This window comes from Sabethes cyaneus, chromosome 2 (assembly GCF_943734655.1).
Source record: "Sabethes cyaneus chromosome 2, idSabCyanKW18_F2, whole genome shotgun sequence".
NCBI classification, from domain to species: Eukaryota; Metazoa; Arthropoda; class Insecta; order Diptera; family Culicidae; genus Sabethes; species Sabethes cyaneus.
Window position 1 is genome coordinate 2,868,472 of NC_071354.1, and position 70,688 is coordinate 2,939,159.

Here is a 70,688-nt window from a genome sequence, read left to right on the forward strand (position 1 = left end):
ACATATTTTTTATGAAAATATAGCAAATTATCTTAGCAAAGGAAAAGTAATATGTATCTGCTCTATCAATCAGAACAATTTGAAATGTCAAAAAATGACCTACCGGATCAATTGCAGGAACTTTAATACTCATAGTGTTATATTTTATCTTAGATCCTCTCTAGTCCTTAAAGATTGACTCCAGGATGCCTAACCCGATCCATCTTGTTGTCTAAGGAAACTACACGGTATCAATTTCAAGACTGTTGGTACCTATATTACTGATATTCTTCCAATACGAGTGGTTGCCGGACACTCTTTCGAACTTGCGAATCTCGGGGAACTATGTATTGTTTGATAGCAAACTGATTCAATTTGTTTAAATTAGATAAATTCATGAATCCAATGCCACCAGTTTCATTAAAATCGGTTGAATATTGTTAAAGTTATACGCTATGGCGGTTTTACCCCGTTAGTGGGCGTGTTTCACCCCGCATGGAAAAAATACTCTATTTTTTGGACGTGTTTCCAAATCGCAATAAAAAATAGAAAATCATTACAGATATTTATGTTTTTATTTTTTGTATGTAGATAATAGATCAATTGTTCATTTAAAGCAGATAAATTAGAAATTGAGCTACAACTTTTTTTTATACAGGTGGTTTTGCTTAAGCGGGCGGTCTTGCCCCGCTTACCCTTATATCTATATCATATATTCAGGAGTATTTAGTTGCGTGTTATAAAAACTGCGCAAAATAGAATTACAAATAGTTGTCAAAATTTTCGCACGTATATCGCCTCCACTTTGGTACATATATGCTCTTATATGGCGTGAAATATAACTTTTTCGTTCAGATATGATTTCGTATACCTCAGTTGCAATCGAGATATACAAACCAAATGGTTTACTGGGCAGTGTTTACAACTATTGAAGTCCGAAGCAGACGACATCATCAGCTACGGAGGGAAGATGAATTGCGCCTGTGAAGCTTCCGAATTTGAAAAACTTACAATAAACCAATTCAAATGACTGATTTTTTGCGGTTTTAAAGCAACACGCTTTGCAGACGTACGCGTTAAACTACTTTTTCGAATTGAAACCGAGACAGCTGAAGCTCCATTAAAACTCGAAATCTTACGAGGAGTCAACAACTCAACAACTGGTCAATCCTAAAACGGACACCACGGTAATCGACCAACCGTTAAGCTCGAAGCAAACCAAAGTTCAATACAGAAAGCCATATCAAGCTAATTTCAATCCGACAATTGAAACAATCAACGCATCAGGTCAGCCACTTAAACTAATCGGAGTTTTTCAGTGCGAAATCCAGATCAACGGTAAAACTTATCAAGGAAGATATTTCGTTACAACGGTTCTAAACCTCAACCTTCTGGGTATTGATTGGATAGAAATGTCTGGATTATGGTTAGTTTTTATCGACTTCATCTGCAATCAAGGACAAGTGAAAAGAGACGATGAACAAGTTCTTCTTGAAAGTTCTTGAATTCCAAACGAAGCATGCGGATGTTTTCATAGACTCACTTGGACAATGCAAGAAAATGACTGTAAAGCTTTTTTTTTAATCAAATGCCAAACGGATTTTCTATCCAAAACGACCTGTTCCTTTCAGTACGATATCATTGGTTGGTGCCCAACTTACGCGATCGCTGGGCATCATCGACATCTCCGAGTGGGCCACTCGTATCGTGGACGCGGACTATTTAACAGGGCTCAACGAAGCGCTGGAAGCAAATCATTACCCGCTTCCTATCCCAGAGGAGATTTTCGTCCAACTAATGGCAGCACCGTTTGCAGCATCATCGATCTCTCAGATTTATATCTGCAACTTCAAGTTGATAAAGAATCAAAAAAGCTTCTCATCATCAATACGCATCGTTATTTGTTCCAGTTCAATCGCCTTGCTCCAGGAGTTAAATCAGCACTGGGAGTCCCAGTCTGGGACATTTCAATGCCCCAATCCAATGATGGAATGATTGCGGACATACCAAGGGTTCACTCTTTCATCGACGTTTTTAACATTTTTTACACTTATAGAACTATACTAAGCAAAGTTTAGAGGAAACAAAACTTAAAAACCTTATCATTTTGTGTAAAGAAGTCCGCAGAATCGAATAGAGCTTATCCCGTTTAGTCTAGAGCACAATAATTTTTTTGGTTGAACTCACGGTCGACCTGAGACCATATGAAACGGGAACTCAACCAATAAAATTAATGTGCTCAAAACTAAATGTGGTAAACCCTGTTCGATTTTGCGGAATTTTTTACACAAAATTATCAGGTCTTAAAGTTTTATTTTTTCGAAGTCTAGCTAGGTATAGGCCAATAAGTGTGAAAAACTGTCAAAAATAGGGCAAAATGAGCAAAATGGGTCACTTCCCGATGGCAAACAGGAAAGGGATGAGCACCACGAGGTTCTCCGGAAAATTTTACATAAGATCATGTATATTTTATCAGCCTGTAAGCCGTATCTTAATTGCGTCTGGTTTTTGCTCGTTTTTGCCCATAGTGGAACGGGATCGGATGTGCAGACCTGTTATCTAAGTTAATTGATCGAACTAAACAACCAGAGGAAGAATATGTGAATGCTGCTCTTTCCCTGGAAGAGGATCTCTCAAGCATTCATTCTGATGCTGCAGAAAAAGTTCCTGTCTCTTTTGCAGCACTCCGAAAGGCTGCATCAACCGTTGCTGAATACATCCGCGATGGTTGGCTTACATGCTCCAAAAGTGTTTCAGCTGAAGTTCAACCTTATTACAATAGACGCGAAGCACTTAGTTTGATCGACGGTGGTGTAATGTTCCATGACAGAGTAATAATTCCAGACAAGTTTTGACGTCAATTTCACCGATGAAAGCAATCGCGTGCAGTTTTGTCTACTGGCAAAACACCTTTTCCAATTATTGTCGACCTGTTCAGCTTTAACAGAGGAGATTTATTGCAGACATGTTGTCGACGATGTGGGTGGTAAGGCACAGCAAATTTGTAGTAGTGGATCGATCAGGGAGGAATCCATGCTGATCCGCGTTCAAATTATTGCTTGCAATGTCAAAAAAGGGGCTTTAAGACGATTAGCTCGAACAATTCGAGACGACACTCAACGATGTTATTCCTCGGTAATTGAACATATCTCGTTTGTTGCCTTTTTTGTGCACAGGAAACATTTAAGCAGTTTAGCAGGGTATGAACTGGTGAAAGCAAACAATAAAGCGACCAACATAGCTCTTGCCATCTCAAGTCCTTACCAAGCGCCTCCACGCGGCCATACCCGGTAATGCTCTATTGAGTAGCTAAGCTAGGAGGTGCGATGCTGCGTGGTTCTGCGGTTGGTAAGCCTAATATATTATTCTAATAATCTGTTTTGTTTCAGCTGATCATCTCCTACTGTACAGTGAAAACTTTGGTCGTGACAAGTTGAAATAATGCACATGGATATCAGAATGAAAAATTAAATTAATTATTGGATATTAGGTGCACTGATGGAAACTCAAAAAACGTAATTACCGTATGATCGCCATCTACCGCTCATTTAAAAACTATTCTTAGTTAGTTAGTTAGTTTGTCCATAGCAAATCAAAATTGAGGTCCATCGAAACCCAATTTGCGCCATAAGATAGAGAAAACAATTGTGTTTACAAGAAAAAATTACTTGGTTTCTAAATATTTGATAATAGTGACTTTTTTTAAAAACTTACTTACGGGTACACCATATTAGCCACCCATGGTGTGTACGGTTGTCTATGGTATGCTATGCTATGCTAGGAAACATATAAGCAGTTAAGCAGCGAAATTTCTGTGCATACCTTGGAGGCACGCAACGCAAGCATGATCAGCATTCCACCAGAGACCTAAACCCTTCCGGTACCTTCAATCTGAACGGTTCCGCTTTACGTGACACATACCTATATCCAAATTAAACTAAATTACATTCGTCTAACCAGCTACCCATGGGAGGGTAGCTCAGCGAATATTTTTCTGGACATAAATAAATTGTATTTCTTAAAAGGAAAGCGATTACTTTATTAAAAATTCTCATTTTATTGACACTTGCTGGTTAAAACCCTAAATTGCGCTAGTTTCCATGCCGATTCTCTGCGTCCTACATCTAATTTGTTCAGGTTATTTTCATTCGAAGGTAAAAAGTCTTCACGAACTCACTCGGTTGTGGCCACGTAAAGTTGCTTAAGCGTACTTGTATACTTATTTTTTACACTAAAATTGATTTTCTTTTTAGCTTTCTAACGCAATGTTCGATGATACGTACAGTAGAAAATTAAATTACTTTATTTTAATCTCGCAATTTTGATTGTCTGCGATGAAATCGAAGTGGTTGGTAGATAGTGCGAAAACCCCAGCTACGACCTTATTAAATAAATATTAGTATTTTCCATCAACTGAAGTGAAATTACTTAGTTTAGGTTTTTTAACGCATATCTAAATGGTATAAGAATGAGTAAAAAGTTTCTTTGACGAGTTAGAGAATCCGAACAAATTTTAGCCATTTAAATATCTTAAAAGGAAAATTATTCTTATCAGGTTGCCATTCGGAAAACAACATGAGCGTAAAAATGCTCCGATGGAAGGAAACTTTTGTTAATTTTTACTGCCTCACATTTCGCAACCAGTGAAAAAACTCAAATGCTGGATAACGATTTATTATTGCGAATATAAATGACGTCAAAAATTGTTGTAATGTTTCTCCCAAAATCAACTTTACGAATTTAATTCGTGAAGAGAAATCGTTATTTTTATAAAAAGTTCGCCGACTGATTTGGGTATGTTCACATTTCAGGTTTCAGAAATCATGCGCGCTGTCTATTGGATTCCTTGGTCAACTATAAATGATCTACTTTCTCCTGTCTAAGCTAAGAGTTGATAAACTTATATTCTGTGCTGGGGTTGTGTTTTGTGTATAGTCACGCTTAAATTTAACAAAACTGTATACTTACATTTACTTAAATTATCTTCACTGTTGTCCGAATTAGCATTGACCAAAATAAACAATAAGAAGTACAATATATCTTTGTTCATATATCTCGAATGAAATAGTCGGAGTTTACATCCACAGTATGTGCCTTCCAATACTTTTAGATCACCGTGAGGGGTCAGCAGTTGCTTCAATCGCAATGGAATGGGGGCTTTATCATAAATATTACGTCGTCAAATTAGTATTTCTTTCGACTGCGCATATCCAAATTATAAAGAAAATACAATCGGAAACAAAAGAAATATGAAAGTCGAGAAAACAGTCTACAAATAAGCATAGTTACATAAATTAATGCTGCTAAAAAAAAAACAATAAACCTATAAAAAACACAAAAGGAGCCTTTTGCTGCGGATCGTGCTTACAACAGAAAAACTTGGAGATACAGAAACGTAATTCAAGTAGCAAGTACATTATCAGACGAACAACAATGAGGACATCATTTCCCGCACGGAATCATTTTGATTGAGAGGGGCCTCAGCTGCAACTGCAGCTTCTGTTTCCGCTGCTGCGGATGCTATTGCTGCCAAGGATTTGCACATCTTATCAAACGTCTCTTCCGACAGTTCGGCAGCGGGAATAGTTGCGACCTGCATGTATCTGAAAAAAAAAAAAAAACAAATAAACGTACATCAATTTCAGATCAATTATCCAAATACCGAGTTATACGTACTTATTGGCCTTGAATTTTTCTTGGATCGCCTGTTCCCCCAGGGTATCAGCCTTCATGTGTGTCTTGTTCAGATCGAGAATTATGTCTTTTAGATCTTCTAGCCGGTAGCTAATGTTGGTTTCGAGCATGCGAGACCAGATGGGTAGATCAAGTGCGTAACGGGAGAGAGCCAATGCGCCAGCCGCGATTTGGGACGGCAGGTACGTAAGGTATGGATCAGCATCCAAAAGCGATAGCTCACAGAGATACTGCAATAAGAAACATACATACATATAAGCATATACCAAGATATTAAGCAAAATCTTCAAAAAGCAACAAAATCAAATACAGTAGAATGTAGGTAATGTTCTTGGAACAGGTTACTATAATTCTTGTTTGGATGAGGCAGCGAGATAGTTCGGATTTTATTTATTTTTATAAAGCAATCAAAACTGTAATTATTCACAGAACTTACCATGCACATGTATTTCACCTTGTCTGGTACGTCGTTCATTACGCAGTAGACGGTGGTAAATACCAACGTAGTTGGTACGGAAAGGTCAAAACCGAGCACTTTGAGGATAAGCTGCTCCATGCGTAGCACTTGTGTTTTGGTGTAAGTGTCATCGGTAATGTACACAAATTCGCCAACATCTGGCGGGTAGATTTCCTCATATTTCCTGTAATAGATCAAATAATGTTTATATGTAAAATTGGAGAACAAAACAAGAGAGAATGAAAACAGAATAGCGACTTACGCAGCAATGAACATGGCAGCTGTGCCAACCAGCTGTAGTTTACCGCGCACTACAGACATGTAGCTGAGAAACCGATCAATATACGAGATGGCCAAGCAAAGCGTCTCGCTTTGTAGACGGTACTCTTCACTGACCTCAACCAGCCAATTTACAAGAATAGTACGCATCGAATGGTTGATGTCCGGTTGTTTTTTCATATAGGCCGGCTTTGGACGGTGCTGTTTCTCCGCTTCCCTTAAATATGACAAAATATCCGACTGATATTCTTCCACTTCGAAGAAACGGTCCCGATCATTACGGGGAGGCAAGGAAATGTCCGCTTCTAACAGAGTTATCGATTTGTCTACCGACATTGGGGAAAAACTTTCGCCCATAGACATCGGCGTTTCAAGCAGGTCATCATTTTTCAATTCTTGCAGTGGCTCGCGTTTAGCATCGACAAGGGAATCGTCCTTTTTAGCGGCTGCACCGTCCTTGGTAACGTTTTCCTTCGAATCAGCATACACTTGAAATGTTTTGAGCGGATCTACGGGTTTGAATACGGCTTTAGCCTGATTCATCGGTAGACTGCCATTTTCATCCGGCTTAGCTTTCGTGTTGTTTAGTGGTTTTATTTTATTTTTTACATCCTTCAGGGTCTGAGAATAGAAAAACGATTAACGAACACAGTTTTAACACAACACTATTGAATCTTACCGCTTTTTCTCCTGGCACTAGGCCATCCGTTTTTTTGTTGCCGACTACATTATTCAACACGCCAAAAGTGGACCGTTGAACCTGGGGTTGTTTGGCCGCCGCACCACCGGGTTTTGTTGCCAAAACACGGTTTTCTTTTTCCAAGTCCTCATGGATTCGAAAAGTGGCCATATTGCTATTGATTATTGCTAGTCTTGTGTCGCTGCGGTAAACCTATTGTTATTGGCCTACTGTGGTGACTTCTTTTGTGCGATCTGTTTTCGGTACACCACTGTTGACTCTTTTCCGTTTATCCGTTTGATATCTCACGTTCGACACGGATGACTGATCAGAGGGCCTCTTGTGTTTTGTCTCTCTTCTACTTACACTCTTGCTACAGATACTCCAGCTACGACGGAACGCTTTGTAGTGCGCAGAAAAATTCCTACAATTCTGCGTTTTGTTCCATATCACAACAGCATTCTCGTTCAAATTGATTAACTATGCTGTACACTAAACATTAAACGATATTAATTTGAGACACAGAATAGATATAAAACAAGTAAAACAGTCCGCGGCGTTCGACGATGCTTCCCTTTGCTATAGAAATTCGCTTCAAAAGGAGGGATTCAAGATGAGACGAGATCAACAGCTGCATACAAAAATGCCCGCTCCGCGACACAAAGCAATGTACTAAATTTAAATATTTTTAGTACGTTATACAGGGTGGGCTTAGAAAGTAGGTATGGACTATTCTACCGAATAGGTAATACAAATTCATATCTCGGGTAATTTTTCAAATAGACCTGCGTGACAACGAGAGATTCTCTTCGTGTCTCCTCTCTTGCGATTTTCGCGGTTACATAAATGCATATAGAAAAGAAAATTTTCAAAACATTTTGCTAACTGATTGATGTAAAGCTGATGTGTATATTATGCCGTTTTCGTTTTTGTGATGCAGCTACACCGTTTGGTGTTACACTTTTCGCTGGATAAACGAACGCTTACGGTTCAGCTGCAGTAATGTGGTATGGGTGTGTTTGTGTTTTCCTATCTGCACCAGCTACACTCTCTTTTTTTCTGGTGTAGCTGGTGCAGAAAAAGTGTAGCAATGGTGTAGCACCAAAATCGAAAACGAACAGTTTTGGTGCAAAAAAGCTACACCGGTGTAGCCTCGGTGTAGCTACACCGCAAAAACGAAAACGACATTAGAGTGACTATATACAGAGTGGCGACATGTCATCCCAAAAGTATGTAATGCGTATTTTCTTTCTCTTTCATGCATACGCGTTGGATTGGTAGTCTGCTCGATTGGAATGACACTGACAGATAATTATCATTCCAATTTTGACATTGTCTCCACTCTATATATATCTCTGGTGTATATGTGAATGCTTTATAGTATCGCCGTAAAAACGAAAGAGAGAAGGCATGAAGAGAATCTCTCATTGTCACATATATAGGTCAATTTGAAAAATTACCCGAGTTATCAAAAACTGAAAAATTTCCCCAGATGGTACACATTTACACAGAGAACTAATAGTTAAGTAGTTTCAAACAGCTGTGATGACAACGCACCGTCAAAAAAAGTTATTTGTAGATGCAAAATTAATGTATGAATTGAACATTGCAGACATTAAAAAAAGTACCGAGTTCGGTAAATCTTATAGAGCTTGCTAAGCCCAGTGCAAAATACTACAAAAACTTATCGTTTTTCACTCAAACGTATGTTTTTTTACCGGGGTATAACTGGGGGAAAACAAAAACAAACGTGTAAAATCAATGTAAAATCTAACAACAGCAACAACAAACCGCGCGACGATGTGTGCGTACGATAAACGTCAGCAAGCTCAATACCGATCTCTGAGCAGCCTTACAAAATTATTGCTTTTTTAAATTATATTTTGCTTTTCCTTTGAAGATATGACCTTTAAACAATGTAAATAAATATTGTTCGCGAAAAATATAGATATTTTTATTTACAGTACCTTCACTGAAAAAACTTTTCGTATAGTTTCTATGTGTTTCACACATAGATTTTTTCCATGTGCCATGTAAATGAACTTTATGTGCCATACAGTTACCATTTATGTGTTTTTAAAATTTACCTTTAAAATTTGCAAATACTATTCATATGCATATAATTTTCATGTGTACTTCTGGGCGGATTGTATTTATATGTGGCACATTATAATCATAAGGATTTTCATTTGGAAATTTTCCATTAGTTATGTGCGGATTATTTTGAGTGTTGGAACAATTTTACGAGTCCTACACTGAGAAAACTTTTCGTATAGTTTCTAAATGTTCCACACATAGATATTTGCAATGTGCCCAGCAAATCAACTTTATGTGAAAAACAGTTATCATTTATGTATTTTTAACAGTTATCATCAAAATTTGCACATACTATACATATGCGTATAATTTTTATGTGTACTTCTGGGTGGATTGTGTATATATGTGGCACATGATAATCATATGGATTTTCATAAATATGGAAATTTACCATTTTAGTTTTGTGCAGATTATTTTGAGTGTACACAAATTCATATTTTAATAATAATTACCCTGTACCAAATACATTGAAAATATGCTTGTCAAGCAAAAAGGGGTGCAATAGGAAAGCAATAACGAAAAACAGATGTTTCAAATTGCTAAATTGCAAACATGTGTAGGATACGCAGAAAATAACCACGCTAATAATTTTCGCGTGGGAGTCTAAAAAGGTAGAATCTCCGCAATATTGTTAAAATAATTTGTATGCTAGAATCTGTCAATACGTCTGCATATAAAGTCAAATTTCGTTAATTGCACTAACCTTATCGCCGATTTTGACAAAAACCTTAATTAATTAAGCACCATTTCAAAAAATATTAATATATGTGCATGACCGCATTCCAAGGTCAAGACTAAAACATGAGATTAGTTTAAAAATCTTTTAAAAAAATTTCCAGCGATGGAAAACTCCAAAGAAAAATCGAAAAAACTATGTCTTGCCTCATGGAAATAATTTCATTTCACCCATTTTAAACGTGGTAATGTGTGGTAATGTTCTCCAAAATATTTTTTTTGCATGCCTGCAATTTTTTCATGAAACGAAGATCTTTTTTTCAGAATTGGTGTTTAAAAAAGCATTGCTAAATATGCGCTACTAACAAATTTCACAGTAAGCGGTTACCTAAGCTAACGTTTTGAATTAGCGGCTTCGCTGTTAGCGTAGCTAAAATTTCGATTAGCGGTGCCCACCTCTGGTTAAAACAGAAGCTCGACCAAACGTTAAACTGACCTTTTAAATATTACTCGAATTAACCGAATTAACAATCTCATTCGAATTAACCGCTTATTTTAATAGAATAAATTAACTGTGTATAGAGTCTATCTGGGTGGGCATAAATTTCGGGAGGCATTACGTCCAGTACCATTATCTTTGAATTTTAGTACAAATTGTAGATTAACATAACCTAAAAATTGAACTGAAAACATAAACAAAACTTTCATGCTTTCTGCTTTGCAGTTGCACGCACGTTTCGGAAACAAAACTCTGTTCTCTTGCCATTTCTAGCTAAGTTGTTAGAAATAATTCTTTTTCAATATACTTCAGGTTGTGTGTTAAAAAACTTGTTCGATGGATTTGAAGACATACAAGTATGTAAAATAATTATTTAATGCGCAATTTATGAGTACTCGTTTGTCTTGTATAGAAAAATTCATCCGGTGAAATACTACAAAGATCACATCGAGAATAACATTCGACCTGACGGTCGAGAAATAGGCGATCTGCGCCCGCTTGCAATAAATTTCGATTCAATTAAGACAGCCGATGGGTCTGCTATAGTAAAAATTGGAAACACTACTGTTGTGTGTGGTATCAAAGCTGAATTAGCGCCTCCTAAAGCGACAGAGCCGGAATCCGGATTCCTCATACCAAACATTGAGATATCACCTCTGTCATCGCCAAAGTATCGACCAGGACCACCGTGCGAAGAGGCACAAGTGTACACATGTTCCCTGGCTGATGCTATTCTTAATTCCGGTTGTGTCAATCTTAAGGATCTGTGCATCACTAAAGAAAAGTTGGCTTGGGCCTTGTACTGCGATTTGATTTGCTTGGATCATGATGGATGCGTGTTCGATGCATCGGTTGTTGCATTGGTTGCAGCTCTGCACACAGTAAAATTGCCACAGTTGCAACATAATGCGGATACAGACGAGCGCGAAGTGTTAGAGGGTGAGGACCGTGTGTCACTGCGTTTGAGCTCGATTCCGGTAACGACATCCTTCGCTGTATTTTGCGGCACTATCATTGCGGATCCTACGGCCGAAGAGGAAGCGCTGGCGACGTCGACAATCACGATTACTATCTGTGATTCCACGCTGAGCTACATCAACAAAAGCGGTGGCGATCCACTGGAACAGCAGCTACTTGATCAGTGCATTGAGAATGCTATGAAACGAGAAAAATCGGTTCGGTCGCTTATTCGAAAGATGATGAAAAGTAAAAAGTAGACGGTTGCATCCGTTATCTAGGTTAACTATATTAAATAAACCTGTATTATTTACCAATATCTTTATCTATTTACTAATATCTTTAGGTGGTTACGTTAGAATGCTGTCTTATATTGAATTCAACCTTGAGTCTTTGCAAACACGGTGCACTCGCAACCCAGTCGCCGATTAATGTGAAAATAAAACGGCTATTCGCATTTACTCCGGTATTGTGCAAGACGAGTTAGTCACATATCGCGAAAAGTTGTTTTAAATATAGTGGTCTCCGTGGCTCTGTAAGTGTGGTCGATCGGGAAACGTACATGATAATAGCATGATAGTGCCAAAATTTATGTCTCACGATCCAAACATCATAGAGCAGAGATTTTTGTAGTAAAATGTAAGTATACTTATGCCCAGCAGTCTCTCTGGTTCACAGTAGCCAAGTAAAAAAAAATTACTAATGATGGACTAGGTATACATTTAAAATACCTTTTGCCAATTTTTGCAATGGTGAAAATCTCACGATATAGTGATATATACTTTTGGGTCTGAAGATCAACAATTTAAATAAGTGATGTCTGAGAAAAGGGGGTAATTTAATTTTCCCAAAAACGTTAATTTTTTTTACCCCATACCCATATTATAGCCTGTCATTTTCTCAATACAACAATAGTTTGTTTTATTTTCTTATTCTTAATATACGCAAATAACGCTATCTTTAATGTTGATTTGAATTACCGTGAAAGCACCAGTCGCCGCGCACTTAGTACGTTGGCTGGTACATAAATGCAAGTATAAAAATATTTCTTTTACATTTTATTATGCAATATACATTTTCGGTTAGTGTTTTTATTACGCTTTCAGACAAAAATATTAAAAACGTCGTTTTGTTGCCACTAACAAGCAAAACACGACTTCGAGTACATCAGGTACATGTACCAATCCCCGCGCACATAATTTTGCTCCGTTTGCATTGCAGTGCACCAATGGTTCAATCGCCGCGGACTTTTCGTACTCATTTATTTCAATAAACATTTTATATTATATTCAACTGCTAATATGTTTTTATAAATTTTACTGTCATAAACATGTTTTTCAATAGTTCTTTTCTATTATTTGTCTTTTAAAGCAAAATAATATAAAATATATGAAAAATACTTCTATATGTACATCCAAATGCAAAACAATCCCTCCCTTTAGAAAAACTGTTGTACAATAGAATATTAGAACATTCTCCATAACCTTTTCCTGGTTCTATAAGTAGATGCTATCTTCCAAAGACCCAAGCGCGGCGATAGGATAAGGTAATATTTTACCTGTACCAATGGCCGCACACTGGAAAATACCAGCAAAAATGCAGTAACAATCAAAATGTGCAGCATTTCATATGAAGAAATGTTTAGTTCACTTCACGTTTCCGTTTTTGTGGAATATTTTTGCTACGCGTCCCAAGAAACTCTTAAATTCAACACTGCACTTTTTTAGTTTGTCAGCTAACAAATTTACAAAGATGGCGCCTTGTAGGTGCTTGTAGTATCACCCGCTTGAATTTATTTTTTCTTTGCTTCTTCAAGCGTCGCCTGGTTGTCTATTTTGCTTTAACATAAACAGAAAAAGTGTAACAACAGAACTGTATGCATAAAATTATATGTTTTTATCTTAATTTTATGATATTAATGAAAATATGGCCGGGTGCGCGGCCACTGAAACTGCGCGGCGACTGGTGCTTTCACGGTAATGCTCCTATGCGTTAACAATGTTTTATTAGTATGATAAAAGCATTAAAATTGCTGATTATAACGGTGTTGCATTAGGGTTGCTGAATTTATTATTCTCAACAAATCCAGGCTAAAAAACATTTTCTTGTACCTTTGGTTTGGCAAAGTTTTTGGTTTTTGACTGACTTTTGGAGCTTTTGTAAGTGCTGCTAAATCGGAATTTCAGTCAACTAAGCTCACTAAGCCTTAATACTAGAAATACTCGCAATAAAAAGATGTATGTATGTATGTATGTAAGGGGGTAGCCACCGTCACCTCAAGAGTTTCCCATTGTATGCAAATATAGAATTACTGCAGAATCGAATTTATCTACCTAGCAACTTTCATGTCAATGCTGTTCGTGAAGGACTCAAAGGGGCTGGATGGATCTATAAGTAATGTCGCTTATATGATTCCACGGGAATATAAGACACTCCTTCCAGCATAGACTTCCTATTTCTAGATACATAACTTCGCCGTGCAAACTTATCTTGCGTGATGATTTGTGTGCTAGAAGGGCTCGTCAAATTCCTCTCCGACCTCATGTGACTTGGACTGGTTAGCACATCCCTCATCCAGTCTTCGATTCATTCGATACCCTGATGCTCCTTCCCCTTTACGATAATGATGGTATATGGTAATGTAATAAAATATGTGTTATATGAATATACATTATATGAAGATATATGAACAAAAATAGAACAATCTCACCAGCAGTCCTTTGAATGGAATAGAGCTGCATCATTTGAGTTTACATGAGTCCTTCCATTATTAATTTAATTCTTTTTTCTGGTATTCATGAATCATGAGCATTATTTAAACTTTCTTCGGCCTGAGTTTTCACTGTACAGTAGGGGGAGCTCATGAAGCAGAGCTTTCATGAGCTCCCCCTAATTAAAATAACGAATGTTAAGCTTACCTACTAACAAGGTCGTGTGGCTCAGCCATCATCCAACCCCGCAGTTTTGAGATCAGGCGGCCGGGAATCACCCATCATCGCACCTCCTAGCTTGGCTACTGAATAAAGCATTACCGGGTAAGGCCACGTGGAGGCGCTAGGTAGGGACTTGGGATGGCTGGAACTATGTTGGACGTAGTGCAGTCGCACTTTCAAACTGCAGAGTCCAGTTTGGTGGGAAGTGCGGTATAACTTCGTCTGGGCAAACTCCACGCTCCTGCAATGAATGTCAAAAGATTGTTCCCACTTGTGCTCAATAGCTGCCATTATCGCTCGAGGAAAGCTGGATACACACTGTGTCTGAGTATAATTCAAGGTGCGAGACAATACCCAGATAACCAATAAGCATTAAAATAAGCAGTAAATCAGTCGTTTATTAGCATCCCTGGCGTTTTATACTGCAGGTTGTTGTTTATCAGCTTTTTGACTGCATAACTGTTGTAAATTGGCATCCACAATTCTATTTAAATTCTTCTTGTTGGTAATTAGCAGCAAATAGGCATTGTCAGCACTATAAGAGGGCTAGCAGTAAAGTAACTGATATTTTGCCAAAATAGCATTTAAGTAGCATTTAAGGCAACTTAAGTGCTTATTGGCTTGCTTTTAAATTGCATTGGAAATGCTTATTGGTTACCTGGGTAGCTTAACTAGATTTCATAATTATTTCAATACTTGTTAATCAAACATTTAAGCAAACAGTATGCGAGTTCAGTTGGCTCCCTATTTCGCAATTCTCGCTGCTCGATTGGCTGTGGCTTCCAAGATGACTGCTTCCGCGTATTTTTAGACTCTGGGTATTTCTAGTCTTAGCCGTCTCAGTGACAATACAAATAAAAAAGTAGTATCAATAACAGCAATGTCGTCAGTTGCTGAAATGGTCTATTGTGGTTACCTCGACATCAGGGATGGTTCGATCACTTTGACTCAAGTTTGATTCATTTGAGAGTACCGCCTCCGCTCCGCCTCAGCCGAGCAAAATTTGACAAATTGGTATTATATGGGACATTTATAAAACTAGTTATTATTCGCTATGCGTGTGAAACGGTGCTGCCACCTTCCCAAGTTTGTTTTATTTGTGAAGTCGGTTCACACAGGCGTATGAAACTGAAGGGTAAAGAAGTAGCTAACATCTTTTTACGCTTCCTACACGTCCGACACAAAAAGAAAAAAAGCAAAAAAGTAACTTTGTTCGGGAGCTTACCAATACAGATTCATCCGAGGCTGAAGTTAGAGCGGGCTACTCACAAATACATTTTGTCCGAGGCAAAGTTTGTTGTGGGCTAGATGAGATGTTGGCTACACGAAAAATGTATGTGAATGACATTTGTGACAGCGGGGTGGGTTCACAGCAGATCCCTGTCACGACAGTTGTCAGCTGAAGCCGCCTCCGATAGTGGTGGTAATAGAGGTAGACAACAAGTTTTGAAACAAAATGTATACGAGACAACACATGTATTTAAGGCTGCGCAGTATGACGAATGCGGCCTGTTGTTTTCCCTCTTTCGTTTATCGTAAAAAATAAGACCATCAAAAGTCAGAGTTTTTCACTTTTTGTGTTGCCGATAACAGAAAAAACGAACATGTTTCATTATCTACATCCCACATGCAACAAATTTTCTGAAGCATAAAACCGTATGATTGCGTAATTCTTTCAGTTGCTGTCAAATTTGACGTAAAATCGAGCCAGCAAGCCTGGCTCAACCGGCTTCAAGAAAAATGTATGAGAATCACGTTCGTGCCAGGGATGTGGTTCACAGGTTTGTTAAAGATTGAAAAGGATAGACAAAACTTTGCAAAAGATCCAGCAAAATTTTGTTTAGCGGAAATGTAGATAATAACTAGTTCTATAAATGTTCCATATATTCTTTTATCAAATTTTGCTCGGTTGAGACGGTACTGTCAAATGAATCAAAATTGAGTCAAAGTGATCGAACCATCCTTGCTGGACGTCTTCTGTGACAACGACTTGAATTGGCTGCGGATCAGAGCTGGCCATCAATACAGATATTTGTGTATGCATATATTTGGGACCCTGCCGTTTTCTCCGAAGTACTTTATTTTCTCTGTCTAATTTTTTGAATAACATAAATAGTTGATGGAGCACTTTAAAATTCAGGAACATTAGTAGAGCCAGAAATCACAGCCACCAAAATAATTGATGGGTCCCCAATTTATGCATGCACAAATATTCTGTATTAATTTGTGGCAGCTCTGCTGCAGATTGCTTGTCCGGCAGCACGGGCAGCAGTCAGAAGATTTTGATGACGCTACGGTAAACAAACACTACTCAACGGCAGTTCAACAAAAAAAAGATTGGAATCTTCGCATACCGCCCGCCTCTTTATAACAGGAACAGGTACGACAGTAGCAGCTAGCAGCAACCAGCCAGGTGTGGATGTGTGGTTTGTTTTGTCATTGCGAAAGAAAACCGTTCTTTCACTGCTCGTCGGTACTACCTAATACTAGCTGTGTTGTCACCCGAAAAGGTAATTTTCATGATCCACTTGTTGCGGAAGAGACGTAGTGCAAAGTGTTAACTAGCAGACGGCAGGCGCTTTTGGATTTCAGTCCGGTAAATTGATCTAAATTGGTGAGAATGTTATTGCAATCAATGTAGTCTAATATGCGGGACGCACTTTGCTTTCAGCAGATAAACTACTTGTGCGATATAAATAAATTAACATTCTGAATTTGTTCTGCAGCGTCCGCACTGCGAGATTACATTTGCGGTGAAAGGTTGCACGGTTGATCAGACTAAGCGGAGTGTGGATGGCAAGTAGAAAGTACATGTTTTTGTGCAATTACTGTGGAAATTCGAGTCCGGAAAACGAAGTATAGAGGATGCGTATATAAGAGCAAAAGGCGGAAGACATGTTGACACATAGTTCAGTCACAAAAAAAATCGAAACCATTTTTCGTTGTCACTAGTAGCTCGTACTAAAGGTGCCACCTCATCGAAGTTCGCAGATATCAGTGAGGAGGTAGACCGAGCATAATACACGCATATCAAGTTCTATTTGAACCACACGCGAAGCGTAACGAAGGTAAGAATGTGTGTCATAGTACCACTGTAGTGTTGTTATCTATATTGTAAAGGATATGTTGAATTGCTGTCTTGGTTATTCTGACTATTCTGCCGCATGGAAGAGCGTTTTTTAATTGTAATAAGCCAATTTAACTAATAAAAGTTTGGAGATTTGGAATTGAACTTTACGTAAGATAATGACTTTGAATGGTAACACGAACAAAAAGGTGCTTTACATTAATTCCCGATAAGCGAAATTATCGTTATGTAAATATTTACATTACTTCGAGTTGAAGTTGTATCGTAGCCTTATTGAAATGCATTTTGATGTTTGAAGAAAAATTGTCTTATAAAGAGGATCCTGGGAGAGGCCTCTTCAGCTGGCTGGCATTTCATTTTTCAAATTGCAAAAGTAATAATCTTTTAATAGCTTGCTGGAAATAATACTATTTATGAAAATGTGTTAAAAGTGTTTTGATTGGTAACATTGTGGTGAACGCACTTTCAACCGGATTAATTTTACTGCAGAGAATTTTTTAAAATCATCGTTAGATTTGAAGGAATGTTTCCTTCAATAATTTGAAAATTTTCAAAATTACATAATTTAATTAAAAAACAGTAAGCAATTCTTCGTATTCAACTAAATCATTTTAGTATAAAATTACATAAAACAAACGTTTACTGTCACACAGCACGTGTAAAACATACCTGTTACCTATACTGATAATAATTTTTAAAAATATATTTGTAGTGACACCAATTCCTGATTTACTACTAAAAAAGGATGCGTCGTAATTTTCGAGTACTGCTAAAGTACGCCCTGGTTGGAGGCTTCATTCTGCTCTTCCTAACGCTGATCATTCGATCGTTCAACGTGGTGGATCGGCAGAGTTTGTTCCAGGGACACCTATCACCACGGCAAGAGCCACTAGTGCAACATCAGAAGCAAGGATCCTTCTTCAATGGATCGCCGAAAAATGCACTCCAAAAACGGATCGATTGGCACGATTACCAGTTGATCGAACAGGAAAAGAAACGTACGGGAGTCGGAGAGCACGGCATATCTGCCCATCTGGAGAAAAAAGATGAAGCGATGAAGGATAAACTGTTCAAGAAGAATGGTTTCAATGCTGTATTGAGCGACTTGATTTCGTTAAATCGTTCGCTGCCAGATATTCGCCACAAAGGTTGCCGGAAGAAGAAGTATTTGACTGAACTACCAACGGTTAGTGTGGTGGTTCCATTCTATAATGAGCATTGGAGTACGCTTCTGAGAACGGCATCCAGTGTCTTGTTGAGGTCACCTCCGGAGCTTATCAGTGAGATAATTTTGGTGGACGATTGTAGTACTAAAGAGTTTCTGAAGGATCAATTAGACAGGTATGTCACGGAGAACATGCCGAAGGTTAAAGTAGTTCATTTACCTGAGCGGTCCGGTTTAATAACGGCTAGATTGGCTGGAGCGAAAGTAGCTACTGCTGATGTGTTAATTTTCTTGGATTCGCACACGGAAGCAAACGTAAATTGGCTACCACCATTGTTGGAGCCAATCGCGGAGGATTATAGGACCTGTGTTTGTCCGTTTATTGATGTAATTGATTGGGATACATTTGAGTATCGAGCCCAGGATGAAGGCGCGCGGGGTGCATTCGATTGGAAGTTTTACTACAAGAGGTTGCCGCTGTTGCCAAAAGATTTAGCGAACCCCACAGAACCTTTTGAAAGTCCTGTAATGGCGGGAGGATTGTTTGCGATAAGCTCAAAGTTCTTTTGGGAACTTGGTGGGTACGACGAAGGTTTGGATATATGGGGTGGTGAACAGTACGAGTTGAGCTTCAAAATTTGGCAGTGCGGAGGCCGGATGTATGATGCACCTTGTTCTCGCGTGGGTCATATCTATAGAGGGTATGCTCCTTTCGGAAATCCCAGGAAAAAAGATTTTCTATCACGAAATTACAAGCGCGTTGCCGAAGTGTGGATGGATGAATATAAAGAATTTCTGTATATGAGAGATAGAAAGAAATACGATAACACTGATGCTGGAGATCTGTCTAAGCAGTTGGCTATTCGTGAGAAATTACAGTGCAAGCCGTTCAAATGGTTTATGGAAAAAGTTGCTTTCGATTTGATCGAAAAATACCCACCGGTTGAACCTCCGGACTTTGCCAACGGCGCAATTCAATCGTTGTCCAGTCCTAATCTCTGCGTTGATACGTTAAGTCATGGAGAGAAGCAAACAATCGGGTTGTTCTCCTGCGCTTCAGATAAAATTCAGCCACAACCTAATCAGTATTTCCAGCTGTCGTGGCATCGCGATTTGAGAATCAAATTCGGTGAACTTTGCTGGGACGTTTCGGAAAGTGGGCAGAACGCGAAAATTTTACTATTCCACTGTCACGGTGGACAGGGCAACCAGCTGTGGCGGTACGATTTTGATAAGCAAATGATTAAGCAGGGTAAGAACAATCGTTGCCTGGATATGGACGCTGGCCAAAAATCTGTATTCGTGAATCCTTGCAATATAGAGAATCCCAACCAGAAGTGGAAGTGGGGCTTTGTGAATATAACCGCCATGCAAAGTTGGGAGACGTACGGGGCAAAGTTAATCGACTGAATGGTAGTGGAAGACCATCGCTTACTTCCACGAGCTCAAATTCATTTCTATTATAAAGTTATACAACATCACGAATTGTGATAGAAAACAGTCCAAGGTAGAACAAATGAGTGGTAATTAAGCCAAGAATAATGTGTTTTTTTTGTTAAGTGGAAATTCGAGGTCTTGAACAAATTGGATTTTCTAAACTGTTTATTGAAAGGACTTGATTAAAGTAGTGTGATAAAGGCAGTATAAAAATGAGTATCTGATATTTTTTCTTTGAGCTGCACAAAAGCGTATGGTAGGATAACTATACGAATAACTTGCCATGAAAACATATTCCCAACAGGAATGGGTAGCCGAATAACGATAATCACAATAAACATATCTAGTCTGTAAGATTTTTCTAGTATTATGTTTGCTGCAGTAACGTAGTAGAACAGAAGACAATTGTAACGAAATGCATTTAATCAATTTAAAGGCCATTTCCTTGAAACATCTATTTTGGGGAACCCAACAGCGTTATTCTATAGAAACGTGTACGAAATGTGGATTTCGAAACCGCTGCTACAAATAAAAGCAATAAAACAAGTATTTTTTTGTCAAAACAATGTGTTTGTTTGAGATTATGAACCGAACTTTCAGATTCTCTAGTCTCCAAATGTTAATGTAAGGTTATCATTGTGCTTGATGTAGCAAAGAAAGATATTGTACAACATAGTGATTGCATTAATATAGAGTACACGATATTGCGGACCAAGAAGATAAAAGTTGATGAACTGTGTTGGTGGCCATATCAACCAATCAGCGGCGTAAATGGTCCAATACTTTGCTTTTAGTTCGTCGGTGCAGTGTCTCATGCTGTTACCTTCCAATAATCCGGCACTGTACAGGTAACTGATAATGAAGATCGGTGACATCACAAACTGATCCAGACCAATCTTTCGGAATACTGTTTTCATATCTACTCCTGGCAGAGCCCGATCCATCCACATATAGAGGTAGTGGTGTAACGGACCTTGTGATATGCCAACTATTGTCATACAGCCTATTATAAGAAAACAATGTGAACAGTTTCTTTCAAAGTGAAGTAATGGTTCATACCTATTCGCTTCCAGTCGTACGGTTTGTGCAACGCACCATCGTTACGCTGCTCGATTTCCTGCGCGACAATATCACCCAACATCATAAGTAGTCCGGAGCTGACGGTGTTGGTAACCAGAAGATAACGACCGAAAAGAGATTTCCATACTCGTTGCGCTGCTTTCGGCTGTCGTTTTTCCGGAGAAGGAAGTGCTGAGTACACACGTTTAAAGTTGCGCGTGCTTAATCGCGAAACCAGACTGTGCGTCAACTTATGCATTACTACTATCTCCGGGAAAATAAGTACCTAAACACCGTTTGCTAGATTAAACTAGCACACCAAACTACTAAGCACACAGTCTCGTGGTTAATGCGTGAATCATTACGAATTAAGACTACAAATATGACGAAATTGTTAGATAATACAGAGTGAACAGTTTAATGGAATGTTTGGCAAGAGACGGCGCAAATCTATGAACATGTGAATGTGACGTCAGTTGAATGAAGTAGCGGTATCGTTTGTTTTGTTTTGATTCGTAAATTCGTCATGTTGCAAGCAGCAAAACCAAGGTGTCCGTATATTACAGGTTTGAAACACCGTTTATGAACGGTGTTGGGCAAAGCGACACGGCAACGACGTTTGATAACGGTGCTTTTCTGGTTTTTCTTATCAAAAAGCGCTGTGTTGTTAATTAATTATTACAAACGGTTATCCACTATTATTTCTCGATGAACACTCATTGCGATGTCAGCATATAGGCTAAGATTTTCAGGAAATTGGGCTTATTAATATTTTTCTTGAAGGGCCTTATGCTGTGTCATCATACAGAAAACATCGCATGATCATAATTTTGAACTTGTATGCAAAGTGGCATAAAAGTCTACTTGTATAGAATTTAAGTTCGACAGATAAAATTAATTCACTAGTAAAATTCATAAATTCAGTTAATTAATTAATTAACTAATACCGAATTCGTTTTTTCATCTAACTCATTTCGATTAGTGCGAAATAATAAGCAGGAACTCATGTCAATGCTTAACAATGGTAGACACCAAAGATGAGATAAATGCGTCCTGTTGTCTGGTATTTTCCATGGTCTATTTAGTAATTAGTTCTTAGTTGTTAAAAATATTTATAAATTAATAAACAATCTAAATTTGATTATTTCGGCATCAACTTTTCAAAAAGCTTTAAACAAAAATGTAAACTATTTAGCGTTAAACAAAAATTAGCAACTATTTAGGTTAGATGTCCGGTAAAATCGTTAAAATTAAAGCTCGTCAGTTGTACAAGATGTATTTAGCACTATTGTAGGTAATAAGACTATTACAAATGTTTTATAAAGTTTTTGTCCTTCCGATGTTGGGCTCAAAAAACAAGATTTTTTTAAACAGGCAAAAAAAGTGTTTTAAGCGTCTGACTTAAACTTTAATCAAATCTATGTTTTTGCTTTTCATACACACGTTATTATTTTTCATGCGAAAACCTACCATAAAAGACACAAAATCGAAAGAATTTTTTTCCGCTTTTTGGAACGCTTTTGTTTCCTACTAGAAGCGTTAACATTCATTTTCGAGTTCTTTAGGCTGTAGAGTCCACAACCAATCTATTTTATATAAAAGCTTTTAGTCATGTCCAACAATTGTTTTTGCCTTCCGATTTTGAAAACCAATTTGAAAAGGGGGGTAGGGGGTTACAAGAACTTTAAATATAAATTCAAAAACTTTTTCAAATTCTGCTGGGGTGTGGTGCTGGTGTCCAAACTGAATTTCCCTCTATTTCATTATAATAAATTCACTGTAATTCCTTCGAGATAGATTTGCATTACCCTGCTGTGCAACCTACGAGTATGAAACATAAACCTACAATGATCGAATTTGGTAAGGCTACTTTCAATGTCAATTTACAGTTTTATTTACAAAAATTTATTTATTTAATTTCGATCTACGCATGTAGCTTTGCGCCATATTTCTCCCAATTTCTCAGCATAGTAATGTTGGCGAAACCCCATTCCCACCGTTGGGTCTTCTTGCGATGGTCACATCGGGAAACAGTTACCTTTTTGCCAACCAGATCGAGACACTGATTCCGAACTGGTTTGCCGTGCCGAATCAAATGATTATCCTGGAAATACAAACATTGTGAAATATCGTAGAAGTTTTAAAAAACTCTTCAAACTCATACTAAGTCATACTGCCAGAGCTGGTTTCCCTGGGATTCATGGCAATTGAACAGGATAACCTCTGACTCATCCTCAGAGGCATCTAAGCATTTCTCAACACTGGCCACCCGAATATCGCGATAGTGGGTCAACGTGAAGAACTGATTGTTTTGCGGATGGGTTTTGTTGTCCGCGCAACCGAATACTCCGATCGGCTGCTTAGCTTTATGATTCAAGGAATCAAGGCATAACCTAGGATTGGCTATACTGTGAATTCGACCCGAAGCAAAGGGTAACGGGTCCCGCAAAGGATACCGCAGCAATAGATCAGGGGCAACTACTTCTAGAAACCATTTGAAAGGTTTACACTGCAGTTTTTCCCTCAATGCTTTCTGTTCGGTAAGGTCTCCCGCATCGATTTTGTCAAATTGAGGATTCCTATCGTACAGGAACTGTTTGTACTCGTCCATCCAAACCTCTGCCACTCGTTTGAAGTTTCTTGTCACAAAATTTACGCCTCTTGGGTTTGGAAATGGTGAATGGCCACGGTACACATGCCCAACACGGGAGCACGGAGCATCCACCATTCGGCCTCCACATTGCCATATTTTGAAACTCAATTCATACTGTTCACCTCCCCAAATATCGAGGCCTTCATCGTAACCGCCAAGCTCCCAGAAAAACTTGGCGCTAATTGCAAATAGACCCCCAGCCATAACAGGACTTTCGAACGGTTCGGTAGGATCGCTTGCGTCGCCCGGTCTTAACGGTAAACGTTTGTAATAAAACTTCCAATCGAATGCACCACGCTTGCCTTCATCCTGGGAACGATATTCAAAAGTTTCGTGCGAGATTACGTCAATGAACGGACACACTACCGTCCTGTAGTCTTGAGCGATTGGTTCTAAAAGAGTGAAGTTGGTTTTAAAATTAGTATAAAATATAATTCGATCAGATTAGTCACCGATCAAAGGTGGTAGCCAGTTCACATTAACCTCGGTATGTGAATCAAGAACGATCAGTACATCTCCGCTTGCAACATTGGCTCCTTCCAACCTGGCGGTAATCAACCCCGACCGCTCCGGAAGGTCAATTAGTTTGACCTTCGGGGCAAGTTCACTTTCTACGAAATTACGTAGTGGTTTCCAGAGGAAATTTTTGGTGCTATGGTCGTTGATCAGTATGATTTCTTTGAGCAAATGCTCTGGAGATCGATTCAATACACTGTAAATGGTTCGTAACAATGTGCTCCAATGCTCGTTGTAGAATATAATGATCACACTGACATTCGGTAAATCCTGCAGGTAGCGTTTCTGTCGGCACCTGAAAACGTGTGATTGATAAAATAAAGTCACGCGACTCAGGCTGCCACCTGTGCGATACAAACGAACTCACTGAGGATGTCGAATGTCGGGTATCGATCGGTCTATAGCGATCTTATCACTGATTACAGCTGAATAGCCATTCTCTTTGTACAGCTTCTTGTTCAGTTTGACATCTTCGGGTCGCTGCAATCTGACCGGTTTGCCGTGCTCACCCGGCCCTTCTCGTTCGGTTTCGTACTCGATAAACGCATAGTCATGCCAGTCTACCCGTATGCCGTCGATGTTCCGAGGACCGCCGTCGAAAAATGGCACATCACTCGCGTACCGGTAGAGAAGTGACTTTTTGAAATTCGATAGGCTCTGGTACTTGTGGATGATGAGCAGCACGGTGATGATCATGCACGAAACCACGAACAGAACCTTCAGTGCCCATGCGTTGATGGTGGCTTTGCGAATCTGGAATGGAAGATGTGTGTACGTTTGAAAATTTGCATACGAGCTGGGTATCAATTGTGCTTATGTAAAGGGTCTTGAAGATAGTACACTGACTTTTTTTTACCGTGGGGTTCCCTATAGCAAACAAATAAAAATAATGTTGTTGCAAAAACTCGAAAAGAAGTAACGTTTTGCTTCACTGTGTAATCTTATATTCGCGTCAAAACCTTTTTATTAAAGTCGTATTAATTTATCTAAAAAACGTATAAAATATAATAAAGGTCAACATAATTTGCGAAAAAGTTAAAAATGGAATCAGAAAAACAGCACAAAAACGATATCAATGTACGGATGTATAACTAAATGATGTCCATACAAGTAATCAAAAAATGATTAGAAAAAAAAGAATGAGAAAAATGAAAACATTTTGAGTTGGATCTTCTAAGTGCTTCTGCTCTACTCAGCAATCAGTTGATTGAATGAAATCAATTGTACGTGTCGGTTATAAATTTAAACTAACATGATAGGAATAACTATAAACGTAACAATTCCATTCGAGAGTAGTTTAAAGCAGTTTCACGGTGCGCGGCTTGTTAGTACGATATTAATCAGTAAACAATGATACGTACATTGAAAAATCATATGCAATCGGATGACATCATTTTGAAACTGTATATGCATCTGTGACAAGTACCTTAGAGACACCCGAGAAGATGTTCTAACGATTAAATGCTATCCACTCTTAGTGATGACCTTGGCCTTCCTCGCCTCGATCATCATTGCCAACAGTATCGAAGATGGGGGAGATAATCGTGGTGGGCATCATGTTATTAACTACCTGTTCGCGTCACTCCGTTTTTCTTTGGCTGTTAGCTTGGGCTCGTGGCATTAAATGTGCTTTGATAACATTCTTTTTTTGCTGATTGAAACGGTGTTTGGGCTTCTACGTTTGAGTGCATATTTTATTTAGCTTTTCCCTGTGTGATTTCTAATGTATTACCAGCAGGCAAATGCCAATATGCTTCTGGTTTACGATTGTTCAAGTCATGTTCTGTCAGTTTCATTTACTGTGTCGGGTTCTCTATTTACAAACTGATGTGACGTTGCGTCATAAATCTCTTGTAAGCAAGGCAGATGATGCTTGGAAAAATATTAAATAATAACTGTTCTGCCCCGGGGCTGTGTGGTTCACAACGGTGCCACAGACCATGGCATTGGGGCATAAGAATCGATTTCAGAGCAGAGCTCTTACGAAAAATTTTTTAATCAGCAATCTTTATGCTATTAGACCAAACCTCGTGTTTTTAGTCTTGACCTTGAAATGCGGTCAAACGTATATTAATATTGTTTGAAACGGTGGTTCTACAATTGATGAAAGGACGGTAGGGGAAAGTAAAGAAAAGTTTTTTGAAATGGTGGGGAAAGAGTAGAAAGGTGAGAGAGGGGGTTATTGGTAGCTACGCTTAACAAGTTGTCGTTGTGACTTTTGTCCAACGTTGGAAGGTGCATGGGTCGAACCAAGCTATAATCTGAGATTATAACCGGATTCGAACCCACAACATCCGGCAGGGTCGGGAGTCAAGCGCCTGTAATTTATATCTTTGTACTTTCACTTTTCTTTGTACTGTTAAAATTTATTCCTTTGTACTTATTTAGGCTGTCGGAGAAACATTGCGATGTCCCTAATTGGCAGTCACTGTTCCAACATTTCCCCGATTTTTGAAAGAAGAAACCTCAAATGGTAATAAAATGCTGTTGGCATGCCGGCTGACATTATATTATCACTTTAGTACTCTAAATAACATCAGTATACAAAAACCCAAGAATAGGCTGAACATAAACATAAGTGTTTTGTTTAGTGTAATAACTATCCAATTCCATCGCTAAGCTCCTGTATGGATGTAAGCTTCTCTGAAAAAGCGCAGCTAAAACGAAACGGAGAATATTTTACGCACTGCAACGTCTACCTCATTAAACATGACCTCACGTTTTGTCGTTAAAAACTCATATACTTCCTTACACTAATGGAAGCATCTTTGAAACATGTTTCTCAATTAAGCGTGGCTGATAGTTATTTGTAGGACCAGAAATGTTTCTTCTATCAGTTACACCCAGAATGCGATGATACTTTCAGCGGCTTATGGTTGCTCTAATTACCTGCTACGAACCGTAAACATAAAGGTTGTTTAGTGCTAATCTACATATTATAGTACAATGTCACTATTGAATTGTTTTATTGTAATGTCGTTTTTAATGAATCACCCTGTCCCAGATTAAATTTTTCATTTAAAGAAATGAAGGGTATACGTCCACATGGGATGCGAGAGTGTTATTGTTTCAAAATTTTTCACGTAACTTTTATCGCTACATAAAGCCAATATTCAATAACTGGCACCCAACATTTGCTTAAGACCCCACCTTAAAAAGTGCTCTTTTTATCAGGATTATTAGCATTCGTTCCTAAAATTGGAATAGTCTTCAAATATCTTCACTGCTTGAAATCTGTATTGTGCTTGAACATGTAAGTAATTAAGAAGCCAGAAAACTACATATGCAAATGGTTGACACATTAGATGCTTGAAATTAAAGAAAAACTTTTGTCGTAGGACTACGTCTTTGATTTCTATATTGGGTTACACTTTAGAAAAACGAAAAAGGAACATGTAACGAAAAGTGGTTATGGTTTGCTCGCTTATAACTCAGTCATTCCTCAATAGATTCTTGTGATATTGGTATCAATCAATTGGAAATTTTTCTAAGAATCCATTACAATACAGTAGATTACATGTTTCTCAAACAAACTTTTAAATACATATTTGAAAAATGTTAGGCACAGTCAGTCGGAATAAGTAGTGCTGATTTGCCGAAGCGATAATGATGTTTGTATACATTTGCATTTACACTCATTCTTGTTTTTACACTTGCATTTAATGGTTCTCGTTACATTTTCATTTTCATAAAAATGTGACAAAGCCTACTGCATCCGTAGTCCTACGTGAGCCCCTCGTTCGTGCCCCTAGGTACAGACCTTCGTACTTTTTACGATTGAATTCCACTGTTAATTTTATTCACGACAGATACGTCTTCCACCTACGACTTGCAGGCCTCATCGATATCTGTTTTCGAAAACGGATGCAGTATTGAAGGAAAGGATAAGAGCTTTCTCGGAACAAATTCAGAAGCCTAAACGAATTGATGAGCAAAAAGGGGGGTTCGAATTACTGAAAGACGACGAAAATGTAGAAATAATTCTTAAACCGTTTGTTGCTGATGAAACATTTTACGGTGAAAGAATTCGACTATCGACAACAACAAAAATGCCAAGGAATTATTTGCTCCTGGCACTGAAATCATACGTGTTTCTGATAAAGCTGCGTTGAACGGAACGGACATTATGATTAGATATGCGGAAGAAAATGGGTCTCATTGCGAGAAATGCGCACAGGAACACCACCATCAGGAATACCAGGAAGTTAGTCAGATCTTGATTCAGTTTTAATTTACTTGTTTATTGTGTTTTGTTTCTTTGTTTCGCATTCCATGCAATAAAAACATAACTAAAATTCTAACGTTTTAGTATATTATTACTTTGAAACAATTCTAAAAATCTCATACATATTAAAACCCAAACAGTACAGGCTAAAATTTTAACTTCCAATACAAAAAATTGTGATGAAATCATATTTCGACTCCCCGTCCTAACAAAAGATTAAAAGATTTTGAATAAAAGAAAATAATATCGAACAAAACTGTAATTAAATAAAAATCGGCATGCTAGAAAAAATACTTTGAGGTAGATTTACTGGTAAAGGATGCAGTACCGTTACGAATTTATCACGGATATTAAAAATCGCAAACTGTTGAAGCTTTTCATTACGGCATATTATAAAGATTTTGTTGCAGTAAAGAATAAAGGTAGTCGTCACATAGAACGACTGCTGTGTACGGGATGAGTCTGACGAGTTTAAACATCAAGTTTGACATTAAATTAACATATATATTCAATTTCATTATTCTCATTATATCATGTTACTTGTATTCGAAATTCTTTTTGGCCACGTTTACTCAAAAATCATCAGCAAAACCGGGAATACCATTTAATTTTTGGAGTTGTTTTTTGTGTAACTTTGAGGATCACACGTAGAAATTCACATACATTTTTTTTCAAATTCCAGAAAACACGAAATACTATAATTTTTGTCGTAATATCCCTTGTTTTTTACTTCCATGTTTATGAAACTGGTTTTTCTGAATTTTAGACAGAATAAATAGCAAATATCTCTCTCACTCTCCTAGACAGATGTTTCGTCGGTTTCGCCAAGAATAATTTCATTCCCATAGCAAACACAAGAAAAAGGGAAGCGTCCGGATTCCAGGTTCTATTCCGTCATTTATGATCTTTATAACGAATTACGATACAGGGCAATCCAGTCCAGTAGCAATGACTAAATAATAAATCCGAATTTACTGACGGCTCATCATAGAAGATCATAAAAGAAGTGGTTAGCTCGTGGGTTTGCTCGAATAAAATAAATAAAAATATAGCACGGCTCACACCATTGACCGAATCATCCAACCATGCCACGGACTTAAAATACAATATATACAAGACAATACGTGAGATGTGCTTGCTTATAACCGAACCACCTTTTTTCTGTTAGTTTGAAGCGACAGTTTTATTTCCGCACAGAAATTAGGATCTGGTTTAAAACTGGTTTCGTAAAAGCACTCGTATGGACGTTTCGCATTTGATATCAGCCAAAAAGAAAATAACGTTTCTGTTCCTATAACCGGAGATGTGGGTCACATCAACAGCTAATTGGAATGTTATCTTTGAAACCCTAGAGCATGACTTATCTCACGCTGTAATCACTTCCACTATTGACAGATAGCAATGCTCAGCTACACACCTTTCGATAAGCAGAGTGCTTAATTTGTCTAAACGCTCGCTGCACTTTCATTATTCGTAAAATATATTGGTCACAACTCGAACGATCAATAGTATTATTAATGAGCGTTGAGGCGCAACTCTACTCCGACTCCCACAATCATCAGCCAACTCGTGATAACACTTTGCAGAAGCACAAACTTAACAGCCCGCGCAACGTAAGCTAAGCTGATCGAAAGGAGGAATCTCGACACATGTGCACGCCCGGCGGCCGTTTGATAAAGACTAGCCGGTGCTTGCCGAATTCTGCCGCTGTGGACTTTAGAAGTGGCTCGCGACAGCAGGGTCATCCAATGATGCCGAAACTTGATCTTTGCTCAGTGAGTAAGCTTGTGGTTTCGGTGTTTCATTTTTATGTTGATCATAATCATGAAGCCATAAAATGGAGCATTACTAACGGGGCTCTGATGGGCATATATTGACTTTACAAAGATGAGTAGCGTGCACACTTATTTATGTTTAGAGATGTTTGATAATACTCAGGCCTGTATCAATAAGACATAAGAGATACGATTGTTCAGTGAAGCGTGCTGCGAAAATGAATCGGCATTTAAGAGTAGACCTTTTCGTTTCGCCAAAATTTAAACATTGCTGATTGGCCGAAGAGGAAGAGCATGAGAATTACTGCGAGTTGCATATCAAGGCAAGGCTTCGAACGAGATATGCGCTTTTCCACACTCGTGTGGACCCGTTTTGTGAAAGGTCGTTTTTGTTTATTTTTCCTTTATTGTGGGGCTTATTTATAAACAATGCTTGGATCATTTCATTCACTGTTAGCCTCTGAGGTAATGCTGTAATAAACGAAAGCCTTTCAAAGTTTTTGTGGTACGGTTTGAACCGAACATAGATTTTTGTCGATCGAAAACGTGTTATCAAAGTTGTTTTCGAAAAGTTCAACTGCCGGAATTTCCATTAGAGTAGTTACCAGATGCTGTTAAACACTCGACTGGATGCTGGACGCTTTGCTATCGTTCATCAATTCCTTTGCGTTTAAGAAAGTTAGTAGGAATTGTTAGTTGCTGTGCTGACCTTAGTGAAAAATCCAAAGGTGATAAAAGAGTTAGTAAAATAGTTCAAAACGTAAGAATATATATCTAGTTTTTCTCGCAGTAGGGCAGTGATAGTACTGTGCACTTTCCAAAAACAAATGCGATTTAGTTAAATGTATAGCCAATTTAACACTCACCATTAGAACTAGTGTTGAATGTTTTCAACAAAGTATTTTACGATTTGAGGAAAAATCCTACAAATTTTGAAGACGCTTATTTCCAATTTGATCTACCAATTACTTACTTCTATATGTGGCGATTCCTATTTGGAGTTAGAAAGTTATTTTTTTGTTCACGATTAAAATCCAGCTCGGCGATCATTGTTCTGAACCGTTTTCATTGATGTTATTTTATCAATGCTAACGACAAGAATATGTTTGATAAAGCATCGTTAGTAGCAGAAAAACACAATTAATATAAGAAAACTGATAATATTCTGCCTCCGCCATAGTTGTAATCAGCTCGAGCATGGACCGGGTATGAACAATAAAGGAAACACATTATGAAACAGACCCAAATAGATGCTATGATATTTAGGAAGGTGCTATTTCTTTTGAAGTAGGACTACTTCTTTGATTTCTATATTGGGGTGCACTTCAGAAAAACGAAAAGGGAACATGTAACGAAAAGTGGTTATGGTTTACACGCTTATAACTCAGTCATCCCTCAATAGATTCTAGAGATATTGGTATCAATCGATTGGAAATTTTTCAAAAAATTCATTTCTACATAGTTTATTACATGTTTCCCTAACAGACATGTAATAATTAAGAAAATATTAGACGAACATTCATTAATTCAATATTTTCATTTTTTTCCCTCCCCACGTCAATGCTTCCCAAGCACAGATGACAGAAATATATACGAGATGAGCTATGGTTTAAGCTTCCTTTGATTGTATTTAGTTTACGCCTTGTAATAGAATCCGTTCGAAAATTGTTAGGCTTTAGCTGTTGCTGCTTGCTGCTTCTCCGGAATAAGACATCGAAGACATCCAAATTCACTGAGCGAGACGCCAACAAACCGAAGAAGCCATCGACTCGTCCGCCAGCGAACGATATGGTTTTCGCTGCTATCAATGCCCTGAATAATCAACGGATCTTCGCTGCAAGCCGTCTTCAAGTAAATCGCCGCCAGCCACAATTGTGACGTTTCAAGCTTGGTCACATTCGTGAAAATGGTTTTGAAATTAGGTAGCTGTCGAAAAGGTCGAAAAGCTGGTCCAAACAAAGAGAGCAGGCGCTTCCGATTCGTTCAAGGTTGATAAAACGGACGATAACAAATTAAATTTGCTAACTGCTGTAAAGGCGGCTCCGATTAAAGCTGTACTACTGGAGTAAATATGCGGCTGCCCCCGAACAAAAATCTACTAAGCCAATGGAATCCACAGCAAAGGCACCGAAAACCGCCAAAAGAAGTCGTTCCAGCGGAGAAGGTGGCACGAAAAAAGCTGCTGCCTAGATGTAAATTTCCTTGATTTGCATTACTAGTATCTGGTAGAAAACAATCAGTTCTTTTAAGAACTACTGAATAAGTGTACGAAGCAGTTAAATTGATTTTTCTCACATTTTTCCTCAATTTAAAATGAACATGACAAATTGGAAGTTTATCAAGTATGAACGTACGAGCCCGCCAGTAATGTTTAAACTATATTACATGGCAAAATCCTCTGAAAAGCAAACTGCGCCACTTCGTAATTCGAGACGAAGCGTTTAGTGAGAAAATCGAATTGCATCTTCATGTATATATTTGGCCCTAAAAAGGGCTAATTGTTGGATAGTTACAGAAACCTGACCAGATACATTTACTATGAGTATTTGTACTTTGGTGACTGTTTCGGTACGTTCCGAGACGGCGCGCGCATGGCAAACTCACCCGGCAGCCAGCCACACTCACTATAACTTGATATTATGCTTGACTGAGCCGTAGTCAACAAACGAAAGAAAATAGCGTAGCTCTCCTAGCGGCGTGGCTTCTTCTTCTTCCTATCGCTTTTTGCGGCCTTTCCACTGGTTGTCGGTGCCATGACATGAAGACGATGCTTGATCTACAGAAACTGGAAGCTTCAAACAACGTACAAAGTCACGCCTTATTTTCTTCTCTGCCATTCCCTTTTCTACGTGGATCAGCCTTTGTTACAAATTGCTGCCGTTTGCTCTGATATATAACCAACGGTAATCCGAGGAACCACATCATTTTCGCATGGGCATCGGTACCGAGAATAACGATCCAAAGCCAAAAAAAGTCGTTCCAAGGAGAATGCGGTCCGAAAAAAGCTGCTGCCAAGCAGTAAATTTCTTCGAATTGTATTATTAATATCTGGTAGAAAACAATCAGTTCTTTTAAGAACTACTGAATAAGTATATGAAGCAGTTGAATTGATTTTTCTCATGAATGATATTCCTCATTTAAAAATGCACATGACAAGTTGGCAGTTTATTTATCCAAGCTTTAACACGTACAGTAATTGGATGTTTAAACGGCATTACGACAAATATTGCGAACTCATGTTAAAAGCATCAGGTTATTGTAACTAGTGATGTCCGAAATTTTCAATTATTCGATTACCGATTAATCGGCAAGCGTTGTCTGCACTAATCGATTAATTCAACTATTCGTGCTAGTGGTATTCGATTAGAAATATTCGAATATTTTTTTCATTAATTCGATTAATCGAACGATTATGAACGATTAGCGGCCATTATTCGAGGATTATTCGCATTCATATTATTTCCTTTGAACTATTCGATTAATTCAACTACTCGTACTACCAGTATTCGATTAGAAATTATTCGAATATTTTTATAATTATTCGATTAGTTGAATTAATCGAACGATCAACGGACATCACTAATTGTAACAAATGAACAAACAGATGCAAGCATTCACAGTTTCATTTTGTTTTAATAAGTTGCCTTCTTTCCAGCAACTTTCCCACAACAGATCCATTATGGAGTCGAAAAGACCATTATAGTTTAGCCAAATTATTAAATATAAAAGTTCCACACCAATTTCCTACAGTTTCAATAAAAGCGCTCGTTAATGAGCAGAAAAAGTTATTGAATAATTGTCCTGTACTATAGCATACTTACTGAATACAACTGATCATATACCTACCTACATATGCAAAATTATGCCATTTCGTGATTCTTTCTGGAAAGCATGAAACGGAAAAGCCACATTACCTGGCAAAATTCTTTGAAAAGAAAACTGCGCCACTTCGTAATTCGAGGCAAAGCGTTTAGTGAGAAAATCGAATTGCATCTTCATTTATATATTAGGCCCTAAAAAGGGCTAATTGTATAGTTACAGAAGCCTGTCAAGACACATTTACTATAGGCCGGTATACTTTGGTACCTTCCGAGACGGCGCGCTTGGCAAACTCACCCGGCACAACCACACGCAACTGTGAGTGCACGTCTGCCATGCCCGTTGCCGTGCCATCCCTGTCGGCATTAAATGAAAGAAAATAGCGTTGCTCTCCTAGTGGCGTGGCTTCTTCTTCTTTTTCCTATCGCGCTTTGCGGCCTTTCCACTGGTTTTCGGTGGCATAAAGACGATGCTTCATATTAGGTTGCTCTGCAGAAACTGGTAGCTCTTCATTAAGGAACCACCGGACACCGGTTTTGTTCAAACAATGTACGGTTTCGTTGTACCGCCTTTCTTTCGTGTCTATGATTCTCTACCCTACGTTGATCCGCCTTTGTTACAACTTGCTGCCGTTTGCTCTGGTATATAATCAGAAGTAAGCCGGCGAACGGCATCATTTTCGCATTGGCATCGGTACGGTGCCGAACAGACAGCAGAGAGTTGCGATTGTATCTCCCTCACTGGACTCGGCAAGAACAAACTAGTAAAACGCAGCGCAGCGGCAGCAGCAGCAGCAGCAGCGGATCATTGTTTGGTGTAGAGTGCGCCGAACGCGTTGGTTGCCGGAGCATCGATCTATTATCAGCTATATTAGAACCAAATAGTTGCGGGAGCGGAAGAGCTTGAATCAATGGAAAATGCTCTGTCCGGTAACCATTGTCACCTGGGAGGTGTTGTTTCAAACATTCAAGCCATTCTGCTGGCCGGATTTTCAACCACATAATTTACCACAACCCGTCCTTTTTAGGACGAACGAATTTGTTTATGAAGAGATGAAAATTTTCTGTATACTAAATTTCTTTAATTAAATTTCCAAATGTCGCTGATTCTTTAAATCATGAAGAATTTCTTCTGATTTGATCTATAAAACGTTAAATATGTGGTGACTCGCGGTCTTCTAACTCATGACGTTGCTTTAATTTTATTTTTGCTAAAAATTTTTGCCTTCCCACGCCAATGCTTCCCTAACACGGATGACAGAAATATATAGGAGAAGAGCTATGGATTAAATTCCCTTTGAATCAAAGGGATCAAAGTTTGATTGTATTTAATTTACGCTCTATAGAATCCGCTCGAAAATCGTTGAGCTTCAGCTGTTGCTACTTCCCCGGAATAAGGCAACGAAGACATCCAAATTCACTAAGCGAGACGCCAATAAACCGAAGAGTCAACGGATCTTCGTTGCAAGCCGTCTAGAAGTATATCGCCGCCAGCTACAATTGTGACGTTTCAAAGTTGGACACATTCGTGAAAAAGGCTTTGAAGTTAGTTTTCAACAAGAGAAAGCTGGTCCAAACAAAGAACTGGCGCTTCCGGTTCGTTCGCCTTCCAAACTTGCTAGCGAGAAGCAAGATTACTAAGTCAATGAAGACCATAGCAAAGGCATCGAAAACTCCAAAGCCAAAACAAGTTCTAACGGAGAATGCGGTCCGAAAAAAGCTGCTGCCAAGCAGTAAATTTCTTCGATTCGTATTACTAACAGCTGGTAAAAAACAATCAGTTCTTTTAAGAACTACTGAATAAGTATATGAAGCAGTTGAATTGATTTTGCGAACGGCATCATTTTCGCGTTGTTTGAGTTACAAATAATAATGAGAGTTACGATTTTATCTCCCTTTCTGGACACGGCAAAGGTGGTAAAACTCGGCAGCAGCCGGTTATTGTTTGGTGTGGAGTGTAACTTACGCCGACCGTGTTGGATTCGAAACATCGATCTATTATTGTCAATTGCAAGGAAAATTGTCCAATTAATAAGTGTGCAATCGCTCATAAAAGTGCTATTTTAGCTTAAATCGTTTCGGTTTCTTCGGCGCACTTATTGCTTGGAAGATAACGAAAAAGTGCGCCGAAGATACCGAAACGATTTAATGCAAAATAGCACTTTTATGAGCGATATCGCACTTTGGATGGTACAATTTTACTTGCAATTGACAATAAGCTGCTATAATAGAATATTAAATAAGCTAGAAAACCCAAATTTTGGTCGCGGAAGCAGAACGGCTTAAATTGGTGGGAAATGCTCTGTCCGGTGTTACGATTGGGAGACGAATTGCTCTACATTCGTAGTCCTACTTCAAGCCTGCGCCCGTGCCACTAGGCATGGACCCTTATACTTTTTTATTGTTCTTTCTCTTTACAAGATTGTATGGTACGGTGAACACATACTAACTCATAAATTTCTCGTCATTCATGTTAAACGATGTCATGATTTAAGAAATAACAGATTCAAACGTTTCCTGAGTTGGCGCGGATTTGGCTTTTGTGTCCGGTTCATTCCGGTTTCGAAACTTGAACTTTTGTTTAAATTCGACAGATTTCACAGCCAGTACAGTACGTAAAGCAGCAGAGTACAAGACATTTGCGGAGCTAGTACTATGATCCAATGGACTCTAACAGCCTCTCCGGAATTCGTATATACGACGACTAGCTTGTTAGATCAGCGTCTCATCTCTGCCTATTAGGAGGCCTGATATACTTTATATAATTTTATTTATTTTACTAATTTGAAGAAAGGTTTCCCAATCAAATCACACAATGCCCTATTTCTTAAAACTTTTATTAGGAGCAGTTTTAAATTGTCTACCCTTCTCTTACTTTTGATCAGTCTACAAAAACAAATCTTGATTTCAATTTGGCGAAATTTAAGCAAGGTGGCCCTTATGTTTTATGTAATTTCAAGAGATTTCGTTTCAAAATCAAAATCTATTTTCCTAATTAATAACTACACGTTGCTTAAATTTGAAACAAACTTGCATACAAACACAAAACGTTGCAAACAAGTGACATAGACGTATTGATTCGATGTTTTCGATGTTTTCGTTATTCTTTTTCGTTGTTTGGTCTTATCATTTTCCTTAGCACACTCCGCAGTGTTTTGTTGTCATATCATCTGATAGTGCACTGACTGATGTTTGTGTTTAATTTGTCAAAGCGGTCGATTTCGCTGAACGTTTATTGTCGGCCTTTTTCGCACAATACAGTTTTTAATGGTGTTCAATTTTGGCAGCCATCATTAGCAAGCATTGTTTGCCAAAGATTCGTTCGTTGTTTGACTATGTCTGAAAATAAATCACCTTTGCTGGAACGGGCTCGCAACATAGTGCCTCACCTGGAGACGGATCGTCACAAAGGGCAGGCTGGACGCATCGGGATAGTTGGTGGATCACTTGAATATACCGGAGCACCTTACTTTGCGGCCATCAGTGCGTTGAAGGTTGGAGCCGATCTGGTGCACGTATTCTGCCCGCAAGCTGCTGCTCAAGTTATTAAATCTTATAGTCCAGAATTGATTGTGCATCCTCTCTTGGATTGTAACAATGCCATCATTCAGATTGAGCCATGGCTAGAACGGTTGCATGTTCTAGTGATAGGACCAGGATTGGGACGGGATCGATTAGTACTGCAAACGGTTTCCGAGTTGATAAAAATCTGTCGACAATTGCAGAAGCCGCTTATTATCGATGCGGATGGACTATATCTGATCACGCATGACATCAGTTTGGTGAAAGATTATTACGGAGTCATTCTCACACCGAACGCTATCGAATTCTGCCGATTATTTGGAAACGACCGGGATCGAATCATGGAAATGATGGAAAAGCTCGGCCGAGGGGTGACGGTAATCGAAAAAGGCCTAAACGATCGGATTTACGACTCATTGACACTGGAGAAATACGAATGCCCACAGGGTGGGTCGGGCCGTCGCTGTGGCGGACAGGGAGATCTGCTGGCGGGTTCACTGGCTACATTCTACTATTGGGCGTTGGAATCACGCCAGGAAATCAGCCCCGCAGTAGTAGCTTGTTTTGCCGCTAGTTTCCTGACCAAACACTGCAACAGCTATGCATTTGAAACCAAAGGGCGTAGCATGACCTGCAGTGATATGATCGAACAGATTAATAGGGTGTTTGAAGACAATTTTGAACGTAAAAAGGATTAGGAATAAATTATGAGCTTATTGGGATTTTTTATCGGTGGAATATTCTGTGTGGTCTAGTGTGTTTTGCCTAAAATCGTCTTTAATTAAAGTTGGAATGAATGTGGACGGGGGATAACCAGTTGTTAGGAGCTATAAGGAGCTTAAAATATCGGAATGATTTTAGAGGAATATGTGCGAGGGGTAAAGGTCAAAGAATGGTTTATATCTTGTATCCGATCAGGTCTTTATAAAGATGTATCCGGTCTAAAAGTATACCAACCAATTATTCAAATAAATAGTACTTGCTTTAACTAAATTCTATGTTAAAAACTTGTGTACATGTCTAACCATTATCTCAACTCCGCCTGCAAATCACGAATCTCTGTAGGAGCCGATGTCCGAACCAACCTGATACCGTGGACCAGGGCAAAGGGTCTAAAGCCCCTAAAAGGATGATGGTTGCAATAGCTGTTATTCATGGTCATTACGTGAGACTTAACGGATTAAATTTGATTAAATAAAAGTGAAATAAAAAAAATATTTTGCTTCAGTTTCAATATGTTTCAACATTGATGTGTTCTGCAAAGTTTTAGAGCATATTACTAAAAGATATTTTGCTGCAGACAGTAACATCTTTAGCGATGACCAGGGCTGGTTCGTTCACTTTTACTCAATTTTGATTCATTTGACAGTACCGTCTCAGCCGAGCAAAATTTGACAAAGTTATATATGGGACATTTGTAGAACCAGTTATTATCTACAATTTTGCTGAAAAATGTTTTACTGTATTTTTTGTATTTACGATGCTACCATGTTAGTACCTTATTAGTGACTAAATGAACGTTCATTTAGTTACTAATGACGTACTAGCATTGTAGCATCGTAACTACAACAGATAGATTATTAAACAGATAGAAGATTATGAAATTTCGTTAGAGAAATGAATAATAAAACTGCTACTCGCCGCCTTAATGCAGTAGCGTGCCAGTTCTTGCTTGAAAACATTCTATTCGACTTGCATGAAAACTTGTACGGCAGGGTCAGCTTTCTATGAAGCAAATTCCTTTTTGGGTTCATTTTAGTTTCACTTGAAATTGCCGCCCAACAGAAATTTATACTTAACTTATTGTCCCAGCTTTCCCTTCGAGTAAACGAATTTGGTGTTATTTTATAGATTACAAATGTTCAGAAAATTACGTTGGTACTAACCCACACACTTGTGTAGGTAAAAGCGTTTGCTTAAAAGACTATCTAAAATCGTTCATGTAACCTACAAAGGACAACATTTGTGCAACGTTAGCTTAAATGTTACACTTCGTATACCAATAATTTAAAACATTATAGGAAAAGTAAAAATTTTTGTGTTTCCTAAAAATTGTTACTGTAAAGAGTTATAGCTTTAAGTAATCAATTTTTTAACAGGTGCAATGGTGTTCTAATTAAAAAAGTATATTTCTTTGAAACTTTGATAAACATTCACAAGTCAGTTTAAAATAAAATTAAGAGAATTTCGTCTTGGTTGGACTACCTTTCAGCTTTGCGCAATGCCATTGCTGAAGAAATACACCGGTGTTAAACTGTGCAAAAAAGCACGCAAGTTTTTCAATTTTGTTGTATCGTTAACTTTATTCTCCATGTTCACCATAGTGAAAATAGCTTCAAGAATCTTGTACTGCTATAACTAAATTATTATTTAATCCTTTTCAATGTCATGCTTGAGTAGCTTTATTTTCCCAGGGCTTAAAAGCGCCAATCAATTTCCGAAAGAAAAACTTTTCTCTGCCATGACAAAATGTTCTGTCTGTTTTCCAGACGATTAGCTGCTATTGCCAACATCCGCTCGCTGTCCAATGAAAAATACATTTTTTGCATTTGGGTCCTTTTTTCCTTCGTCCACTTTCGTCCAACCAAGAGTCCTTCGATTTGAAAACAATTACCATCCGGCGCCATTCAATCTAATGCCCATAGGTAGATGACATCTTAATTACGACCCACGCCACCTTTTACCGGACAGTTGGCAAATCACAGCCTACAGTTTTTTCGCGAATCGTTATTGCCCTTCTCGTGCCCGTCTCTTCCAGCGGATCGACATTGTGATAGAACCGGAGGTGTTTCTGGTAACTTTTCGCGTAGTAAAAAGTCTGCGGGCAGTGCGGACAGCGTAACTTCCGCACACAGTTGTGAATCCTTCCGCGGCCGTTTTCACTTTTCAGCATAAACACTTTATCGCATTGGTCGCACTTGTAGGAGTCCCGCGCCCGGTGTTCCTCGGCGTGATGGCTGATGGCATGCTGCAGGAATTCGGCGCAGTTTTCCTTCGGCATAAGGCAGATGCGACAGGTGTGCCTTACGGAAGCCAACTCTTTCTGGTAGATACCAATCAGCTTTTCGTCCAAACACTGGAAGCACATTTTGCTGTATCGTTGGTGGTGCTGTAAATGTACATTTCGTTGGAAGAAATGTTTTTCGCAAATTTTGCAGTAGTATTTCGAGCGAACCATTTTGTTGCATTGCAGCTCAAAAGAGTTGATCGGATTATTAAGGTGACGTCCATTGAGGAGTGAGCTTGAACCATAATCACTGTCAGCTGCTTGATCCTCCATTTCATATGAATGTGCCATCCAAGGTGGTTCCGGCCATGAGGCACTTTCGAGAAAAAGTGGCGTAACAAGTCCATACTGTTCGAGGCCGATTTGATCCACCGATACGGGGCCAGCGTTTTGGTCAAACAATTGATCGATGCTGACTACGGGAGGTTCAGATGATGATTCAACTTCTTCTTTTGGCAAAAGTGGTGATTTGTATGAGCTGCTGTCTCTAAGGGTTTTCACTAGTTCGTCATTTGCTTTCATGCATTTGTGACGAAATTTTAAACATTGCTCGAAATCGGTACAACATTTTACGCAGATTTTGTAGTCTACGTTGTCGGCAGTTGACAACTGGAAAAAGTGGTAAAAATAATGGATTACAGATACTACAATTTGTTAAGATTATTTAAATTGATTAACAGGCATCCGATTTTCTTGGACATGGCTTATGTAAAATAATATAAATTTTGAACCAAGCATCGTAGAGCAAAATTAGTCACCGCGCGCTAAATTTTCAACACATATTTAATTGGCAAGCTTTAATATATTTTGCGGAATTAAGAATAATAAAATATCTCGGTAAACACAAGTATCAGTTGCCACATTTTTCAGTACATTCAGGGTACGTGACGCTTCGTGAGTCGTGACGATTACGAATTTTAACCGAGTGACTCGAATAAACCAGAATCGAAAAAACAAAACAAGAAATTTCGCGGTTTCAGGCAGCAGCGAGCGTCGGCCTAACAATCCTTTCCTTCATCGGTCGTGGCCGGCATCGTTATTGATCAGACAATAAGTAAGCACCGGTTATTTGATGGTTTGCAATTTTCCATAAGTATCTTTAAGGAATCCGTAGATTGGAGAAGATGACACTATTGGTAATTAGTATTTCGTCTTCGATTTTCATAATGATCCTCGCCAATTTTCTTAGTGCTCTAGAGAAGTATGACGTGGTACTTTAAATTTTTTGTTGGCTGAGAAATCTGTTCTGCATTTACGTGGAAAAAACCTGTGTTCTACGAAGATTGGCTTAAAGGTTAGAAGTTTTTGGTAAAGGTGAGGCTCCAGAAAATTGGAGCATTTCGATTGAAGCTTTCTAGAAAATTTTATAATCTCAAATTAAAAAAAAATGGTTTCGTTTGTACGTCTATAAACTAGGCCGGTGAAGTGAGTTGAATCAGATCACAATGTACAATAATATATTGGATCACTGTGACTAAATATGTGTAACGAATGTAAAGAACGATTATAACGAGACAGTCTATGATCCTAGGATTAGTTGATTTCGAACATAACACGTCGAAAATTTATCACACATGTAATCAATGTTGTAATAATAAAATTCATACGTGCTGCATTAAAAATTTGAAAATCTCTTTTGACATTAGGAAATCATAATCAACATACTCACCTCAATGGTCGTTAGTAACCGGACGTTTTCAATCACCGTTGCCGCATCCTTGTGCAGACCAAACAGCAGGAAAAGTTGTCCGCTGCCTGATAGACAGAAGCGACAAATTTCACTCAAGTTGAGGGTGCTTCGTTCCATTGCTTATTGTGTGAAAAACAGTTTTGTAATTTTAATCATTTGAAACCTACATTGAAGTGAGTTGTAATACTGAAGTTTACGTGGAAAGTTTACGATACGGGAGTTATAAATATACTTACAAGGATACCAAGCTCCGAACAGTTATGAGTTTAGTTACCTGGGTAGTTGCAAATCGATTACAGAGTTGCTTCCAACGGAACAGATAATTATATGTGCAGGTCAAGTATGAAATAACTACTGATCCAACAGTTTTTCTCTGCGCACGACTTCGAACGTGTGCACCGGATGGTGGGTAAAATATTTAAAAATAAATTTTGTACTATCTTGAATATTTATTTTTGGCTGGCTCGTGTCGTCGTGGGATTATTTTATTTTGTGAGCAAAAGGAGATAAGTATGCGTTTTATTAATTTTTTTCATTTCTGAAAGAGCTTGTTCTCTAAAAAGTAATTTGTTTACGGCTGGCAGATATGATTCGTATTTGGTCTAATTTGTAAGTTCTATTCAATAACGAAATAAATAAAAGAATACCTTAATGTTTTCGCTGATCCATTTGGAATGATATGGACGAATGTGTCTTGATTGCCTTCATTTCACCTTCACATAGGGGCTGTAATATTCTCACACAAAACCTTATCCTTCTTTTCACTGATAACAACTGTGCGAGCCAAAGGACAAATAGACATGTGATAAAGCGTGAAACTTTGCTATGACATTTATTGATGTGCTTTGTACCGTGTTTTTTCCAATTTGTAATGTATGGATAGGATTCCGTTTCTTAGCCATCATGCAGGATCGGGGAAAAAGCTCGACAAGAATGACGCTCGGTAAGGATGGATTACCTTCGTTAGATGAGCTCGTTTTCCGTTATTCGTTATCCATTGAATTGGAACATGCTGGCTATACAGTTGACGAACACGACAATGTGCAAAAATTCTGCTAACAAACATGCATGTTGAGCATAGCAAGTACTACGTTAGTGCTGAGCTAGCTGAATGAGAATTATAGATGAGATTATATCCCTTTTGTATTGATGAAAAAATCGAATGAAACAACTCTTAAATATTTAGGCAAACAATAGTTAACAGTTAACTGTAGCAGTCTCCTCCAGCCGATATTCGTACATACGACAACTGGCTTGGTAGACCAGGAAGGCATATTGATAGGGTCTGTAGGATGAATTTCCAAAAATGTGAATTCCTCAAAGTACTTTGTTTTTTTTCAGTATTTGCGTTATCATATTCAATTTTCAATATGCATAACTACTCTGCAACTATGACTTTCACACGTATGTACTTAATAGCGTTCGATAGCACTCCGCACTCGTCGTCGGAATCATCCTAGTATTTACAGTTGAACCCATCAGAGAAAGCTTTTGGCAACACCAGAGTGGCACCTTGTGGCAAGTTGGCGTTCCCCAGAGTGACAAATATCTTCAGGCTGAAGTGTCAATTGTCGCTCAACATTGTTTGCCTTAATGTTCAACCCAACTCGACAATCGTACGATCGTGTTTAAGTGGAAAGCAATGAAGCAGATGATTGTGTGAGATTTTCCAAACGGAAAAGATAAATATCATCGTCGAGTTCGGAGGAATTGTGAGGGTGAGTTGGCCACCATCCGAGTTTGCTAGTTCGAGTTTCTGTCAAACCCGAACGTAGAGCAATATTTCCTGGCAAACGCAGACATAAATCAGTCTAAGCCCTGCAGTCGGGCCCTGCAACGAGAATTATTTGTCGTCTGGGTATGTGCTGTCTTTTTGAGAAAGTTTGAACGAAAATATTTTAAATTAAGTTTTCGGTTCCTTAACGATGTCGTTTGTTAAAGTTGTTACGCTAGGAACCCCATTTAGATGTTAAGGTTGAATTATATTTTATTACTTTGAGATAAAGTGAAGTTATTTCATCAACTTATGTTTATAGCTTTTACGCAACAAAAATCAATAATATGCCAATAAGAATATAGAATTCAGCAAAAAATAACTTAATTGATTACTTTGCCGAACGTACAGCGTTCAATATGCAAAGTACGTTTATTTATTACCAATATGTTCCGATGTGCTGTGCTACCGGAACGGGTCCCAGATGGAACATCAGGCATCGGTTAACATCACCAGCCGAATGAGGATAAAACTCATTCGAATTCATGCCTCTATCATGTACGAATAAAATAAGGCCAGCACAGAATAACAGAAATGATCGATTTGTCCAGTACCCGGAGCCTTGGACAGAGAAAATCAATCATTTTGAATATCACAGAAACAGCTGTTAAATGTACATGCGATATGTGATTAATTACTCAAGCGGCTGAGCAAGCTTATTGTTGTCGCATGGTCCTTTTTGAGATCGATTGGAATTCATTTTGATTTAAATGTGGCAATTAAATACTTTTTACTCAATCAACAGCTAGCAAGTTCGAGTGTACTGAAACTCAATTGATTTCTGTCAGCAAGTGGTGAACTTCCCGTTAAAATATTGATTAAAACCAATATTGATTGTTGTTACTCCAGGCGCAAAAAGGACGATATGAATGCACTTTTACAGTTCAATTTTTTTGCGAAATGCACCATAAAACTTATTGAAAAGTCAGAAAAAGGTTACTCTTTTATCTATTGAACAAAAAGCGCTGTTGTTAATTTGCTTGTTTGTTTACCTTTTGAGTGAGCTTTGCGTGCTAGCTGTAAAGTTTGGTTTGGTTGGTAAAAATGAAAACGGCAAGAATTTTACTGCAAATGAGCAGTTCCTTGAACTAAGATGTGTTACGATTAAAATTCGGTCAAACGAGATTATTATTTAAAAAAAATTATGTTTTTCTTGGTGAAATTTAATAAAAGTATAAATAAAAGAAAACTGTTTTAACCCAAATATGGACCAAATCCGAATTGCCATCAGATTCTGTATAGTTGTCTCAAACTGCAACTCGCTTTAGTCTTTATCACGTTCTATTTGGCGACGGTTCAACATCTCTTTATATAGATTTGGCGTGTTGGGAGGGTTTTGTGCTTGGGCAACATCTGAACTGGGTTGGCGACACATCATGTCCTATGTTCAGTAATAGTAGGTTACTAAATCCGGCCAAAACAGTATGAAAACATCGTGTTACTTTAGAAAAGGTAGCAGACACTCGTCCACGTAGATTTCCGGGTTGACGATCCCGGTTGCATTGGAAAAGTCCTTTTTCAAGCCACAGGTACAGATAGCGTGAAATATTTTTTAGCGAAATACGGCAGTCTGCCGCCTTGATAATATCTACCACCTTTCCCCTTCCAGTTGTCTTACGAAACTCCTGTCCGGAAAGCTGTTTGAAGTCTGCACGCAATCGAACTTCATCAGGATCGTCTTGTGCAACTTCCGGGATCGTGTTTTAGCCGATCTTGTTTTGTCGCACGTCGTGATTTGTAGTCACTATTTCACAGCTAGTGCCTATGGAAGGTATCGATGCAGCAAGTAAATGATGAAGTGATAATTTAAAAGAAAACTTCATTATTTAAATAACTTTTTTATAATAGCTTTTGTTACACACTAAATTAGAATCGCCCCAATATCAATTGAGGAGCTACTCTAATCACCATTAGCACCAAATAAATTCATGTATTCAAGCTATGAAGTGCTTGAATCCAGTAGTACAAGGCGGCATCATTCGTATTCGGCATCACACTAGAGAAACCATAACCGTCAACATAAACATCAACAGTTGTGCAGATTCACAGCACTAACAAGGTAATAAATTTTTAGCGCAAACCCTTTTTAACATTTATGACTCGTTTTATTATACACAATAAATATAATATAGGTCTTACTGACCGCACAGTTGGTCCCGAGGCGCTATGCTGGTTTAACAAATCAGATGTCCTGAGTTCGAATTTCAGTTAAAAAAGTAGTCATAGTTGATTCGGTATAAGATCATGTTTCGAAAGCAAATTGTAACATCAGCATTTTGCTTGGTTTTACTTTTTTAATACAATACTCTTTTGTGCTGTATTTATAGGATAGCCGGTGTTTGAAAGCGCGTAGAGCCAAACTGTTCCGGGATAAAAATCTTCCGTATGCACACCGTAGAACCGCGAACGTGTGTTAAATGAGATTAGGCTTTTCCATTCTATACACCCATTTTCCCTGCATATGGGATCTGAGTGAATATTTTCTGTTTAGTATCAAAACATATGTGAAAGCAATGGGCCCTGTTGAATACATGCACACAAGCAAAAACGTGCTGCGCTCTTTCAAAGAAACGAGATTATTTTTTTGGTTACGATGTGTCGTTCAGCACCGGGATTCGATATAGGATTAGCAGCGAAAGCAGTAGGATTTAAAAGCTGAAAAAAGGTTAGGTTATAGGTTGAACCATCCAGCATCGATGTATGAGCCACAAGTTTTCAATTTTTTGTTCTGATGGAAGAAAGCAGTTTTCTGGTTTTGACCTCGAAAGTTTAAGAACTCTAAATAACCTATATGGAGTTTTGATTTAATCAAGCGTATTTTAACTGTCGCAACTTTTTCATCTAATATAATTGCGATTCAATGAAATCTTAATTCCATTGAAAATCAACCGTGAAAAGTTTTTATAGACCTGTCAAAAGAAGTAACTGATCCAAATTTCCCAAGAGAAAATTGAATTTGGCTCACCTTTCATAGGCAGTCTGTAGAACAGAAAAAAAACTTCCGTCGAAGTTTACCGAACAGTTCACTAACCCTGGCACAGAAGGCGCTTTATGTTGCTTTTATTCCACTTGCTCTGCCTAGCTAAAGCCAACTGGAGGCATCTAACAAGACCGCCGGACAGAAGACTCCCAATCGAGTGCAAATTGAAGCTTCCTTCTTATAGCGTTCCCAAACGGAGGTCGCATTATTTTCCGCAGAAAAATTTGTACGAGCAGCATCGAACGGCACAGCAGAAAATTGAATTACTAAAGTTTTAATTGACACCGAACGAAGACGGAGTGGAAACCGAGACCGATGTTTGTCCACCATCGATTCCGAGCTTGTCAAGATTCCGTGTACCTAACCTCCCGGCATCGATTCGAGAATGACAGTCAAAAAGAGGGAGAATATTTTTCCAGAATTATTAAGCGGCCATATGAAGAACAGTCGAGCTGGTTTTCCGCATTAATAGTTTTTCGGTTATACTGGGTTGTCAGATTTTCATTAATCGTGCCAAGTTAAAAATTTTTCTGACGTATTATTCGAGGCTATCTAACGTCAAAATTAACCCTCTAACGGGCAACACCGTAAAAACGATGCGATCAAGCTAATGACTCTTTTATCATGAAAGTACACACAAAAAAACCTTACGTTCTGATTTTCATGCAAAAATAATTATCTGGAGGAGCGCCAGGTAAGAAAAAGTCCAATTTCTCCTTTTCTTTTTTCATGTCTAACACTCTGCCCAGATATTTTTTCAATTCAGATATATTACAAAATTAAAATAATGCATGAGATTTACTCATAGAAAAATTGTTTAGGTCAATCATTTTGTTCTAGATGTCCTTTTCCTTCAAAAGTAAAAAAGGGAATATTCGCGCAATAATTATTTTCGGAATTTTTCGGAATTTTTGTTTTTGAAAAATAATAACTTTTGAATGCATGGTCAGAATGTTATGATATTAGTGTCAAAATGTCAAGAAATCTGTTCTGAACACATTTTGCATATTGCCAAATAAAAACAAATTTCGTATGCGGCTCTGGAGCTCCAAAAGCGAAGGCCGTCTCTAGACGGTCTTACCCGTTAGAGGGTTAACATAGAAAAATACAGTTTTTGCTTCCATAAAAAATCCAATTTCATTTCACATCAAGCACGTTGCATGCAAACGAATTCCACGAACTTTCTGCTTGTTTTCGCTTTCCTTGAGATCATAATTCAAAGCCAGGATAAGGGTACTGACAAATTCTGGATATACCTTAATTACTGTGGGATCAGCATAGAAATTACAAACGGCTTCTGTTGCTTTCCGCTTCTCATTTTTCTCGACTGATGAAATTTCCCACCGGAATTTGTTCGAGCAAATTGAAAAGTTAATGCAGGTCTTCAGCATTTCCATGGTACAAGAAATAATAATGAAGAAAAGAAATAGGCAGACCCAAAAGAGCTTACAACAAAATCGAAGCAGGGTTGATTTTGGCAGAAAAATCAATTTCTCTGTAAAGCCTGACGGTCAATTTATTTTATGCCTTACTAACTGATTGCCCGGTCTTGCTCGATATTCAAAGTCAGCTTGCGTTTATGCGCTGAATGATACTAGTAGAACTAAAAACGAATGTCGAATGTCATTTTAAATTTCAAATGATCAGCCGGGCAATTAGTTACTATGTTAGATAATATCATATTATGATAAAAACAGAAAGTAGGGCACCGATATTTCAAAAGTGAAAAACTTATTTTGGTTTAGAAAAAAATAAATAATCAAGTAGGATGGTGGATCAATTTTTACGCAATCTTTCCAGTTACATTACGAGTGTTATAGAGAAGATGGGGCGCAATTGATCTAAATCAGCTAAAATTGCACTTCCACAAGCTATCCATCTCACCACCCACCCACTTTTCACAAATCGATTATTATTTGGTAGGAACTTGGATAAGATTGTTAAAAAAGATATAAAACACTCAGTTATAAGCCCATTATCATCTGGAAAAAATTGACAAAATATTGAATGGACATGAGCGAATACAAAGGGTTGTACTTTTCTCGACTTATGACAACTGATATTTCAAATATTTTTCTAGTTGGCACCGAAGGGATTAGATTCACGTATGAAACAACAGACAGAAGTCAGTTTCATTCGGAAGCGATACGAAAAATTTACTGTTCCAATTGGGATGCTTGCAATGGTAGAGTTAACGTTACCCTTCGTCAACGATAAATGAAGGTCGACTGGCTGAAAAGTTGTCAACCATGTCCATAATGACAAGATTTTTCTTCCGGGCTCCAGTTGATGTGGGTCGAAAAGTATCGTACCTCGATGGGTTCATCACATGGCATCTGAGATTTAATAGCCCTATAGAAGCTGAAGGACACGGTTCGTTAGCTCTTGGGGTAAGAATATGCGAATTTCAAAACTGACGATAGAAACAATTAATTTTGAAAGGATTAGATACGAATGGCACTGAAATGAACGAATTTTCAAGCAATTGGTTTTTATGGTTTAATCCCAACGTAGAAAATTCAAACAACAGTTTTCACTCCATTTGTTAATCCAGGCAACTGCACACAGTTAATATTGAACAATCCTAAGAATGGACATATAGGTAGAAATATTTATGAGGAAAAATGAAAATTCCAGCATTACTGTTAGTATGAAAATGCTAGAATTTTACATTTAAAAAATAACAGCCGATTAGATTCATTTATACCTATGCATGCATACATACTATTGAGATTTTTCCCATTTATTTTACTACCATCGCATCTGATGACTGTGTTCGCATTATCGAGCATATTTTCCCGGGAGTTTAATCCGGTTACCGGTTTTGACTGGTTTATTATTCATGGCCTGTTGCATATCGATTGTCAGTCGAGATGAACATGCTAACAATTTTCTAGTGCTGTATTCAATGTGAAACGACGGATTTTTTTCCTGATGCTACCATTTGAATGAAGCTAGGCGAAGTGTCTTTGTACGGTGAAGCAGGGTTGTTATGCACTGCAAAAACTTTTTAATGGTGGTATATCTTTGCAGCAATTCATAATCATCGTATTAGGCTCGAACCACGGCACCGATATTGAACTCAGCTCTCAGAATTTAGTGGATGAAATAATACTAAAATACTGCTGTAAAACAAGCCTGTAAGGCTTTGAGGCAACATCCTCCTGTCCGCATTTTTGCACAGTCTCTCCGGAGCGTAGACGTTTGGATTCTGTTTCTGTTATTAACCTTCCTAGTGCATTGGGGTCGTTTTCGACCCATCGGCATACTTACAAAGCTTGATACTCAGTAACGGAACGAGCTAGAGACTTGAAATTTTCTGACTTTTCCTAACTTTGGAAAACTAGCATTGTGGGGGAGTTTCAGCTTTCAGCGACATCTAGAAGAGCCACAGCAAAAAAAGTTACATATTATGCATTAAGGGTCGAAAACGACCCAAGTTTTGAAATTGCTCTCATTCATCCATTTTCAATCCGAATTTTGTTTTCTTTACCTCATGTGAAAGGTATGGCCAAACCTGGCACCCAAGGTGTATTAGGAAATATTTGATGACTAATGGTCACTTCTGCGTCGGTTCCGGAACACCCACTACCAGGTCCCGGGGAAATTTTTATACTTTGAGGTAATTCATTTTGCGGCACATCAAATCACATTGGCTTGATAAAATAAGATTAATGGAAGTACAATGGGGACATTTTGGACTCAAACGGCCATTTTCCCATTGGTTCCGGAACATCCGGTACCTGGTTTTTGAGGACAATTTTAAATTTTAGGATGATTTATCTTGCCACACGTCAAATTACGTCAGCTTGATATCATTAGACTATTGAAAGTATAATAAAAACATTTTGAAGGCAAATGGCCACATCAGCTTTGGTCCTGGAACATCCGGTACCCGGTTTTTGGGGCCATTTTTTTATTTTAGGATAATTCATAAAGCGACATATCAAATCACATCGGCTTAATAAAATAAGACTGATGGAAGAAAAACAGTGTCATTTAGAAGCCAAATGGCAACTTTACCATCGGTTCTGGAACATCCGGTACCTGGTTCCGCGGGACATTTTTGGATTTTGAAATAACTCATCGTGCGGCACATCGAATCACAACGCCTTGATCAAATAAGACAGTTACAAGAGGTTTGAGGACAATTTGGAATTTTTCCATTGTACTTCCATTAGTGTTATTTTATCAAGCCAATGTGATTTGATGTGCCGCATGATAAATTATCCTATCCAAAAATGTTCTCAAAAACCGTGCACCCGAAGTTTCGGAACCGATGATGAAATGGCCATTTGTCTTCAAATTGCCCTCAAACCTCTTGTAACTGTCTTATTTGATCAAGGCGTTGTGATTTGATGTGCCGCACGATGAGTTATCCTAAAATACAAAAATGGACCCAAAAACCGGGTACCGGATGTTCCGGGACCAAAGCTGATGTGGCCATTTGCCTTCAAAATGTCTATTATACTTTCAATAGTCTAATGATATCAAGCTGACGTAATTTGACGTGTGGCAAGATAAATCATCCTAAAATTTAAAATTGTCCTCAAAAACCAGGTACCGGATGTTCCGGAACCAATGGGAAAATGGCCGTTTGAGTCCATAATGTCCCCATTGTACTTCCATTAATCTTATTTTATCAAGCCAATGTGATTTGATGTGCCGCAAAATGAATTATCTCAAAATATCAACATGTCCCCCAGGACATGGTAGTTGGTGTTCCGGAACCGACGCAGAAGTGGCCATTAGTCTAAAAATATCCCCTAACATACCTTGGGTGCCAGTTTTTGGCCACAGCTTTCAATTGAGGTAAAGAAAACGAAATTCGGATTGAAAATGGATGAATGAGGGCAATTTCAAAACTTGGGTCGTTTTCGACCCCAATGCATAATATGTAACTTTTTTCTAATGCATTAGGAAGGTTAAGCTCGCAGACTTGGTTTTGCTTTTGCTGCCCGTAGCCAGTACACAGCGCAGTGCCAACGTGTAGTTCTAAATCGGAATAAACCATGAAGAGAAGGAAGCGGGCGTTTTTTACCGATAATTTGATAATAGTCACACTTGCAGCTAGGATCCCAGGGAACGACGGTATACCATCACCGTTGCCCTGATTAGCATTGCTTTCCGAGGATTGCATTAGAATTTCTGTTAGCCTTCGGCATTATAGCTAGCCTGGCAGCAGTTCACCGAGAAACGATGATAATCTGTTGGCCAAACATAGCAGAACCTGTTGCTCACTGTCGGTTCATTTGTAATTTGTTAATTTGCATGTCCCGGTAGCATCTGATATGACGATTTTGCGGCAAATTGTTCCATATTGCAATCAACCGCTCACTATATAGTTTCGAGTTGCTTCAAGGTTGTCATATTCAACGACCATTATCAATTAATCGCAATTTATAGTAAACTGTAAACTACAAGTAAAGTTGTACAAGTAAAGTTGTTTTCTTAAATGGCGTTGTTTATCTAATGGACCTACATAGAGAGTTGTAAAAGTTGCATGGATATGGAAGGATTGTCATCAAAATAATATTACCCGTTGCCACTAGCTGGCATCGTCTCCTAAATGGACTATTCTTTGCTATGAATGCATGAGTGCTCACATCATTTTGAAGAAAGATATCACATTCGGTGGATTATATTTATTAGGAATATGCAGACTGTTTAATACCTATATTTCGCTACGAATATTGTGGAAGGAACAACAGTACCCCGAAAGGAGCGATTTCGTAAATCAATCATCACCGAGTACGAGAAACGCTTTCATTTCTGACAGTGACGTACTGATAGCGATCAATCAACCTTCACGTAGTGAATGCGTTAAATCCGGCGCTCAATGGGCCAGCATCTGTCAGCACAGACGTTAGAATCATAAATCCAACCTCCCGGTAAAGAAGCTGCTCATCTCACATTCATACATTTCCATGCTAATATCCTGTTCAGAGTGACTCAATTGTGTTACACCAAGTAGAAAACTCTTATTTCACTTGCGAGGTTTGTGAACCGATTGCGCGTTACGTGAGCTAGTTGTGGCTGTGCTGATCTTCACCGTTTCGCCGGTGAATGGAAGCTTTCCATGGCGGTTTTTTGTGGTTCGAGTATCAAACACACTTTTATCCCATACATGCATGTAAGTACGATGATTGAGACAGTCAAGAATTGCTGTAGGAAAGTTCATCTGTCAGAATGTGATCACATTTGCATAAGTTAAACTGCAAACCGCTTTTTATGTTGATCTCACGCGTGACGGGCACGTTTTGTGTATATCACCTGATATGGCAGAGAGGCAGATTACGTGACAGGACGCACAACAGACAACCTGACAACAATGGTTAGATAACAATACAACAGAAAATTGAATTTTGATGTGATTGACTTTTTAATCAGAGTCAGCATCCGCGGTACATGACTTGTCCGAAATGAGTTTGATTTCGTTGTGCATTAAAATCTAAATTTTATATTCCATATAAGAAAAACTAAATTCAAAACTGCTACGATTTTGTTCAAAACTACTTGCTCTTTTTCTGAAAATTCGGGGTTTTAGTATTTTTTGATTTGGTTCTTGGCCTACCTGGTGTTATGTAAAAAATCTTTAGCTTTCTAGAAATAATATAAAAATAGTGGTCTCTTTGGTCCTTAAACTGTAAACACATGAAAAAATTAAGGTTTTTGTTGTTTTGCTGTTTCTTGAAAAGCTCATTAAGGTATCTTTCATTTAATGCTATGGTTCCATTGCTCAAAAGTTATTAATTTAGGAAAACAGAAGGGCTGTGTTGTAGACACGGTCGTATGGTTGACGTAGGAGTACGTTTGCTATAAACCATTGAATATGATTTTTTTTTTCACGACTTCGACTTAGTCAATATTCCGCAGGAAAAAAAACAAACTCAAAAAACTAATGTTCATACTTTTATCCTTTTAATATTCTCTAAATTACACAAATATTTGCGTGCCTGGTCGGTGAATCGATCGCCTCGTGGTCTTCCGCAAGCTGGGTGAATTTAGTCTGTAAATCTGTAGCGTAGCAACTGGAATTCAAAAGTCAAATATGAAGTACAAATCCCAATTACAATTCAGCCAAGAAAGGTTCCACTGCTTACCTGACTATCAAAAGGACGTTTGTGACGGTAAACAACGGGACGTAGTTGAAAAAAGTGAAAAGTAAGACTAACATTAACAAATTACAGTGAAGTGTGTCCGTCCGTTCTCCCGACGGAGAAAAGGACTTCAGCTTGTAGACAGAAAGATTCACCAGCTTGCTGGTTGTCATCCTTTCTGCTACCAAAGATGTGAAAGACTCGTTTGTTCTCCATGAAATAATGGTTCCACTTAGTCTGGCAGTTGATAAGAGTATCTCGGTTTACAGCGCTATGCAGCAGCGCTGAGACAACTGCAGAGATTTGGAAACGAAAAAATGAGGTATTTAAAGATTTTATGCGTTCCACAATAGGCGAAAATTATGTTATATCTAAACTACTTTTTCATGTCTTGAAATTAAAGAAAAGAAGAAAACTTTTTCCAAATTAAATTCTACTATTAATATTTATTTGCGACAGATATGTATTTCGCCTACATCGGCTTCATCAGTGTCTGTTTTCGAATGACTTTTTCATACCTAATAAGGTAACACATTGAGAAACATTTTAAAGATATGCCAAATTTTTTCGTTTGAATGAAATCTATACTCGAGGCAAGGTTGCTGTACCGACAATTTCTTCGGTTGGCGGCGTTCGCGCTCGTCGCCTTCACAGACAGCGGGTGAAAGGCGGAGTTGTTGAGACATATTTCTTGCTGTTGGTTCTTATTGCAGCAGAAGCGGTAGTGCTGCTAATTGAAAATAGTTTGTCACGAGATTTAATCTATTAGACGTGAAAAGTTGCTCGAAGCAAAGCATTGCTGGCTTGAACTTGGTTTGGAAAGTCACCTGATATTTGGTAAGAAATGACTGGGAATAAGTTTTGGTTGTTTCAGAAACGCTAAAGTTTAGCGGCGGAATATGATGACATGAAGTTATTTATTTCTGTTGCTACTAGTAACAAGTATAACACAGATGATAGTCTAGATGACGAAAAGCTCAGCCAGCAAACTCGCATCCCATATATAAATTGTTGGTATTTTTCACCCACATTCGGATTAGTCACCAGAAAAAATAATTTTATTTTTAAATTTGAAAAGAGACAAACAGTCCACCCGTTATGCGGATGAATGCGGATTACATTTTATTAAAACAAGATGGTTCCATCTGCGGCCAATCTAAATATAATAGCTTTATTCAAACTACTACAATCTAAAAGCGCGGAATAGCATATTCATCTACGGCAGCTTTTATTTACAAAGCCCCTTTACTGGGCCCACTTAAAAATTGAAGTTGTATAATAAATGGAAAACAAAGTTTTTCCGCCGCCCATGGTTCGTTCTAACGACCGGTCGTAATTTAAATCACATGTCACCCTTGAACTTGTTGGTCCGTGCAAATTTTTCGGATCACCATCCCTCGGCAGCAATCTGCCACCTCTGTAAAAGTTAAAATGAAACCAGCCAGCACAGCGGTTAGACCTCTTTGCTTTGCTTTCCGGTCTTTGCGGATTTTCGGTTGGGCGAGAAGAAAAATCCAATTTGGTATTATCGTTATTTATGACACTTTTATCGTGCTGCACCGTACAAAAAGGGGGCGGGAAATTGCAGCTGTGTACGATGAAAACTTTTCCCATTCGAGATCCGAAAGTAGGAAGGTACGAGGATCATTAAAGCCACTGTATCTCGGCAAACTACGACAAAAGTTAGAGTTGTACTTTTGGTCCTGATGTCCTCACCTACGTGGTAGGTGCAGTATGTTCACACTTATTGACTGCGGACTATCTTCTGCTACAGTAAGTGGAACAAGTTGAACACGTGCGAGATTTGTCGCTCTAACAGAAAATAACGAACTGTTTGGAGAAGGAAATAGTTTCTCAAGAGGAAATGAAGGTATTATCATTATCATCATCATCATCATCATCATCGTCCTCGTGTATGGTACTACTTGAAAACAACCGCAAACAACAGTGTTGTGCAAAGGAATTTGCTGGATAGACCATGAAGTCTCAATAGCATACCTATCTGGCAGCTTTGAGTTGCGTGGCATGTTATTACATGTGCTTAATGTTGCTCATGTAAGTTTAAATCTGTTATAACGATGGTTGAGTGCATTATGTTACGAAGAATGTATAACTTTACATAGTATTACAATGATGGATGAAAGAATCCTGAGCAGTTTGTCGTACTACACTTTTTATCCTAAGGAACAAACAACTTGCATATTCATGGTTCATATGTATACTTATATTACATGTTAATGGGCTGTGCTATGATTCTAAATTTTATGAGTATCTAATGTGCGTGCTGAACTTTTCGGAGCATTTCAGATATTGTGTATAAACATTTCTTGAATTCGTTTTTTAGCATTGCTAGAGTTGCGGTAATTTATAAAGGTTTATTGTTACAATTAACTAAATTTTAGTTTTTCAAGATTTTCAACAATAAACTTCAAAAACAAAATGAATCAGCATTCAAACATATGCTGTTTTAATTATGTATTTATACTCATAAAAATATTCCGTGCTGATTGTTTGCATCCCATTGCAGAGAAGTAACTAAATTTTTTTTATTTGCAACACTAACAAAAAATGGGGCATGTTGATAAATGTCAAATTTATATCATTTTTTGGTAGAAAATTTCAATCAACCTCCAACCAGCGAATTACGCAAAAACCAGTTTTAATAGGCAACGCGATATCCTCTTAAGCTCGAAACGTAATACTCGTAAGATGGCTGGAGATATTGTTTCAAAAATTAAAAGTCAAAAGTTAATTTGACTTTTAACTTTTGAAACCAAATTTATGCCGATATCCACTTGGAGTGAATGGTGTTGGAAACTTATAAGCAAACAACAAAGATACTCTTTCTATAGTCAGTAAAGAGAAAAATTATGGAACTATTACCTATTAGGAAATACAACAATTTCTCTAAATCAACATAGCGTAAAAGCATAGCCAATCGTATGGTATCGTCACTCAAACAAACGCTAATAAATTATGGATTTTTTCATATAAACAAAAAAACTTTGTTACTATTTGACTATTTGAGCTTTAGTTATCCAACGGGTAGCAATATGCGAAAGCAAAACGATGCTACTAAGTGTGTAATAAACTCCAGCTTTGGGATGAACCTAACGATAAATGGCAATCACATTCTTTACGCTATCAACAGTTCCCGTGACAAGTACAAAGAGTCCAAACGCGGCTAGCAAACAATCTTTCACTAATCTCCACCGGTACGGTCCGAATTCGTTCGGCCATCGGAATACAACGTCCAGGATGGCAGGAGCCAGTACTACCAGCTTTCCAGAGCAGAACGATCCAACCAATCCGACGAACGGTTCGAGCTTGGGGACACCAATCGTTATGGCAGTGAGTAAGATAAGAATGATAAATCGGAGCGATATTTGTGCAACATTCCTTCGCTCTGGTGGAACCTTGTGTTCTACCCGGCGCCAGATTATGTCCATCGGTACATAATAGCTAAGGCCCAGGGAAAACAGAACGGCAGTGGCTGCCAGCAGGCGAGTAGACTCGGCCAATCTAAAATTTTAGGAACTTAGGAAAGGAAATATTTGAAGTACCTCTGAGAATTACCTGCTATCACTAGGAAGATTTAGTGTGACTGATGCTTTAGTATTATCGCCGTAACAAATATATCCAAAAAATCCAGTTAAAACATACAAAATAGTAAGAAAAACCGTTGCTTTCGTAAGGACTCCACAGTTGCCTAAAAAGTGTTGGGGATGTTTCATATTGTTTTCAATAGGAAGGACATACCTGATTCCCGATATTGCAAATAGCACAGTACTGTAATTTTAAATAATGATATGAAATCATTAATCAAACGTTAATCAACTTTACCTTATAAAGGACGGTAGCTTGTTCCATTCCGGCCAAAAATTCTTGCCATTCAGAGAAATTCGAACACTCAGTAGAAAATAGAGCGTAATGGCAAAGGCAGTAATCATCAAAGCGTTCGCCAGCGCCGAAAATGGTACCAAATATTTTAGAACCCTTATTTGAGTAATACAGGCTATCGGAATTGTCACCAGTATTATGTAGGTCAATGTACTCCACTCAATCTGCTGTTGGTTGTTGACAACGTCTCGCAGGGAACTGGCGATGAAAATTTGAAACAGGCACAGCATCAGCAAACTTTGCACAACCAACATGCAATCAATATAGTTCCTGTTTAAACAATAAGTAATGTTAGTTGTCATCAGGCAGCTTGAGTTTTGTTTTTAGAAAACTACTTAGCAAAGCTCGAATAACGTTTGAGAGGTGTTGGTCCGCTAACGATGACGGCTTCGGCAGTTTCAGCAAAACCCAACGCGGGGATGCGACCATTTTTGCATGCTTTTTGTGATATCCCCACCTGTTTTTTTTGTTGAAACAAATATGAAATTTCTACTTAAGATTTGTGACTTGTTTAAAACATACCAGCAGCTCTACACAGTGATAATACACGAAACAAATTGCTACCGATCCGATTAGACTGAAAAAGAGGCCACCATTTTTGAAAGCCATCGGCATTGCCATGATTCCCGTCCCTAGTGAGCCTTTGATCAGATGGATTAGCGTGCCAGTTGTTCTGTGGGAAAGTCAAGTAAACGTAAAATAATAATCGATTCTTTATGAAAACATCACACCAAGAGGAGTGGTATAGGGTAAAAAAATACTAAGGAAAAAGTAAACAAATCACGTAACTTTTATGCATTGGTAATCAACTTGTTAAGTGTCAAGCTAGGGTGGAGAAATAAATTTAAGCATTGGCGACAAAGCGAAGCAATTTTAGCATCCATCTTTTCCTCTTTTACAACTAAATTTAAACACTATCCCACCAACAAGTTGACTGAAAAAATCCATACCAAAAGATTGCTTTTGAAGTTATGACACAATTAGCATTATTTTGATGGTTTCTAAACTATCGATATAAACGTTACCACTCCTCATTATGGGGTGTTTTCGTTCTTAGCGAAGTCACTTACGAGTTTGGTTTTGCTATCCGGCGCGCAACGAACGGGTCATATTCTTCATCTTCCCTATAAAATAGAATTGCATAAGTTTGTATGTCCGTTTTATGGGAACTATTTCATTCCTAACTAACCTTTCTTTCAGTTTTGTATCATTTGACATTGGTTTTATTACAACTAGTTTGGGTTAGATACCAGGATAGGAATCGGCGACTGATCGCACGAGATGTAAGTTGTGTACTGCTAGAGTGGTGCAAATCAGCATCAGTTGAATTACGAATTACGTATGATAAGAGTAATAATTTTACAGTTACACCAGCAGATCCAGCCCACAAAATTTACTATTCACTTCATTGTTTATTACTGGATTAGGCTGATAAACATAGCAACTACCGTAGTCTGGGTTGAGATTCTTATCTCGAGTGTAGAATGTAGAATGTAGATAGTAAGTGGACTTAGTTTTCAATGTATGAATGAGTAACTTAACGAATTTATACTTCGAGTGCACGATATACCTAAAATAGAAACATATCAAGTAGGGTACGGCAGGGTATTTTCGACATGTTTCTAAATTCAGCATATTTTCCTTTTCCGTCGCCAATAAAAATACTTTTCCGACATACAATTTTAATACGTTATACATCGATTTTCTCAAGAATGTAAGTAATCTACTGTTTTTATTAAAAGAACGTCAAAACCACCTGTTCTTCCACTGGAACTAGGTCATAGGCCGAAAAAATAGATGCAATCGCTGAATATAAGGGAAATGTGTGTAATGTGCCCCCCTAAGAATAAATGGATATACAGGCCGGACTCGATTAACCGGGGATTCGGTTATCCGAGTTTTTAGACTCGATTATCCGGGTGAAAAAAAATATTTTTTTTCGATGATTTATTTCAAACCTTAATGTTATAGTTTTAATGCTACATCCTACATGATGTTTCTTACTTGACAAGTATTGATTCACCTCCCTAAAGCTACAAAATTCCTTTCTTATATCCGTTGTATCGGCAAACAAAACAAAATAAATCCTGTGATAATGAAATCAATTTTTTTTTACTTAAAATCATCATTATCATCATCATCGTAATCATTAATAAAAAAAATACAAGAAAGGTATCTTATGCAGGGATGGAAAAAAATCGCTTCTAGCAATCAAGATCATAGAACCGATCAGATTCAGATTCATTGACATCACTACTTGTAAGCGACAAACACTTAGTCGCGATCCGTGCTGATTATGACAAAATTCATGTCAGATCATGTTCATTGCATGATTGCGTTGAGAAATATAACAGATACAGACGATTGGTTGTGTGCATCGTATGAATCACAATACAAACAACATGTGTGACCTTTTTTCTCGGAGCTAAGTAGGATGTAACACTGTGATCGACTGCTGAAACTGTTTAGAGAACAAAATCTTGTGATTAATGCTAAAGATTCACTGTTTGTCATGATCTGTACGGATCGTGATCTGTGCGTGTGGCGATAACTCACAGATTTTATCAAAGTCACTGATATTCCATCCCTGATCTTATGACTTTATGGGAGATTGATCAACAATAAAAAAAAACATTTATAACATTTAAATATTGAAAATCATAACACACAAAAAATAATTTTGTACCAAATCATCAGTGGAAAAAATCGTAGAAAGGAATTTTCTGACTTTTAGATAGAGGAAAATAGATCAATAATAAATAAAAACATTTATGATACCTAAAAGTCATAAAACTTGACATACCAAAAAAAAAAAAAAAAATTCAGAACTAATGATTCGATTCCGGGCTGAAAATAAAAATGAACACCCGGATAATCGAGTCCGGGCTGTATCTCTGTTATGCTTCCCCAAATTAACGTTACAACTACGAATATATGTTGATATTTGAGCTGAAAACCAATTGCAATTGTTTATTTCATTTAGTGTTATGGAATAAATATGCTAGGAATTATTATTATTATTATTATTTTTTATAGTCACATAGTCACTTTAACAGCTTAGGTCATTCGTGACTTCTGCGGGGTTGGGATTTGAACCCTGGTTCTCGGCGTGAGAGGCGTGAATGCTAACCACTACGCCGGGATTGACCCCAGGAATTATGTAATAATAAATGTTGTGTTTCTCGTCTGCGTGGGGTAAAATGCCCCACCTATAGTATAATGTGCGCAATGCGGTAATTTGAGTATTTCTACCAGTGATAGATCAACTTTATTTTGTAGAAAGTAAAACTATTTCCGTTGATTTCAAAATATCGTATTTTTATATAAAATATACCTAATTTCGGCCTTCTGGTGCACTTTTTCTTTTCTGCATGGGCACATTATACTGCAGCTGTGGCATTTTGCATCGCGTAGTAGAATTACCTGGAATTTGGACGTTGGTAATAAATTATTCCCACCACGGTTACTTTACAATGCTAATTGAATTAAATAATGCCGTTATAAACAATTCCCCTGTCCTCCCGTGCCCTAGTAATTTCAACTTTATTTCATTCAGATGAATTGAAAAGCTCTTTCAATGATAAGTAAATCATTTGTGAGTCGTAAGGTTTCCTTTTTCTAACCGAGACGATAGTTGTTTAGAGCTATTGCAATTGAAAGCGAAAAGACGTTGACATTCATTGTAAACAAACATACCTTTTTAATGTTTTGTTTCTTATATTACGCAGGATGGTTACTCTAAATTGACTGTTGCAAGACTTTACTTTGTCGTATTTTCGATGGAATCTGATTCGATCGAGTCAGTCGCCCGTTTGGTTTTTCAATATGTAAAAGAAGGTACATAACCCTCTTTAGAATAACACTTCACACCAATTTGTCAGACATAAACCAGCATTCAGTTTAAGTAAATTTTGAAAACATTGACCGGAAATTAATACAGGAAACAGTTAAGACAATTTCGATATTATTTATTAGCACATATTGTATGTGTGTGATAAGCATTCCACCATGGTCCAAGGCTAATCGAGAATAAAGTCCTTTTTATTTGGTAGTTTTCACCCCAAGCTGCCCCTAAAGCCTAGAAAATTTTCAGTTCGAAAGTTGCAATTGCTGCTCATAAGCGATGTTGAAAACTACAACGCTACATACTTTCACGTGAATCCATTAGTGTAATCGGGTGACTGTACCTTCTCTAAGAATCGCGAGAAAGCGAAAAAGGCTATTTCTAATCCACACAAATAAGTAACTATTAACGTTAAACATCTATCTATATATATAAAAGTGAGCGTGGGTATATTTGTATGTTCCATCATAACTCCAGATCGCCTTGACCGTTCTCCACCAAACTTGGCACACCGCACACATATTCCTTGATATAAGGGAATCAGCACTGGGAAATTGACAAAAGAGGGGTCCCAACAAAGGCGGGGCAGTCCAAATAAGTAAAAGGGGTTGCGTTACTCTTGCGTTTAAACCGATTACAGTTGTGCAAGTGACTTTGAGAAAAGAGAGGGTTCCACCGAGGAGGAATATATGGTAAAAAACTTGTCTCCACGGACACGGAACGTAACTATGAATGTATGTTCCGTCAAAATGGAACGGCAGGACGTTTCTTCATCAAACGCAGTTTGTCAAACACATGTTTTTTGACGTAAAAGCAATGTTGCAAATTTTCATCACGATGAAGGCTCATCACCTGCTCATCAGCGATTTAAATCTTATCAACTGGCAACTCTATCGTAACCTGATTGCTCGCGATGAATCGCCGGCGCAAAAACTGGTGAGCAAAATATGAATTGATTACGCTCGAAAATACTCGCTCGGTATCTCTGTCTTACACTCATCGTTAATCATCGTTAATCGCTGTCATCCAGCCGAGAATGTATTTTGCGATGAAACGTAAACAAACATATATTTTTGGCAAATTACAAAAGAAATATTGCTCGTTCAAATATAAAATGTTATTCGTATCACATATAATAATTATGAACTTGTCAAACGTCAACATATACTTGCAACGCCATACACAACCAGTAACTTCAAGCGGCACACGGACAAACAAAATGGTTTCAAGATTTAGTTTCAATGAAATGCAATATTATTATTATTAATTGGTGCCTCGAAGGTTCGAAGCTATGAAAAATAATACATCTTCTTGTGTGACTAACGATGAAGGCTGAAAATAAAAATATCGTCGTCAGCTGTTCAAAATTTGATCCTGGTGCTTGTCATTGTCACGAAAAAAAAAAAAGATTTATGCTGCACTCAACGTGAATGTTGAAAAATTATGAATAGCATGTTAAAATAATTTTATGAGATTAAAAGTCTTCTGTGTGTAGAAGAACGTTGATGTTTGGAAGTGCATTTATGTATTATGTCGCAAAAATGTATATTCCAAGTATCTCAGGGGCTAATAGTCGAACTGAAAAACCAACATAAATGTTAGGTACATGTTTTTTTACGGTATAATTCAATATCCGATAGCGCTTCTGCCTGTTTTCCAAAATTGATAAATCATAGCTACTCATCGCGATGAGCCAAATGCGTGGTATTCGTTTTAGATTGCGATCACTAGCGATCAAATCATTGCATGAAAAAGTGTGAGTGGTAATTCGCTTTTCGCTCACTATCATTAAATAATTCTCAGCTAGAAAAGCATTGCCAGAGAATTTGACGTTATGGAATCACCTTTGAGTGTGTTTCGAACCGAATCAGTACTTTTATCGCTGAATAGCAACATTGCGTAAAAGGATCAGCGCAGGGTTGTTGACAAAAGGGGGTGACCGTGACGGTCTCTTACAAAGGAGACGAAGGTTCAAATGGGAAAAGGAGTACATTTCTTTGGCATTTGGAACGATAGCAGATGCACAAGTGACCAAAAGGTTCAAACACAGAATGCTGCGTCGTCAACGCATCCGCCAGCGTTATTCTGACCGTTTTCCCACAGGTTTACTGTCAAATTGACGCTGACGGATGCATTGACGCAGCATTCTGTTTGGCCCTTAAGAGACAAAGATCAGCTAGTTATTAATAAATTATAATTAGTTTAGCAAATTGTTTTATTATTCGATATAATTTGGTTAAGCAATTTGATGCATGTAATTAACAATTTATTACCACTACCAAAGTTTATTCACAAACGTAATCGCCGCAGCAATCAGAGGACGAACAGCATGATTTTCCTGCACAGGAATCATCTCCGCGTTTCTGTTGGAAAGAGTGCAGAAGTGATGAGATTTAGTTAACCAGTGGAGTAGCATGTACTGAGAGATACATCTGAAAATTGTTTGTTGATGATAAACTAATACTTTGTGGACAATGAAAAGTTGTGGGAAAGACCATATCGTTAATGAGCTACAATTTGATTACAATTTTTTACATTTGGGAACACATGTGCAAATACCAAAATGAAAAAGAAAGCCGCTCAGGTTCTGAGCGATCAACAGTTGATATTTTGTGATACACCTATTTGGTGTCAGTAAACGCTGAGTACTAACCTGTAATCTAATTGAGCGTCCAAATCGTAGCCTACACGTTGCTTTACGCCCAGCTTGCATTGCCTTTTGTGGAAAGAAAAAGTCTAAAGTTTTATCACATATTTGTTAAAAAAGCATGTTACAATAAAACGAATATGGTCAGTTTTTAAATTTTAGTTCCGCAGACAAACACTTTTTATCAAGCTTTATTTTGTTGACCTTCGAGTAGAATCTGAAGCTAGACACTCAAAAAGCAATCCATTTCTAAATCTAAATCAAGGATCCCATTATAAATAAAGGTAGCTCTCCGTTTTGATTCAGAAATGAAGTGACTATTCGGTGCTTTGATATCTGTAATTCATAGACTCTACACTCTAGAGATTATCAATTAATGCAAATATTAAAATTCAGATACTTACCATAAACCCGACTGCTGTTAAAGTTGTACATCAAAATGGTGATCACATTTATGAAAATTTAAGAAAGAGAGAATAAAAATTTAGCAAAGGGGCTAATCCATTCCAGTTATCCAGTACTCTTAAAATAGAAAGAAAATCAGCTTCCGGAAAAAGCCAACCATTATGAAGCCACAAAAGCGGAAGCTGAAGATTGCATTCAACCGTAAAACTTGCCAAAGTTAAGCCGTAATTACTCGAAAATTCGAATGTTCCAGTCACATATCTGCAGAACGTTAAATATTTAATATTAAAGTGACCTGATTATTTCTGGTTGAATGCGGAATACATTGAATAGCTTATTTTTTGCCAAATTAATACTTATGTAGACTTACTTGGAGGCAACCACATAAATTGTCTAGCTGAATGAATTGTTGAATCAAATTCTTCGTAAAAAAAGAATTTCTTGAAAAACTTTTTGAAACTGTCAGAAAAAAATCTCTCAGCTGCTGCGTTTCAACATGCAACTGGCACTATAAAATGATTAATCAATGCGGGATGCGCCATTCAAAGTTGAACAAAACAGTTGAAGTAATTTGACGGTGTTCCAGCTACGTTAAGCACAACAAATCCACTTTTTCATTACCACTACAATCCTTTTGGGCGCAGCCAACTTTAGGTTATCGTCAGTTAATGACTTACCTAATTCTGTGTATTTATAGTTGTATCTAAGTCGACGAAAGTTGTGCTCATTGAATTCATTATTTTCTAATACTTACCATCTTCATTTTGAAACGCTGCTTGGTCGCACGTCCATACTCCAGAACTCATAACTAGTAGCAAACTTAAAACCGCTAGAATCATTCGGAACATTTTCTATAAACATAATAAAAAACATCATGTAGGTAGCACATCGTTTTTTGAGCATGCATGGGTTACTTTTAAACAATTATGTTTACACAATAACAATAATGTAGCTACAAAAATATAAAAACTGTTCAGCTAACCTGATACGTGTCTCATACTCATACATGATTGTCTCAGGACCAAAAGATGTCGTGGATTGTTTTTAGAATCGTATTACATTTCACGTCGTTTTCAAATGTGTCTAAATGGTCTAAACTTATTTTTGATTCCAAAATTTTTTTTTTATTCTTTTATGAAATACCTATCACGTAAAACAATATTATTTTTTAAACAATCTGATTTTAACAGAGTCTAAATTTAGAAGTAAGTATCCAATTGAAATCGGGTGTAGTTAGTGTTTTGCTTCTTTTTCTAATTGTTGATTTGTGTATTCAATTTTATCTAACTTTCATGTTAGTAAACTGCTTTCAAAATATTAAAACACATGAAAATGTATATATTTCCATGGTTGGTTATACAATTTAGAGTTTTATTTCCTCGAATGCTATGCAGAAAAAACCGAGCAGAAACTTACCTTGCGTATAAATTGCTCTGCCCTTGTAACTAAAAATTGAACTCGTTGTAGCAGTTTCTCGACGGTCACAATTCTATCGGACTCCAACAGGAAACAGTGCTTTTTATTACGGTAAAATTGTCACACTGCAGTGATAATCTCGTTTTCTAGAAAAGATTACATTACGCGAAGAAATTGATTTACAGCTGGAATAATCGATTGGCGTCGTAGGTGAAAAGCTGCTTAGCTTGGGTGTTGAAAATATTTTTTTTCGAACGAATTCTCATTTCATGGTTGAATGATATCCATATCACAAAAGAACTTATAGTGGCTATAGGTTAAGTGATTACTTATTGAGTGATAATGTTTCATTCACACTCAATCAAGCTAAAAATTACATTTTTAAATTAAATTTATATAGGAACAAAACCTCATATTTGATTTAGCTGTGATACTTTTCGATTAAAACGTTTGCTAGAATTGATGGCTTGAAATCGGTCGAGTTCAGAGTTCGGAATCGACTGGTACCGATATGAAACATTTTTTTCGAACTTGAGTTTTTCTCAATGAGGAAGACAAACCAACCACAACTACAGTTACAGTTTAAAGAATTCAGCAAAAATAACTGTGAAGTGAAGGGAATCCAATCTGTTTAGAACATCAATGTCATCAGTTTTCTAATACCCAATTTGCTCTTTTCACCGAGATAGAATTATCCAGCTTGCAACATATCCTTTTCTTCTGATTCTTCCGTCACACTGTGGTGATTCACCCATAACTCCCCCTGTTCCAAAGACTTTTCAATCAACCGACTGCAATTTGACAAGTGAACATTTTTTGACGAATCTATTTGCCCAGCAAATTGTGTAAAACCAGTCGAACTGAAAAGAAGGAAAATGATGTCAAACGTCAGCAACAAATGTTTACCATACGCCAAATCTTGCCGAAGAGATGCACCGCAAAAAAATGTCGAACCCGAGTTCAAGCATGGTTTTGCTTCATCAGCAAACCACAACCTGATGGTTTTACACACCCTATGTTTTACATGTAAATGAACGAAAGCAGTGAGTATTGTTTTCGCTGCTTTTATCGGTGGAATGAGGACTTTCGAACGGTACTTGGCAGTTGACACACGACACGCGTGTGACAGCTGAATGACAAGCATTCGATGTAAATCGGATCACACCACTTTTGGAAACCTTTGCGTTGTTGTTCGTGCAAGGATAACAATTTTAACTTGTATGTGACATTTGAACTCGATTAAAAGTCATGTCTTTCAGATATGTCAATTTGGGCTGCGAAATAAAATCCCAAACCCAAACATTCATTGATCTGAATTGTAATTACGTCTGCAGTTCGGACGGATTTCACCAGCTTGGGGAATGCTGTTATCGACGCCATTGAAATGAATTTCACTTGAACAAATCCAGCGGCTGCTTGGTATGCATGGAACAGTTTCGTTTCACATTCTACGCGAGAATCGACCTAGAAGAAATTCCGATATTGGAATGTTTAATACGATAAAAAGCGTCGTGTTGTGGTGGACTTCATGCTATTCGGAGATGACGGAGCGTAATGCAATTCAACAGGGTTGGGAAAACGTGCGAAATTTAGTATTAGCAAGTCTACTGCATTTTTACGTTCATATCAAACGAATCGAACATCGATGAATAACGAAAAAATCACCCCAACTTTCACTACACAGCGTGGAATGATTCGGAGATGTGTCAAAATCAGCTCCCATCTTATCTTTTATACCCTTGTAGCCATAGCAAACACGCGATGTCTGTCATGTCATGAATTATGTATGGGTCATTGGTTCCAGTGTGCTATCAGGTACCTATTACGGAATGCCGTTGTGTTGGAATTGTCTGATTTCTGGTAGAATATGCTTTCTTACTATGAGAGTAAAAAAAATTAAAAGAATTTCAGAAGTCGATCATCCGATATCACGGATCGAAAAAACAAAATACTTGCGCCTCCATCAATGTTGGAACTAGCGGAGGGGTTGCAAATTGATTTCAGGTTTAGTAGACATCTTGCGCCTGTCAAGACTTAACTGAAGCAAGGAAAAACACATTACGCATGGGATCGGCTGACATTTGTAACATATCGATTCAACAGCATATTCAAGATAGTAAACAAGCAGCCATTTTCACTGCGAATACGCAGGGAAATTCGATCCGTGGGCGGAAATTAGGCAAGCACTCACATTACCTACGGTGCCGCGCCAATCGGAAACCTTCATCGTAGTTAAACGTAGTGCTGCTCCCGTTTCCGTGTCGAAAGGAAATCGAATTTACTGAAATGTGATTGCATTGCACGCGATGTTAGCAATCGACGTGGGAGATTATAATGACAGCTCCTTACATCGTTGGGTTGATAGGATTGAGATGGGGCGGATTGTTTGTTGACTACGAAGAGCAAGCCACAGTGAACTATGTTTTGATAATAGATATGTAGTAGTGCTGCATTCGGTTGTTCAATTCAATAGCAATTATTACTAGTATTCTGTCAATGGAGATATTTACTCTAATTGTATATTGCCGATACTCGCTATATAAATGGGACTGTTATGCGAAAAGCGGCAGTTTATGTTAGCATTTAACTTATATTAAGTGATTATTATGAACTTAATGTTTAACAAAATTACTCTGATGGCACGACTTAAATACTTTAACGATTGTACTTCAATCTCAATATATCTGTTAAAGTTTCTTATTAAAATTGTGGATTATTTGTTTTGCGTTTTCATTATACAGAAACAGTAACGTGATATTAATATAGGCTGTCCAGACATTCCCAATTTTACGGGACAGTCCCGGATTTTGATGATTTTTCTGAATGATCAAGCATCCCGGAAAGAGTCCAAAATTGATTGATTGTATTATCGTGCTAGTTGAATGTTTAAACGTACAAAGAAATGTTAGAAATGAAACATAATTTTAGTGCAAATTGTGAAGAGTTTACCAAGAAGAACTCTACTAACGAAGAATTGATCAATCAAGTACATTCAGCTTGAATATATTAGTAGAGGAACTGTGGGTAAAACCGACACCCTAACAATTTTCACAGAAATTCCATATTTGTACGTCAATTATTGTCCAACAAACCTCCCAGAATCATAGTTCAACTCTAAATCCTTCATTCCGCGAGGTCTGTTTGATACATATTTTAAATGTTTTTGATGTATAATGAGAAAGAAAACTCTGTTTCTTCAGGCGTAACAAATAGCAGTACGGGTAAACTCGACACCCTGTCAGGGTAAAACCGACTTACTTACTTAATTATCTGTCCATGTCCGCCGGTCCGGCAGAACAAAGGGATGAAATCAGAGATCTCCACTGCTGACGGTTACCCGCCATGGCTTTTACCTGTCGCCAGGACAGGTTCTCGTCTACAGCCCGGATGTCGTTGGCTAAGCTCCGTCGCCATGAGCATCTGGGTCTGCCTCTTCTACGCTGTCCTTGTGGATTCCAGTCGAGTGCTGCTCTGCAAACCTCGTTCGCTCCTAAAAACCGACACCTCATAAATATCAAGTGAACTGAAAATTTATGATTCTCAAGGAAAGTGCCTATAGTACGCCTAGCGACAGCGAGGTGGAATAAACCCCTGCCCTTCTTCCCCCCTGATTTTTCCTTTATCCTTAATTCATCTTTTTTAATTCAACGATCAAAAGCAATTTTGACATTTTTCTCTTGTTTTTCGCTCAGTTTTATACCAAAACATAAAAATAAACGCATTAAACTTAAAACACATACTATCTAGAAGCACAAAGCCTGTATCGGCTTTGTTCTGACTTGTGTCGATTTGACCCAAAATATCAGAACAACGGTTTCGAGCAGCAATAAACGAAAAAATCACCTGTGTTTTTACAAAGTAGACTAAAGAATAATCGCTGATAAACCAGGGATGCAAAAAGCATCGAATTTTACAAATTTTCCCTACTAAAACACTTAAACTCCACGTGCGAAATTTTACATAGATTGTTTCTTCACTGCTTACTGGTCATGTTTTGCTGTTTGTTTTGACAGCTACGGAACTTCGACGGTGTTAAAATGACTTGAAACGAAATAAATAAAAAGTGTAAACAGAATGCATTAGACGATTTGCAAAAAACAGCTTATAACTTAAAAAATCGAGGGGTGTCGGTTTTACCCACTGTGTCGGTTATACCCGGATTACCCCTAATGTATAATTACTTACCAATTGTATGTGTTCATGGTGGAATATGAGCCTGATTAGCGGGATTTTCGCAAGGACCAAGGTACATATGATTTTTTAATCACTAATTGCAATTTAGTATACTAACATTATATTGAAATTAACCCGGATTGATTATACCATAGACAATTGTTGATCCTGCTATCGATTAAATAGCTCTACTGAAGCATAAATATTAAACAATTTATCACTCCCTCAGCTCACCTCGTTTGCAT

At 37.9% G+C, this 70,688-nt stretch overlaps 8 protein-coding genes across 11 annotated transcripts; 3 read left to right on the forward strand and 5 right to left on the reverse strand.

The window, feature by feature from the left end:
- Positions 1-4,037: 4,037 nt before the first annotated feature.
- Positions 4,038-7,639, reverse strand: LOC128734349 (G2/mitotic-specific cyclin-A). 2 transcript variants are annotated; one of them, XR_008411976.1, is made up of 7 exons: positions 7,089-7,639; positions 6,393-7,030; positions 6,110-6,314; positions 5,656-5,903; positions 5,348-5,582; positions 5,269-5,282; positions 4,038-5,179 (listed from the first exon to the last, which is right to left on the reverse strand). XR_008411976.1 is itself a non-coding variant. In XM_053828504.1 (5 exons), the coding sequence occupies exons 1-5, from the start codon at positions 7,257-7,259 to the stop codon at positions 5,399-5,401; spliced, it is 1,446 nt and encodes a 481-aa protein (XP_053684479.1). In that variant the 5' UTR covers positions 7,260-7,639; the 3' UTR covers positions 4,038-5,398. The 2 variants fall into 2 exon arrangements, 1 of the variants encoding a protein (XP_053684479.1); XM_053828504.1 differs by having other exon boundaries at positions 4,038-5,582.
- Positions 7,640-10,603: 2,964 nt separating this feature from the next.
- Positions 10,604-11,723, forward strand: LOC128737715 (exosome complex component RRP43-like). The gene is made up of 3 exons (XM_053832411.1): positions 10,604-10,715; positions 10,772-11,597; positions 11,663-11,723. The coding sequence occupies exons 1-2, from the start codon at positions 10,696-10,698 to the stop codon at positions 11,574-11,576; spliced, it is 825 nt and encodes a 274-aa protein (XP_053688386.1). The 5' UTR covers positions 10,604-10,695; the 3' UTR covers positions 11,577-11,597; positions 11,663-11,723.
- Positions 11,724-16,601: 4,878 nt separating this feature from the next.
- Positions 16,602-20,517, forward strand: LOC128738668 (N-acetylgalactosaminyltransferase 6-like). Of its 2 annotated transcripts, none has more exons than XM_053833981.1 (3): positions 16,602-16,863; positions 16,976-17,317; positions 18,050-20,517. In XM_053833981.1, exon 3 carries the CDS (start codon positions 18,083-18,085, stop codon positions 19,910-19,912), a length of 1,830 nt encoding a protein of 609 aa, XP_053689956.1. In that variant the 5' UTR covers positions 16,602-16,863; positions 16,976-17,317; positions 18,050-18,082; the 3' UTR covers positions 19,913-20,517. The 2 variants fall into 2 exon arrangements, with proteins under 2 accessions (XP_053689956.1, XP_053689957.1); XM_053833982.1 differs by having other exon boundaries at positions 16,602-16,845.
- LOC128738669 (mpv17-like protein 2) lies at positions 20,500-21,385 on the reverse strand. Its single transcript, XM_053833983.1, has 2 exons — positions 20,999-21,385; positions 20,500-20,942 (listed from the first exon to the last, which is right to left on the reverse strand). The coding sequence occupies exons 1-2, from the start codon at positions 21,255-21,257 to the stop codon at positions 20,545-20,547; spliced, it is 657 nt and encodes a 218-aa protein (XP_053689958.1). The 5' UTR covers positions 21,258-21,385; the 3' UTR covers positions 20,500-20,544.
- A 1,013-nt stretch (positions 21,386-22,398) lies between these two features.
- On the reverse strand, positions 22,399-30,048 carry LOC128734886 (N-acetylgalactosaminyltransferase 6-like). 2 transcript variants are annotated; one of them, XM_053829281.1, is made up of 5 exons: positions 29,810-30,048; positions 24,535-24,920; positions 24,104-24,462; positions 23,163-24,043; positions 22,399-23,102 (listed from the first exon to the last, which is right to left on the reverse strand). In XM_053829281.1, the coding sequence occupies exons 1-5, from the start codon at positions 29,858-29,860 to the stop codon at positions 22,923-22,925; spliced, it is 1,857 nt and encodes a 618-aa protein (XP_053685256.1). In that variant the 5' UTR covers positions 29,861-30,048; the 3' UTR covers positions 22,399-22,922. The 2 variants fall into 2 exon arrangements, with proteins under 2 accessions (XP_053685256.1, XP_053685257.1); XM_053829282.1 differs by lacking the exon at positions 29,810-30,048 and adding an exon at positions 25,529-25,625.
- Positions 30,049-37,173: 7,125 nt separating this feature from the next.
- LOC128738767 (ATP-dependent (S)-NAD(P)H-hydrate dehydratase) lies at positions 37,174-38,495 on the forward strand. The gene has a single exon (XM_053834121.1). It carries the CDS (start codon positions 37,174-37,176, stop codon positions 38,203-38,205), a length of 1,032 nt encoding a protein of 343 aa, XP_053690096.1. The 3' UTR covers positions 38,206-38,495.
- Positions 38,496-40,187: 1,692 nt separating this feature from the next.
- On the reverse strand, positions 40,188-42,321 carry LOC128738771 (zinc finger and SCAN domain-containing protein 26-like). The gene is made up of 2 exons (XM_053834130.1): positions 42,184-42,321; positions 40,188-41,123 (listed from the first exon to the last, which is right to left on the reverse strand). Exons 1-2 carry the CDS (start codon positions 42,319-42,321, stop codon positions 40,188-40,190), a joined length of 1,074 nt encoding a protein of 357 aa, XP_053690105.1.
- A 14,847-nt stretch (positions 42,322-57,168) lies between these two features.
- LOC128738773 (proton-coupled amino acid transporter-like protein CG1139) lies at positions 57,169-59,176 on the reverse strand. Its single transcript, XM_053834132.1, has 7 exons — positions 59,148-59,176; positions 59,029-59,082; positions 58,481-58,631; positions 58,294-58,415; positions 57,902-58,228; positions 57,635-57,847; positions 57,169-57,580 (listed from the first exon to the last, which is right to left on the reverse strand). Exons 1-7 carry the CDS (start codon positions 59,174-59,176, stop codon positions 57,169-57,171), a joined length of 1,308 nt encoding a protein of 435 aa, XP_053690107.1.
- Positions 59,177-70,688: the final 11,512 nt, after the last annotated feature.

Excerpts from the sequence above, each read along its gene's own strand:
- LOC128738767 (XM_053834121.1), top strand. The coding sequence starts at position 37,174 with ATGTTTGTGTTTAATTTGTCAAAGCGGTCGATTTCGCTGAACGTTTAT.
- LOC128738668 (XM_053833981.1), top strand. The coding sequence starts at position 18,083 with ATGCGTCGTAATTTTCGAGTACTGCTAAAGTACGCCCTGGTTGGAGGC.
- LOC128738773 (XM_053834132.1), bottom strand. The coding sequence starts at position 59,176 with ATGTCAAATGATACAAAACTGAAAGAAAG. Across the intron at positions 59,083-59,147 it reads GATACAAAACTGAAAGAAAG|GGAAGATGAAGAATATGACC; the intron begins GTTAGTTAGGAA and ends TCTATTTTATAG. Across the intron at positions 58,416-58,480 it reads ATCACTGTGTAGAGCTGCTG|GTGGGGATATCACAAAAAGC; the intron begins GTATGTTTTAAA and ends CAAAAAAAACAG.
- LOC128734349 (XM_053828504.1), bottom strand. The coding sequence starts at position 7,259 with ATGGCCACTTTTCGAATCCATGAGGACTTGGAAAAAGAAAACCGTGTT. Across the intron at positions 7,031-7,088 it reads TAGTGCCAGGAGAAAAAGCG|ACCCTGAAGGATGTAAAAAA; the intron begins GTAAGATTCAAT and ends TTCTATTCTCAG. Across the intron at positions 6,315-6,392 it reads GCTGCCATGTTCATTGCTGC|GAAATATGAGGAAATCTACC; the intron begins GTAAGTCGCTAT and ends GATCTATTACAG.
- LOC128737715 (XM_053832411.1), top strand. The coding sequence starts at position 10,696 with ATGGATTTGAAGACATACAA. Across the intron at positions 10,716-10,771 it reads ATGGATTTGAAGACATACAA|AAAAATTCATCCGGTGAAAT; the intron begins GTATGTAAAATA and ends TGTCTTGTATAG.
- LOC128734886 (XM_053829281.1), bottom strand. The coding sequence starts at position 29,860 with ATGAAAGTGCAGCGAGCGTTTAGACAAATTAAGCACTCTGCTTATCGA. Across the intron at positions 24,921-29,809 it reads AGCACTCTGCTTATCGAAAG|ATTCGCAAAGCCACCATCAA; the intron begins GTGTGTAGCTGA and ends CTTCCATTCCAG. Across the intron at positions 24,044-24,103 it reads CTGGCTACCACCTTTGATCG|AACCAATCGCTCAAGACTAC; the intron begins GTGACTAATCTG and ends TCACTCTTTTAG.
- LOC128738669 (XM_053833983.1), bottom strand. The coding sequence starts at position 21,257 with ATGCATAAGTTGACGCACAGTCTGGTTTCGCGATTAAGCACGCGCAAC. Across the intron at positions 20,943-20,998 it reads GTACGACTGGAAGCGAATAG|GCTGTATGACAATAGTTGGC; the intron begins GTATGAACCATT and ends TTCTTATAATAG.
- LOC128738771 (XM_053834130.1), bottom strand. The coding sequence starts at position 42,321 with ATGGAACGAAGCACCCTCAACTTGAGTGAAATTTGTCGCTTCTGTCTA. Across the intron at positions 41,124-42,183 it reads GGTTACTAACGACCATTGAG|TTGTCAACTGCCGACAACGT; the intron begins GTGAGTATGTTG and ends CACTTTTTCCAG.